This window comes from Triticum urartu, chromosome 4A (assembly GCF_056163025.1).
Source record: "Triticum urartu cultivar PI428250 chromosome 4A, HENAU_Tu73, whole genome shotgun sequence".
NCBI lineage: Eukaryota > Viridiplantae > Streptophyta > Magnoliopsida > Poales > Poaceae > Triticum > Triticum urartu.
Genome location: NC_141876.1, coordinates 570306384 through 570377791, shown reverse-complemented (window position 1 = coordinate 570377791; position 71408 = coordinate 570306384). Strand labels below are relative to the sequence as shown.

The 71408-nt window shown below is 46.0% G+C and overlaps 3 protein-coding genes across 6 annotated transcripts; 2 read left to right on the top strand and 1 right to left on the bottom strand.

Annotated features, from left to right (window-relative positions):
- Positions 1 to 21455: 21455 nt before the first annotated feature.
- On the top strand, positions 21456 to 24827 carry LOC125531233 (uncharacterized). 2 transcript variants are annotated; one of them, XM_048695641.2, is made up of 9 exons: positions 21456 to 21619; positions 22531 to 22704; positions 22833 to 23106; positions 23210 to 23306; positions 23384 to 23514; positions 23685 to 23754; positions 23844 to 23958; positions 24038 to 24189; positions 24302 to 24827. In XM_048695641.2, the coding sequence occupies exons 2-6, from the start codon at positions 22552 to 22554 to the stop codon at positions 23702 to 23704; spliced, it is 675 nt and encodes a 224-aa protein (XP_048551598.1). In that variant the 5' UTR covers positions 21456 to 21619; positions 22531 to 22551; the 3' UTR covers positions 23705 to 23754; positions 23844 to 23958; positions 24038 to 24189; positions 24302 to 24827. The 2 variants fall into 2 exon arrangements, with proteins under 2 accessions (XP_048551598.1, XP_087375965.1); XM_087519839.1 differs by lacking the exons at positions 21456 to 21619; positions 22531 to 22704; positions 22833 to 23106; positions 23210 to 23306 and having other exon boundaries at positions 23388 to 23958.
- Positions 24828 to 46494: 21667 nt separating this feature from the next.
- LOC125552903 (replication protein A 70 kDa DNA-binding subunit C-like) lies at positions 46495 to 50271 on the top strand. The gene is made up of 9 exons (XM_048716619.2): positions 46495 to 46647; positions 47666 to 47842; positions 47968 to 48241; positions 48338 to 48434; positions 48511 to 48641; positions 48807 to 48876; positions 48963 to 49077; positions 49159 to 49313; positions 49418 to 50271. The coding sequence occupies exons 2-9, from the start codon at positions 47687 to 47689 to the stop codon at positions 49770 to 49772; spliced, it is 1353 nt and encodes a 450-aa protein (XP_048572576.2). The 5' UTR covers positions 46495 to 46647; positions 47666 to 47686; the 3' UTR covers positions 49773 to 50271.
- A 144-nt stretch (positions 50272 to 50415) lies between these two features.
- Positions 50416 to 55034, bottom strand: LOC125552904 (vacuolar protein-sorting-associated protein 37 homolog 1). 3 transcript variants are annotated; one of them, XM_048716621.2, is made up of 8 exons: positions 54882 to 55034; positions 54108 to 54147; positions 53276 to 53506; positions 52009 to 52096; positions 51432 to 51471; positions 51286 to 51332; positions 50931 to 51051; positions 50416 to 50772 (listed from the first exon to the last, which is right to left on the bottom strand). In XM_048716621.2, the coding sequence occupies exons 2-8, from the start codon at positions 54131 to 54133 to the stop codon at positions 50612 to 50614; spliced, it is 714 nt and encodes a 237-aa protein (XP_048572578.1). In that variant the 5' UTR covers positions 54134 to 54147; positions 54882 to 55034; the 3' UTR covers positions 50416 to 50611. The 3 variants fall into 3 exon arrangements, with proteins under 3 accessions (XP_048572578.1, XP_048572579.1, XP_087375119.1); XM_048716622.2 differs by having other exon boundaries at positions 53276 to 53503; positions 54882 to 55033; XM_087518993.1 differs by lacking the exons at positions 54108 to 54147; positions 54882 to 55034 and adding an exon at positions 53824 to 53884 and having other exon boundaries at positions 53276 to 53503.
- Between the last annotated feature and the right edge of the window lie 16374 nt (positions 55035 to 71408).

Sequence of the window (71408 nt, the reverse complement as noted above, 5' to 3'; positions counted from 1 at the left end):
AGGGCGTATATGAGGTAGCTCCGGTGCGGTGGTGAAGCGCGACCGTCGTCTTCGTCGTCGTTGTCTGGCACAGAGGTGGGGAATGGTGGGGAAAGAGACAAGATGAGGGGCTATTTGAGGGTTGGCGGCAAATTAGGGATTTGAGCAATCTGGGCGCTGAAGGGGATGGTGGAGAAGAGAGATTTTGCAGGGCCGGAATTGGGGCCGCCAGATATTTCAATCCGAAACGTGGAAGCGCGAACTTATATTGTCGTCATCCTTTTTTGGTGGGGGAGGGGGGTGGGTGGCTGGGTGCTACGCGTCCGTCCGACACACGCGACCACCCCGATAGGACTATGCTTCGGTGACTTAAGGCACCTGCCTTTGTGTCCATGACATATGGGCCCAACAGGTGGCTGGCCCACATGTCAGTGACCCAAAGGCAGTTGCCTTTAAGGCACCGAAGCAGCGTCCACCCCGACACGACCCTGGTTTTCCTGGTGCGCCTACATTTGAGAATGCAAACGAATCTTCTTTCATTTGCAAACGAATCTGTATGTATTACCATGCTCGTGTTTTCCTTGCAATAATTAGTCATTTGAAATGAGATACTCCGTCCGTTCACTTTTGTAAGTCGTTTCAGACAACTTAAAATGAACTTTTTTGCACATTGTCTGAAATGCCTTCAAGGTCTTATAAAAGTGAACAGAGGGAGTACTATAAATTAATTAATGAGGAGTTATTTGAAAAAAATCGAAATGGTACCCACGCTAACGTGGATTAGAGTGTGTGCCACATAATTAGTTATTTGAATTAGAGTGTGTGTCACGTAGTTAGTTATTTGAATTAGAGTGTGTGTCACGTAGCGATCTCCAATTCTAATGTGGATTTCGCATTTCACTATATACACGCTACTTTTTAATACAAATTCATATGTATATGATGAACACCATGGTAGTGAGAAAACTTTTGGATGGATTCAAACATATGACCTACAAAATAGCACAACAAACTGAGTCAATGTCAACTTTTTCGAAACTTAGTATGGCATGAATTCGAAATAATTACTCGTATGCCTGGTCCTCGACTCAAATCTTACAATGTACACCGAATTGAAACATTGATATTAAGTCTCGTACTATGTACATTCAAATGTTGTTTTTAGCCCCCCCTCCCCACACAAACGCTACATACTTCCTGTATCGGTCAATCTTCCTCTCCTAACCACCTTAGGAAGCTATCGGTTTCCAACACACGTTCATTCTTTCTCTCCATGTTTTGATCTCTAAGTCTCTCAACTACACAACCCCTTTTTCCACTCTGTTACCAAATGTATTTACCTCACACACCCGCCATTGCACCCCATGCCGAGCTCTCTCTCTCCCCCTCTCCCTCTCACCCTCTCGCGCTAAATACATGCATTGCATATCTAGCCCCCCAACCTCTCGTGCATGCGCACACACGCACATTGTATATCTAGGTCACTCCCTCGAGACTGTCTCACTCTTTGTTCCGCACGGCGGGCCACACTCGCTCAATCTCGCTCTCTTTATCTGAGTCTCGTTTAACCTCGTTTTCTTTCACACACAAATGATATATCTCCCTGTTCGGGCCTCGATCGACACACTCTATACTCTCTCACGCAGATTGTCTATCTAGGTCAATCCATCCAAGCCGCCACCACTCTTTCGACCTCATGGTGGGCCACGCTCACTCAATCTCTCTCTCTCTCTCTCTCTCTGTATGTCTCGATTGACCTCGCTCTTTCTCGGACAAAAACGATATATCACCATGTTGAGCCCAATTCGACCTATTCACATTGTATACTCTCTCACGCACATCGTCTATCTAGGTCACTCTCTCCAACCCGTCTCACTCTTTCGATCGCACGGCGACCCTATGCGATCGGTTGACCTTGCTTCCTCCCACGCACAAAATATATCTACACGTCTGCGACTGGATCATCTCTCAAGCTCTATCTTACAGCCCTCACCCTTGCCAAAAAGCTCAATCGGACAATATCTCTCCAGAGCATATATATTTGTTCAATGAATGTCGGACCACACTCACTTTGTCTCTCTGTCTATATGTCTCTCGATTGACCTCGCTTTCTCACACCGTATCTTCCACGCGTTGAAGCTACTACCTCTCCATCCCTCGCAAAGCCGGAGCTATTTACATTGCGAGGGGAACTCCAACCTTAGATTAATTTGTGTAGGCATTTATTCCGGTCAGTTTAGATTATATTTTTGTAGCATTCGGCCCACAACTACTCCAATCACCATAGCGGGTAATTAAGCTACGGGGAGCACCTAATATGAGCACCGGGGAGCCGTTGGATCGAAGATGCAGCGGCACACACGAGGCCTGAATGCTTTATTTGCAAAAAAACCTTTGGAGAGTTTGGAAATTGCGCATAATTACAAAGACTACTCCCAAGCCATTGGATCTCACTTACAATGATGTAAAAACTCGTATCACCATAGTATCTAAGCTGCGGGGTGGATGTGATATTCTATGCCGCTGTCATTTTTGTTCATAAACTTGCAAAAAATGTGTAACTCACGCCGTTACTTGTCTAACCGCGCAAAGTGTTTGTTCAAAAAAACCATCCTACACTGAAATATCGGAACAACACACGGGGGTCCCACTTGTCATTAATCAAATTTGGACCTAAAACTAACAAATCTAAAAGACGAGATTCAAACTGGCAACCTGGACTACAAAGCGTAAGTCGATAGCCTAAAAAAACGAACGGTTGTTGGCTTTGTCCCATAAATTGATTTTATACAGTACTTGCGTTGAGTAGAGTAGAGGGAGTGCCTCGTCAACACGTGCATGACCGTTATCTCACTTACTGGTGGGTCCAATGTCTGCGATCTCAATCTCTCTTCTCTCCATCGTCTAACCTTTGCACGGGCACACATGAAGAGCGGCGCTAGCTTGCCATGGTGTTATTACAACTAAAAAAACTTGGAAAATAGAAGAATCGCCAAGAACAAGAGACGTTGTGGCTGGTCGTGACGGAGCTAACCACATCCATCCTCCGTGCCACGTTTGCATGATGAAGCTGTGTGGCTAGTGGGGTGTTTTCAACCGACTGGCTGGGTCTCGAGGTCAAACCATAGGTACTACGTCTGATACAGTATATTTTTACACGCACATTTTTCCTTCGTGCCGAGACGTGGCACACCCTACCACGCGGTTTCAGGGTCCTCCCGGGTGGTGCACACATATATTCTTCCTGACGTGGGACGCCCTATTGCGCATTTTCTGGGTCCTCCTCGGTCATAGCGCCGAAGCAAGTAAATGAGTCGTCAAATCACGAAAGACCACCTTTCCCGCCGAGTACATCAGTGAAGCACGGTGGCTAGCTAGTTGGGCTAGTTCGACCGATTAGCTAGGCCGCCGCCACATTTGTTTTTTCACCCCTTTTTTTATCTACTTGTCGGCAGGTAAATTTAAATATCCACCGCGGTGTTGCTCTGGTGTCTGGGTGCGGCAGGATTTTTAATTTTTTGATTGATGGGAGCAGACACGGCAGGATTTTTAATTTTTTGATTGACGAGAGCAGGCGCGGCAGCAATTAGTCACGATGACTCTGCCTGTACCCACTGCTCCCTGATGTGAGAAGTCGTCGACTGGTGTTTTACCATGGTGAAAACCAAAAGATTCCCTGCTCCCTCCGCCTTCCCGTAGATTGCATTTCCTTTCAGCCGTTTCGCCCCCTTTGCTTCCTCTCCCCATTGCTTCTACCTGGTGCCATGGCGGCGGAGCAGATCACGGAGTCCGAGGTGAGGCTCCTGACACAGGAGCTCCATGCCAAGGATGCGGAGCTCAGGGCCAAGGACGTGGAGCTCCGTGAGCTCAAGGAGGAGAGGAGTGCCATGCTCCTCCGTTATGTGCGGGAGTTCACAGAGCTTCAAATGCGGCAGGCGTCCACCACAAAGATGCTCGAGGCGTCGGCGGCGTTGCTGCAGGAAGCGGGAGATACGATAGGCCGTTAGGGGAGCCAGCTGGAGCGCGAGCGGGCCGATCGTGACGAGGTCCAGGATTGCCTCAGCCACTTGGTGAACAAAGTTGCCACGCACGTGTTGCGGCTGCGCGATGCCTACCGGTCGACTTCAACGAGTTGCGGCTTCCTGACCTGGTCTCCTTCTTCACCTATATCTCCGAGGAGCTGAGCCATCTCCGCGCGATGGTGGGGGCTGAGCTGGACAAGGAGGGGTTGCGGGTTGCCGTCGCCGTTGCCGGGCGAATCCTTTCAGGGCTCCGTCACCGGAATCCATTCGTGCCATTGGACGCCGTCTTTGACGAGCTGGCTCCCGTCGACCGGGAGCGGGCTCTGCGGGCGGTTGCACCCTGCATCACCAACGTCGTGCGCCTTGAGAAGCAGAAGGACTTCGGTGGTGTTTACGCGCCCTCTGCATGGGCATGTCCATGTCTCGGCGCAACATGACCGTTGGATCAAACTCAGACGGTGCAGATCAGTCACTGTAGCACAAAGCGTGTGGGTGTGTTTGGTTGCATTCTCATCTCAATATAGTTGTTTCCTCTTCGTGTATTTTTGTCAACCTACTAGTGTGGACTCATGCACCCTTCATGCACTCTGCCAAACACCCAAAAGTGGGTCGAGAAGGGAACTTTTGCTCCCATCCCGTGCACCCTTCATACACCCTTCCTAACACCCAAAAGTGGGTCGAGAAGGGAACTTTTGCTCCCATCCCATGCACCCTTCATACACCCTTCATATGGTTCATGTTTCGTGGAGTACTGTAGCACCGTACTCTCCGTGCGTTGTGGACCTAGTTCTGTTAACATTGATCTCACCGTCCATTCTCGACCGGACAGTCGAAAAAGCGGTACTATGTTACATATAGGAGTAGTTGACATGCGCACAACATCATTTGTTATCGTCATATCTTACTACACTAGCAACAAGATTGTGTAGTATTGACGTATGAACCACTACACATGCCTAGTAGTAGGAGCACTGTGTATGTTCAAGTGGCTGTCGTGTTTCGCACTCCTCCGTCGTAAGAGTGGAAACGCTTGTTGTAATCATTTTTTCTTCTAAAAAACAGTGGACACGCTCTACCGTGCGGATCCTCCTCCAGTCATGCACTAAATTTCTCACTTTCTCCGACATGTGGGACAGCCAGCATCGGGGTCCACCAGCCATGCACTAAATTACTCCATAGTAGAGTGACGGTAGACTACCCCGATCGAAGCGTCGCAGTAATGCCCAATGAGCCATCAAATCACAAAACCCCCTCCTTTCCAGCAGTAAGTTGGATGGACGAAGCAACCATCATTTCACTCTTCTCTCTCAGCTTCCTCTCTACCCAACCCTCGCTTCTGCCTCATCTTGTTTCTCATTTCTTCAAGAAAACCCCGACCTGCTTCTGCCATTGTTCTTCTCTCCCAAAGAAGGAAAGGTGAGCGCATCAATGGTGTTGATTCTGGCCAAGGCCCGGTCTTGCAACCCTGAGACTGATCCTATAACTCCCTCTCTTTTCTTCTTTTGGGTTTGTGATTATGGTTTATTTTCTTTTATTTCTATTTGACCATTTCTTGATGGACGCTGGAGCACCGGCCGAAGTGATGTCTATGGCTCTGGCCAAAACCGTCGAGGCTCATGGTACGAAGAAGCGCAAGCACCTCGCCGAGACTACCGCAGACAATCTCAAAGCCATCGCCCTGTCCAAGCCCCCCTCTCCGAGATCCCTCATTAAGCAAGTCCAGGTAATATCTCTTCTTGACAATCTTTTTCTCGATCTTGATCATGTTTTTTCATCTAACACGCAGTACTAGTACTAGTAGTACAACTTTCTGGGTGATCTTGCATGTGATTTTTGTGTGCCAAATGACGGTTCTAAATTCCTCTTTTGACCAAAACATGCGAGAGGTTGACACTGATTTCTTATAGATTACTTTCAACTACTCCCTCTGTCCCAAATTTCTTGTCTTAGATTTGTGTAGATACGGATGTATCTAATACTAAAATGTGACTTGATACATCCGCATCTAGACAAATCTAAGACAAGAATTTTGGGACGGAGGGAGTACTTTATGAACACCAATGCTACCTTTTAAGAGGGTATATTTGCCTCAGTAACTTGTGTTATGGATATTGCATGTAATCCCTCCGCTCTCATGCCTTTGAAGACATGTTCTAGTGTCTTTGTTCACTCATTTCTGTGCGTATATGTAGTCATATATGGAGTATAATATCGAAAATCATCTTATATTTCTGAACGGAGGTAGTAATAAAATATGGTTTCTGTTTGAATTAGAACCAGGTCCGCGGTGGAGATGAAGTTCTCAAAGTCATGCCGTGTGAACTGGAAGACCTGATGATGAGTTCTACTGCTGAACTATCCAGCTGCTGTGTCCTTGTCGCCACGTGTCCTGAACTAGTGTTTTCCTGTAGCATTGTTGTCAGGCGTGTTCTCGAGGTTGTACTTGACCACAACAATTTCCTGGTTGTGCCTTCGATTACGAAGGGTGTGGTTCTTGTAAAGCTTCCCAACAAATCTGATGCGGCCTGTCATCATCATCATGTTTATGAGTGGAAAGACCACTCTGTTAGGTTCTCCAAGGTTGACAAGATGGTGATGGTGCATGTAGACATCTCACACGAAGTCCATGGCCTAGTCAGTTATGCGAGGTTCATCCCGTAGGTCGGTGGCAAAAAATAGTCTGCAGAGTTTAGTTAGTGCAACTTTGCTTGTCTGTAGTAAGTACTATTGTTCAGTACTTGATTTGTGTTTGTGAACCCTGTATTGTTTATTAGTACTGCCGCTTTTGGTGTGTGGTCAGTCCTAAGAACGGTCTATGTTAATGTCTGTCCACTCAATTCAGTATGTATATTTTGAAGTATCCATATCATGTTTTTGTGAGGACGGTCTATCAATTATGGTTACACTCCAATATCTGTATGCATTGCAGGGTTTATCGCACCCACCAGGATTTCCAGCCCCATGGATGTTCGGTCCATACGATTTGTCACGACCTTTGGATTGTCCTGCTTGTGGGAGTAGGCGGGGCCCCTGCATGCCACGCGTAGTTGGACGATCAATCTTCTGTTTAGTACTTCAACATAGTGATTTCCTGGTAAGGATTCACTCATGTCACATCAAGTAAATCTTATTGATTACTGTCTAAATCTTATTGATTTAATGTCATGTTTTCTTTCTTTTCCTGCAATTTTACGATGCAAGTTTTGCCATGTGACATTCATCACAGAATAAACCGTTTGGTTTGCTCTACGATGGCTATTTTTGCAGGTTTCACTTCTTATGTCGTGTCAGTAACGAAGGCACTGTCCACCACTTATATTACTAGAAAAAAATGGATCAGTCTGTTGTATGAGTACAAGCTGAATCCCTATGATGAACTGCAGTTTGGTTTAACAAAAATGCCACAATTAGTCCTTCTCGCATTTAAAAGAAATGAAGAAAAAAACTGGATCACGGTCACAGATCCTAGTCAAGTTAGAAAGCTGATCATAGCAGACCAGACACGATCGCCGCTGTCTCGCACAGATCAAGCACCGACAGTTGCTCTAGCACTGACAGCGGAAACAGCTCAGTCTGATCCAGCTGAGGACTGGGCACCAACTGCGTCAGCGGATCAGTCTGATCTACCGGAGGATCGGGCATCGACACCGGCACCTGCTCCGACACCGGCACCAGCTCTACAAGGAGCACCGTCTCCGGCAGCAGCAGCGGCTTCAGCACCTGCACCAACACTTGCACTTGCATCTGCTCCGGCCCGTGCAGTTGCACCGGCAACAGACTGGGCTGCAGTTCGCACTTCATATACCAAAGTCCTTACAAAAACCGGCATGTTTACCTTCTTGGTAAGCATTGGCCGCCCAAGTGCTTCGTTCTTTTTTCTTTCCATGTTGTTTCACATGATTCACTGTGTTGATCTAACTGTTTGGGTATGTCTTCTTGTTTGCAAACAGAGAATTCCTAGAGCAACGAGGGAGTCGTTCAACAATCCGGGCGACCGCGGCCAAGTTTCTCTTACCATGCGCAACCTTGGTGTGAATGAACCTGCTCAATATATCATAAGTACAAAGGATGGTCGCATGATGATTGATGCTAAAGGATGGTCAAGGTTCAAATCTAAATCATATCTTGTGGTAGGGGATGATATCAAAATCGAACTTTCTCGGCAAGGAGAGCTGGTCCAAATCAACTTTGAAATTCTTCAGTAGCAGCACGCAACTGCCTAACTGATCTATCCTCCGAGAGATTTTGATGTAATAATCTGGCATGGTGAAACAAGTGTCCTGTGTGTATAAGTAGTACGATAGTATTATTTATCACATGGTATATCGTTGATAGAATTGCAACTCGGATTGCTGGTTAGGAACTGTCGTTCGATTTCATTCCAACAGCTGCCGTGCTTTATTCAATTTTGTATATTCGCCTTGCAACAACATCTAAAACCAGTGCCGTACTGATCGCTTGCAATATGAAAAGCGCTGAGGTAGAACACATGGGCCCCCCAAACATGCAGGGCCGGCCTGCGGCCCAAAGTCCAGAACCTGGTTTCGAGAAGCACTAGCACAGTGCAGAAGTGGCGTCCTCCTCCTACTGTGGGTTGGGCGAAGATGAATGTTGATGTTGTGTTATCTCGCAATGGTGAAAGGGGAGCCCTGGCAGTTGTGAGCCGGGATCATACAAGCTTCTTCCTTGGAGCATCGGCACTGGTGTGCGAAAGTGTTACTAATCCAGAGATCCTAGAGGCAATGGCATGTTGTGAGGGGCTATCTCTGGCTCTTGACTTAAACCTGCAACAAGTTCAGATTAGCACCGATTGTTCAGCAACAGTCAAGCATATCGGAGAGGCATACTTGGGGCCCAGCAAAGTTATTATGGACGAGATCAAGATGAAGAAGAATATGTTCCAAACCATGGAGATCATACATGAAAAACGCGAGTGTAATGTTGAAGCGCATGTGCTCGCAAAAGCTGCTACTTCTTTGCCCTATGGACGCCATCTTTGGCTCACAGGAACCCCGAAATTATTTGTATATCTATGACCGTTAATCTTCAATAAAGCAGCTTTTATCCCTCAAAAAACTGAGAATTATATTCTCAGATGAACCCCCATAATGCCCGTGTGTTGCAGAGGGAGTATATTTCTTGGCAAGGTGAGCCTGTGATATAAAAGATTTGTATATTTCTTTACAGAGGGAGTATCTCTCTGTCAAAAAATATATTTATGTGTAACTAGTTACTCCTGTCTTTCTACTTCCTTTTGCTGATATGTGGGGCAACCGGCAACGGGGTCCATGTGCCATATGCACAAATTAGAGTGCACAACTTCACGGTAGACACACCCCGGTCGTAGCACCGCAGTAATGCCCAATGAGCCGTCAAATCACAACCCCCCTTTTCAGCTTTAGCAGTAAGCTGGACGGACGAAGCGGCAATATTTCACTGGGCATGAATCCCCTTCTCCCTCGTCTGATTGTTCAGAGAAAACCCCCTCTCGGCGATTGCATAGGGTTTTCTCATGGAGAACCAGGTACGAATTCTTCATCCATCCCCGATAAACCCAAGTCCCTTGGTCACAGGTAATCCTAGGATGGCAGCCGCCGCTGTTGATGCATTTTCTTCCTACTGAATCTAGTGTGTTTCATTTGCAGTGCCCAAAGTGCGAGTACCCTACAGGTTTCTGCGCCCTCGGCGAGATGCCACACTTGTTCCTTCTCATCCTAACACAACATTTTGAAACGCGCACAGTATGTTCCTAGAATCCTCTTTTCTATCCGGGTGGGTGGGGTTTTTTTGAACATGTTGTGTTCTGTGTATTATTTGCTCTACCAGAACACGTGTACTCAAGATGCTCAGCCTTGCCATAACCGAATACACTAGTTTAATGGTCACAGTGAAGACAAGCCATGGATATAAGTTCCAAGTTGGGTTCATGAACCAAGAAGATCGCTGCTTTTTTATGGCCGAACTTGGATAAACTTTCTCAAGTGTTACGGACTGAAAGTTGGCGCATGAATGTTGATGGAAATAGCAGAACCTGGTCTCATCTTCACTGCGATCTTCCACCCCGATGTCGTTCCAATTGTTCATCCATGTTAGTTTTGTATCTGGTTCTTGCTTGTTGCCTCGATTACTTCTTAATCCACCTATTCTGTCTAACTAATCACAATTTAACTTTAGAAGTAGCAACGAATCTCTCACAAAGATGCTACTTCTAACTAATATTTTCTTATAATTGGTGGCACGTGTAGGTTTTTTCAAAGTTAAGGAGTCTGCTCGTTTGTTACTCTGTAATAACTCGACTATTACTAATGGAACTGAAGTTGACTGGATCGACATCCACAAGTTCCTACACTTTATTGATCGTCTTGAGGTCCTTGTGGGGCGTTTCAATGGTGGAAGGCCATGTGGGATATGTGTGTCACTGCTGCACTCGTTGAACAGGTCCAACTGTGTCAAGAAACTTATGGTATGAGCTGTTTTCTGTTATATATGTTGTTCATAAACTATTGCTTATACACAGTTTTACAGCTGTGATCTTCTTGAAACGGGAACTGCCGAGTTCTATTGTTCCTATACAGATGCCTGACCATGGTCGGGTCAGACTTGCGCTTGGTCACAACATGATGTTTATGTCGACCTACTCAATTCCCCTTGGAGGTGAAAAGATACTTATTCATGGGTGGTCTAAATAATGAAGGCTCGTCCATCTTGGAGAATAGGACAGAAGATTATGTTCATGCTTTTCTATGGCTCTAAAGCGAATATCCTGTTTATTGACCACGTTGCGAGATGAAGCCGCTTTCAGAAGGTTGTGGATGCGCGGGGTGGCGCCTGGGACTTGTCCTGGGGCTTGGCGGCCTCACCCTTGGTTAACTTTAGGCAAAGTAGCACTATTCGAGGTGTGCTTTGTACGGTTGAACCTGTATAAGTACTCATACCGCTTTTAGCTTTGGTTGTTAAGTGCCCCTGCTGGTTTCAGTTAAGGTTGTTAAGTACTCCTGCTGCTTTTACAGTCTGTCGTGTTTCTTCAGTCTTGTCTTCCTCCAGCCGCCAAAACCAAACCAGCGCCGGCGGGGCCGCCTGCTTCCGCCTCCCACGGCTGGCTGCGCCTCAGCGCACGCATCGCCGCCCCACTGTCTCCTAAATCGTTAACGCCGACGTCCTCCGCGCGCTTTAGTGCGCTCGCTGCGGCACCACCCTCTCGCGTTGTCAACATGGTCAACAAACAACAGGAATCGGCAGAAGTACGTGGAGAGGATGACAGTAGGGGCCCACCACGTCAGCGTGTGGAAAAAAAATGCTTCCTCCTAGTGTTTTCCTGACATCTGGGACCCACGACATTATGAGCGTATATAGTCAATAGACAAGAGAACAACACAAGATCGGCTGACACCTGGGACGTAGCTACTCGAGCAGTATTTTTTTGTTTGGTATTGTTGAGACGGAGCAGGGTTTGAACTGGGCTGTGGCCCGTCTAGCCCAGGCTTATATTTTATGTTCACCATGTGACCAGCCCAGCTATTTTTTCTTTGTGAAAATGAGCCCATTTTTTTTTGCAGAATACCCAATCCAGGCCTACTTATTTTTCTATGCCCTGATGGGCTGCAACTCTTTCAAGACGCCTGCGAATCTTGAAAGTAATATGAAATGGGTTGTAAATATAAAAACATATGACAAATTGGCAATTACATTATAATTTCTAAATTTTATCACATTTTCAGATTCCTATTTCACTGGGCATTAACCTAATTTAAATATATCTTCAAAGTACTTTAAATCTGGCTGGACATTTCGGTATTAAAAATAGTTTGGAACCCACAGAAATATGCGAAATTGGCCCTGGCCAACCAAAAAAATGACTGCAGTAAATTGCACAAGAAGTTGCCATGAGCTATATATAAATTATTAAAAAAATAGGGATTGGTCTGACTTCTGGGCCTGTTTAGTTGACGTGTATGCAAGATTTTTTTAGTTATTATATACGTTAACAAACGATTCTAGCAGACGTAACCGTTGGATGTCAATCCAACGGCCGTCGTGTTTTTTCAATCTCTGATCTTCTTTCTCCAGCCGCCAAAGCAGCGCCGGCGGGACCGCCTACTCCCGCCTCCCGTGGCCGGCTGTGCTACCGCGCAGGCCTCAGCGCCCCCTACTACTCCCACCACTGGCCAGGGCATCCCTCTACTCACCCACACCCCCTGTTATTCTGCGGCGATGGCAACCTCACACCGCAGCCGAACCGGTGAACGCTCGTACTCCTCTCTGCGTGGGCATCCACTGCCGCGTCTTCCTCGGCTCCGCGTCGTCCCCTTCCTATGCCTCGCCGTCGTCCACCGCCGTGGTGCTCTCGGCGCAGCGTGGTCAATGTGGTCAACGACCGACTTCCATCGGAAGAGTACTGTACGTGGACAGGCTGACAGCTGGGTCCACGGCCGCAGCAAGGAAGTGCCTCCTTATTACGCAGAAAATAATTATTCCTCCACCTGACAGCGGGGACCCACCGGACGGGCCACCAGTATTTTGCGAAAAAATCGTTTCCCCCTGAGGACCCACCGGACGGCCACCGTATTTTGTGAAAAAAACGTTCCCCCCGCTGTCAACTCGGACCCACCGGAAGTGCCTCCTTATTACGCACAAAAAAATGAATACTCCCCCGGCTAGCTGGGACCCACCTTGGTGGGAGGCTGACTTGTGGGCCTACTAAGTTGACGGGGACGAAGGGCTTTGTCAACTTAGTCAATATGAACGATTCTAGATCCAGTGACCGTACGATGTCCATCCAACGGCCGTAGTGTTTCTTCAACCTCTGGTCTTCTTGCTCCAGCCGCCCAAAGCAGCGTCGGTCGTGCCGCATGCTCCTGCCTCCCGTGGCCGGCTGTGCTGCCGTGGAGGCCTCACCGCCCCTACTATTCCCACCGCTGGCCAGGCCCTGCGGCGAGGGCAGCCTCACACCGCAGCCGAACCAATGAACCCTCGTACTCCCCTCCGCGGGGGCTTCCACTGCCGCGTCTTCCCCGGCTCCGCATTGTCCCCTTCCTAGGCCTCGCCGTCGTCCACCGCCGTGGTGCTCTCGGCGCGGCGTGGTCAATGTGGTCAACGACCGACTTCCATCGGAAGAGTACTGTGCGTGGAGACGCTAACAGCTGGGTTCACAACCGCAGCAAGGAAGTGCCTCCTTATTATGCGTAAAATAATTATTCCTCCACCTGACAGCGGGGACCCACCGGACGGGCCACCGTATTTCACGAAAAAAAACGTTTGCCCCTGACTGCTGGGACCCACCAGCTACATCTTCGCACGCAAGGAAGTGCCTGACAGTCGGGACCCACCTGGTCGAAGCGTACGTAGCGTTGTCATTCTGGTCGCGAACGTGTACGTACATATATACTGGTCAATGTAGAGGCGCGCACGTGTCGTAGTAGAGGCGCGCACGTAGCATGTACACGTACGTACAACGGCCAGGGTGCAAGAAAGAAAATATGGCCACGTATGTGTACATACGGGCGAGGTCTCGAACGCCTACTCGCGCATACGTACGGCCAGGGCTCGTGTACATGGCTGGGTCGGAACGGAGAAACAGCGTCGTTGTCGTTTTCATGGGGAGGCAACGGAATGCGTCGTGTTCATGGGGAGGCAACGGAATGCGTCGTGTTCATCGGGAGGGCTTGGATGGAACAGGAGATGGAAACGAGGCTTGGCGTACCACAGAACGGAGGAAACGGCCTTGTATTCGACCGGCCACGTTCGAAACGGGATCCTGTTGATCGGGAGGGGTCTGGCGTACCGCAAAACGGAGGAAACGGACCTCCTACGGTCGAAACGGGGGTCCTGTTCATCGGGAAGGGTGTGGCATACCGCAAAACGGAGGAAACATACTTGTGTTGGAGTGCTACGGTCGAAACGGGGGTCCTGTTCATCGGGAGGGGTGTGGCGTACCGCAAAACGGGACTCCACGAGATACTGTTCATCTCCACCATCGACCCCCTCCAGCCTCCACGAGCTACTGTTCATCCATCGTCGACCTCCTCCAGCCTCCACCTGCGACTGTTCATCCATGGGCTCCTGTTCATCCAGCCTCCACCGCGCACTACTCCACCGGCTACTGTTCAACCAGCCCTCTCCACGGGCTACTGTTCATCCTGCCATCCATCGTCTACTGTTCATCCTGCCCTCCACGGGGTGGTCCTGTTCATCCAGCCCTCCACGGGGTACTGTTCATCCAGCCCCAACCGGCTCGATCGATCGGGGTCCTGTTCATCCAGAGGCAACACCACGGGGTCCTGTTCATCCACCCCCATCGGGAATTGTTCATCCCCCCCCCCAACGCTCACTGTTCATCCAGAGGCAGCATCGATCGGCTTCAGTTACCAGCAGTGGCGAAGGAATCGCTCGATCGGCTTCAGTTAAGAGCCATCGATCGATCGCTCGGGTTCAGTAACGCGTAGCCTGCAGTGCAATCGCTCGGGTTCAGTTAGAGCCCAACTCCTTGCTCGGGTTCAGTTAGAGCCAACGCCTCTCACACATGTGCGTACGTGTACGAGAGAAGCGCGCATCGCTCGGCCCCCGACCTCCCACCGTAACCGGGAACTCCCCGAAATTTTCCTCGTCGTCGCTTCTACCACGGTCTTTTCCGTCATGGACGGCCCAAAGAATGTCATGCAGCTGCGTCTCCGGCCCGCCTAGGACAAAAAGGCCATTTTCTGTCATGATTTTTTGTCATAGAAGTAGGAGCCCACCACATCTATGATGATACCGGGTTTTGTCACAATTATTGTCATAGAAGTGTCATATGTATGACACAAAAAAAATTTTGTTCGGCCCAAAATGTCACGGATGTGTCTTTTTTTTGTAGTGGTGAGTAATGAGTTAGTTGCAGGATGACGCATTACAGAACGAGTAAAGAGACTTGCCGGTGACAAGATTGAACTAGGTATGAAGATACTGACGATCGAATCTCGGGCAAGTAACATACCGATGACAAAGGGAACAACGTATGTTGTTATGCGGTTTGACTGATAAAGATCTTCATAGAATATGTAGGAACCAATATGAGCATTTGCTATTTGTTATTGACCGGAGATGTGTCTCGATCATGTCTACATAGTTCTCGAACCCGTAGGGTCCGCACGCTTAACGTTCGATGACGATTTATATTATGAGTTATGTGATTTGATGACCGAAGTTTTTTCGGAGTCCCGAATGAGATTACGGACATGACGATGAGTCTGGAAATGGTCGAGACATAAAGATCGATATATTGGAAGGTTATATTCGGACACCGGAATGGTTCCGAAGTGTTTCGGGTATTTTCCGGAGTACTGGGAGGTTACCGGAACCCCCGGGAGAGTAATGGGCCTTAATGGGCTTTAGGGGAAAGGAGAGAGGGGCCTAAAGGGGTGGTCGCGCCCCCCCCATGGTGGCTGGTCCGAATTGGACTAGGAGGGGGCGGCGCCCCCTCCTTCCTTCTCCCCTTCGTCCCCTTCCCTCCTTCTCCTAGTTGGAATAGGAAGGGGGGCGAATCCTACTTGGACCGGGAGTCCAAGTAGGACTCCTCCCTATGGCGCGCCCCCTATGGCCGGCCTCCTCTCCTCCCCCCTTTATATACGTGGGAGGGGGCACACCAAAGTTTCTCTTAGCCGTGTGCGGTGTCCCCCTCCACAGAAACACACCTCAGTCATATCGTCGTAGTGCTTAGGTGAAGCCCTGCGCCGGTAACTTCATCATCACCATCACCACGTCGTTGTGCTGGCGGAACTCTCCCTTGGCCGTAACTGGATCAAGAGTATGAGGGATGTCATCGAAGCTGAACGTGTGCTGAACACGGAGGTGCCGTACGTTCGGTGCTAGGATCGGTTGGATCTCGAAGACGTTCGACTACATCAACCGCGTTACTAAACGCTTCTGCTTTCGGTTTACGAGGGTACGTAGACACACTCTCCCCTCTCGTTGCTATGCATCACATAGATAGGTCTTGCGTGATCGTAGGTAAATTTTGAAATACTGCGTTCCCCAACACTCGGCCCTATCCAGCTGGTCGGGAGACAACGTGGTGAGTACCCCCTAGTCCAGGACACTGTCAATCGGAGCACGAGTAGTCGAAGTAGAAGCACTAACATTCCCCCTTAATTGAGAAAGTGCTTGACCCCAAGCCAGTGCATAATTAAGGAAAACGAGTCTTCGGGTCGATGGGGTCCTCCCAAGTATTGTCTAGTGCACTGACTCGAACCAGAGAATCAAGCCGTAATCCAGGAGTTGATCTCACCTTATTGCTTTTAGTAATGACTCATCAAACCTTGCATTGGGACTGAGGGATTGTCAGTCTTAGATGCTAAATGAGAGGATACCTGAGAAGTGGACGGGGGAACAACACGTCGAAGCTTAGACACATAAAAAAAATACAGGGTACGCTTGAGAAGTTGAAGGTAGCTCCCGATGTTAATATGGAACAACACCAACACATGCTAGAATCTTGTAAGGCCTAAAGTATTGGAAGTATGGGTCCTAGTTAGCTCGCTATGCCACCAAGCTTTGTTAGCATATATGGCTTTAACTTTAAGAAAACCATATTTGCCGACATGGAAGGAGCAATCAGAAAGCCTTGCCACCTTGCGTTTTCAACTTTTGGTTAGCTCTGTTGAGGTGAAATTTCATGTTATCAGTCATGGCACGACACTCCCGCAACCAACTCTGAACGTCAGAACTGGGTAGCTACTCTGTATAACTTCAATGACCCCACAATCTTTGTTCATATCCATAAAGCATTTTGAGAATGGATAAAATCCAACAAATAAAAGATAGGTAGTGCTCAATGCTCTACCGAAGAAGTCATTTAGACCATTTATGCAGGCAAGAATGCACAAAACAACGCACGTAAATATCACGGAAGGCATCGATTCACTCCTTCTATTTTGACCTTTTGTTTGAGGGTTCTTTCCTCGGTCGGGTATTTTTTTAGATGATTGATTTGGGTTGTTCTCATCCTGGAGGAGAAGACTAGCCTACACTTAGGTACAATAGATCAAAAGAAGATGGAGTACCTTCGAATCCGAGACATCTTTCACTTAAACAAAGAAGAAGATGCTGCTTGTGAGCTCTTTCTCTATCCAATGTAGACCAAATGCACCAGGGAAAGCTTGGCTAAAAGGTTAGTCGAGGAGTAAGTTATAGGTTGACTTGTGGGGTAATCTCTCATTAACCCACTCTATCCAAAACCCATAGATTCGCATGAAGTTCCATCAGTAGTTTAGGTCGGGATGGGGAATAGGGCTGGATCTTCGATGTGATTGTTCACCAGTGTCTTTCCAGCCATCTAAAGCCGTAAATAAAAGGCTCGTGCTATGTTTCCCTCAACATCCACCTATGGGGGACTCACTCTAGAAACCATTGTTGTCTGCATAAGACAATACATACAACAAATTCAATGCGTTGCTTCGTATACTAGATAAGGACTTTGTTAAAGTTAAATAACAGAGCTTTTTAGGCCCATTCACTTTACTTGATACTTCGCACCTTGGCCGTTTGGATCATGCCCCGGAGCGCTAAGGCGATCAATGATAGCAACAATGTTGAGTATGATGTTGTTCCTATGGAAATAACATGGCGGCGGGAGGGGGCAAAGGAGATATTGTTTGTGGTATAATCGGTTTGTAGCGGGAATATTATGAGTCGATGTAACTAGGGGAATCAACATTTGTAAGAGCAAGCATCCCCAGTAAGGAGAACTGGAGTCCGGACCAGACAACCCCAGTAAAGCTTAAGCTTCAAGAGCGCCCTATCACTAGACTAACATAAATGGAACTTATCCAAGACTTAACTCAAAAGAGCAACTATGTAGATAAGTATACTTGACTTGAAAAGATGTCTCTATACCGACTTCCTCCACATATATCCCTTTTTCGGAACTAAGGTGAAATAAGAAACCAGACGCAGCGAGCCCACATCTAGAGACATGGTAGGACCTCGTACCCATGCCTATTTTAACCAGTGTTTACACCCAAAAAGGTTTTTAAAGGTCTGGTTAAAAAACTACAATTTAATTCGACAACAATAACTTGTCTGACTCTGTGTCGTAGTGCTCATCCTCTCATGGGTTCAATAACCCTAGGTCACTCCTTGAGGAAAAGGTACATGCACCTTCTACTATTCAAACTGAATCTCAAAGGGCACTAGGCCACCCCCGGTGTATTGTACCGTCAGACAAGTCATCTGACTAGAATCAGGGCACCTTCATGAATTTGCTGCTTCGCCAAAACCAACTAATCACCTCCTTTCCTCCATCGAAAGATGCTTAGCTAGAAGCGACGAAGGAGGGGAGCTGGGGGAGGCCGATGATGGCCGTGAGGGCTGTCCTAGAAGCTTTGCCCCTTTGCTTTACATAAATTGTTATGAACTTACTAAATGCCCTTATTTATTCTCCCAAAATGCCAGCAAATTTAATAGTTCCATCTGCTCTTCTTAACTTAAGATCGAAGGTCGTCATCCTTTTTATTCAGGAACCCTTTTATTTGAGGGTGTATCCCCGAAAGGGGAGAGTGGCCGAGGGGTCAAAAGCGGCATACTATAAAGTTGTTGGGGCGCGTTTGGTAGCCTGGATGGTGGTAAGTAGACTACATGTGGAAGAAATCTTTTGTTTCGCATGGTGTTTGCTTGCCCGGGTTGCATCTGATTCCTGCATCACACAGTGTTTAAAGCCCCATCGGGCCTGATTGAGGAGAACAGCTGATTGATGACCCACAAGTATAGGGGATTAACCGTAGTCCTTTCGATAAGTAAGAGTGTTGAACCCAGCGAGGAGCAGAAGGAAATGACAAGTGGTTTTCAGCAAGGTATTTTCTGCAAGCACTGAAATAGTCGGCAACAGGTAGTTCGATAGCAAGATAATTTGTAACAGACAAGTAACGATAACGGTAAATAAAGTGCAGCAAGGTAGCCCAATCCTTTTGTGGCAAAGGATAGGCCAAAACGGTCTCTTATAATAAGCAAATTGTTCTTGAGGGCACACGGGAATTTCATCTAGTCACTTTCATCATGTTGGTTTGCTTTGCATTCGCTACTTTGATAATTTGATATGTGGGTGGACCGGTGCTTGGGTGTTGTTCTTACTTGAACAAACCTCCCACTTGTGATTAACCCCCTCGCAAGTGTCCGCAACTACGAGAAAAATATTAAGATAAAATCTAACCATAGCATTAAACATTTGGATCCAAATCAGTCCCTTATGGAGTAGTGCATAAACTAGGGTTTAAGCTTCTGTCACTCTAGCAACCCATCGTCTAATAACTACTCCACAATGCATTCTCTTAGGCCTAAAGATGATGAAGTGCCATGTAGTCGACGTTCACATGACACCACTAAGAGAATCACAACATACATATCATCAAAATATCGAACACATATCAAGTTCTGATCTTTACTTGCAACATGACTTCTCCCGTGATATCAAGAACAAAAGTAACTACTCACAAATAATGTTCATGCTCAAGATCAGAGGGGTATTAAATAGCATAATGGATCTGAACATATAATCTTCCACCAAATAAACCATATAGTAATCAACTACAAGATGTAATCAAGACTACTAGTCACGCATAGATACCAATCTGAGGTTCTAGTACAAAGATAAACACAAGAGATGAATTAGGGTTTGCGAGAAGATAGTGTTGTTGAAGATGTTGATGGAGATTGGCCTTCCAAAGATGAGAGGGTTGTTGGTGATAATGATGGCTTCGATTTCCCCTTCCGGGAGGGAAATTCCCCCGGCGGAATCACTTCTCCAATGGGCAAAAGTGCTCATGCCCAAGTTCCACCTCGAGACGGCGGCGCTCCATCCCGAAAGTCCTCTCCTTTTTTTGGGAAAACTTTGTTTTTGCCACTCTAGTTTTTGCCCACTTTGCTTATGCCGCTCTAGAATTTAACACTTCACTTTTGCCACTCATAGCTTTTGACAATATATCAATTTTGCCATTCAGTGGCAAAAGCAAAATTTTCATAGTGGCAATTGTGATACATTGCAAAACTTAAGAGTGACAAAAGTGAAATGAAAAATTATCGTTTTTGCCACTGAATGGCATTTGTGATGTATTGTCAAAAGCTAAGAGTGGCAAAAGTAAGATGTCAAATTCTAGAGTGGCATAAGTAAAGTGGGCAAAAACTAGAGTGGCAAAAACAAAGTTTTCCCTATTTTTTTATAGGTCAAAATGATCTATATACCAGAAGATGGGCACCGAAGGTGGACTGGGCTGACCACAACCCACTAGGGGACGCCTGGGGGGCCTAGCACGCCCTGGTGTCTTGTGGTCACCAGGTGGCCCCCTCCAGTAGTTATTTGCTCTATTATTTTTTATATATTTCAAAATAATTCTCCGTAAATTTTTAGCTTGTTTAGAGATGTACAGAATAGGTGTCCTGACATAGGCTTTTCAGGTCCAGAATTTCAGCTACCGGTATTCTCCATCTTTGTGTAAACCTTGCATATTATAAAAGAAAAGACATTAGAATTACTTCATAAAACATTAGTATACGTAAAAATATTATAAATAATAGTAGAAAAACATGATGCAAAATAAACATATCACTGATTCATCTGCTTCCACACATGCAGACTCGCGCGGATCACGGTCTGAGAAAGATTATCTTTTTTTCGTATGAAGTTGCATCCTCCTCCCAGAGCGCATGCCAGAAGTAGACACAAACAAACAATGCATGCTACCAACGGAAATTACCATCAATCACCATGCATCAGACCAAATTACATGCGTACATTGTTTTTTCTCAACCAGGCCTCCTTAGCCTGGCTCATTTGACGCATGCAGCCTGTTTCAATTGTTGCAGTCTACCTAATATGCTCTTGAAGGTTTCCTACGTAGGTCCATTAATCTATATTTTGGGATGAAAATGTCGAAAATACGTAGGAGTACCCAGGTGCTTCACCCTCCTATGTTCGAAAATAATTTAGTAAATAAAAAAGTCCAAAAAATCCTAAAACTTTTTATGGTATCAAACATGACCAAATATTGCTCTCGTATAAAAAGATTAAACAGAGAATGACTATCATTGTATCCGAGGTCAAAGATTTCACAAAAAAAAAAGCTAGATACAAGTGCTATTCATGCTATATTATTGTCATAATTTTGTTTTGTTTTTTACCTTGAAGTCAATGGGAATAATTTCTTTGCCAAACTTTTTATATGAGTACAATACCTGGTTATATTTGATTCCAAAATGTTTCAAGATCTTTTGAGTTTTTTTAGTACTAAATAATTTTGGAATGTAGGGGTGCAGCACCCGAGTGTTCACGCTTTCATCAAAATATATATACTATTGTCAGAAAAAAATACTGGGACTGAGCATGTCATATCCCATCAATGGGCCTGACAGGAACTCGTAGGCTTTTAAGACTGGGGGTCATTTTTTTATAGTTTCCTCTCGGGCTTGACAGGACACCGGCCCAGGCTCCGCCACCGGTCCAACCCCGTCTCTTCCTCCTCCTCCCCTTTCTCCTTGTCCTTGGTCCATTTCCTTCTCAAGACCAAGAGTCTTCACTCTCCAGCAAGCCCTTTCAAAAAAAGAATCTCCAGCAAGCTTCGTTCTTCTCGGCGACGGGTACGACTTCGGTTCCGGAGGTAAACCCAGGTCTTCCTTCTCCGTCCTCTGACTCTCATTGCTAGTTTTCGTCTCGATTCCCTTGTTCTCGCGGTCGATTTTCTCCCGGATGTCCACACGAACGATTCTTCGCCAACGACCCGGCCCGATTCCTCCAGTAGCGCTTTCCGCATCCTTGAACAGCTTCGATGCTCTAGTACTACTCTGTCGGGTTTGTGATCTGACTTGGCCTCAGTGCGCGGGTTGCCGAGTTATTATCTCAGCATTTATTTGGATTTGTTTTCTTGCTTCCCACCACAACTTGGAGTCAGGTCGATTTATTACACTCCTAAATGTTTGCATCCCGAAGGCGGACAGGAGCCTCATTGTACTACTCTTCTCTTGTGGTGATTTTCCCCTTGTTCCGCTAGGGTTTTATATGTTAAAATCTTTTTTTTTTTGCAGTATATTCTAGTGGCTGATGCCACACTTGTTGATTGAAAATCGTGTTGTTCTAATTTTCCATATACTACGCTACATAGTGACAGCAGCATTGGAAGCATTTCTATTACTCTAAATCGCTGTTAATATATACTACACGAAAAATAGAAGATATTTCATCCCAAAACAGCTTTACAGGTAACACAACTGACACCTTTTCCTCACAAATACACAACTCGGAAATTTAAACCAGTTAATACCCATGTTCAGTAAGCAAAAAAATTATGACGAGAAATCAGAATAGTCCATTAGTTAATTTCAGGCTTTCATACTACTGGTGAAAAATTACTGTTGGTCGCTTACGTTTCATGTTCAGTAAGCAAAAAAATTATGACGAGAAATCAAAATAGTCCATTAGTTAATTTCAGGCTTTCATACTACTGGTGAAAAAATACTATTGGTCACTTAAGATTGATCACTATTTCCTTTTTTTCTCTGTGCTAACTTGCAGCTTCAAGCCATCCAGGCCAAAATGGGTTCAGCTGGGGATGAGTTCACCCCACTGTCTCAGTTAGAATATGGAATGGACAAATGTAAAGTGCGGGTGCGCGTCTCGCGGCTGTGGGAGTCCTTCAATCCAAAAGATGACACTTTGTTCGGCCTTGACTGCCTTCTGATCGACGAGGTGATGCATTCCCTACCTTAAGTTGAACGTTAAACCGATAAATCACATTGCTTGCTGGCTACTAACCTTAAATTACCATCCTTTGAGTCTTCAATGCACTGATTCTTCTGGTTGTTTTCCACTTGTAGGGTAAAACTATGCAGGCGCGTGTAGAACCCGGCGATATAGAGTGGTTTGAAGATCTGCTAGTTGAAGGGAAGGTCTATGCCTTGTCAGATTTTCATGTTGATTCGCAGAGAGACTACTATATGTCCTGTAGCAATGAGTGGACTATGTACTTTGGGAGGCAGACGGTGGTCACTGAGATAGAAGTAGATATTGATTCGATACCCCTCCACAGCTTTGAGTTTGTGAAATTTAAGGATCTCCGTTATAGGTGCGACGACAACAGCTTATTGACAGGTAGGTTCTATTGGAACTGAATATTTGATCAGAGTCAGACCTGCCACATGTGTATCTCGTAATCTCATTCATTTTCTTACATGTGCTGATATAAATTGTGCAGATGTTCTGGGTCACGTAGTGTATGCCGGGGAGCTACAGGAAGTCTTGAAAAAATCACGTGTTATAGAAATTTGCAATGCAAGAATTCGGGATTTGAGGTAACGGAATACAGTTCTTTCTTTTGGATGATTGACGTCCATTGATAGCTCCTCACTGCTGGAGTTACCATTTACAGAGGAAGGGCACTGAGTGTCACACTATATGGAGATATTGCTTCTGGTTTTGCTGAGGATATGCTGGAGAAAGGCCAAGACACCTCACTTGTTGTTGTCTTTGCAGGGATGTCTGTTACTTCCTCATCATCAGGTTAATCCTTGATCCGCCGTTACATTTGTCGGTTTCTACCATGGGATACTGTTGAAATACAGTCCTTTCTTTCTTGTAAAACTTTAGTCTGTCTATCATTCGATGCAATAGTGTGCACTGTGCACTGAAATCTTCTTGTGCCATTTGTTTGTGATCTTTGGTTGTTATAGTTTGCTCTACAACATCTTAAAAGTACTATCTGGATTTGGAAATACCAGAGGTGCAAGAATTCCGTGCGAAGTGAGTGGACTTCATAAAGTTTATACACCTTTGTTGATGATTGATCTAAGTTGTACTTGTACATTGCTAACTGGTTCGCGTGCACACAGTTTGCTCATTCAGCAGGCAAACCCTGTTCCAGAAAAAACTCCAGCTCAGAAGCTGGCCGAGAGTTGGCGAACAATCGAACAGCTAAAAAGCCTCGATCGAGAAGAGTACGATGAGGTAAATCAAGTTTGCTGCTCTTCTCGTTTATGTGTGCAAAGCATATCCGTTTCACTCACGTATCTGTGTTCACTTGCAGGATACCATGTTTTTGTGCAGAGTCTCCCTGATAGACATAGATTGCACCAGTGGTTGGTGTTATCTTGGATGCGACACCTGCCAAAAGTCGATGTCCAGGGCTCCAAGGAAATACAGGTGTGCCCGATGTGGCCCGATGATGCCAGTTCAGTGGTAGGGACCTGCAACGCTATGGTGCCATTGCCTCATCGGTTCTCAGTGCATACTTGCTCTTTCATGAGTCACTGATTACCACACTTATGTTCTGGCCTTGTGGGCATGCTAGGTACAAGCTGAAGGCGAAGGTGCAGGATGCTACAGGCGCAATGAACCTGATGATCTTCTGTGAGGTGGCGGAGGAGCTGGTCGGTGTCTCCGCGGAGGAGCTCGTCAATAAGATCAATGACGATGATGAGTGGTACACCCTGCCAGATGAAATTGAGGATCTTATTGGCTCGACGCACACCTTCAAGGTTTTCGACAAGCACATGGACAGGAGCTTCTCGGTGAGGTCGATCATGGACGATGCTAGCGTCCCAGCCCCTGCTGCCGCCGCTAGTCAATGCAAGGAGGAGAAGGCTGGCCCTGAGGGGAGCCAGAAGCCTAACAAGCGCCTGCGAGGGGACGACGACTCGATCAACCTAGATCTAGGGCTATAGTGTATCTAGGGTAATGCATCTGAAAGGATCAGCCAATGGAGCTTTCTGTTCTCCTTCTTCTACCTGGGAACAACTGCATCTACTGCTGTGAGTCACTGGATCTAGTGTTGGTGCTGGGTAAAAGACCAGAACCCGTTTAATCCTTTTGAACATTGTTTCCCTTGTTATCATGGTTGATGGAAAATGGGCTTTAGCCCATTTTGGTGACCAGATGCTGTTCGTTGTGGAATCAATGGTGCATGAGGCAAGTTTTCAGATTTTCACCCAAATCAAGTTTTCACTGGACACATCGCCAGTAGAGTAAATTTGAAATGAAGTAAACTATAATGAAGCTTACAAAGGTGGACAGGGCAAAGCCAGTGAAGTTTTGACCACACCTAGCTGCTTGAGGTCATGTTCTTAACTGTTGCTATTGAACATGAGAATAGAAAAGAATTTCCATTTTATACTTCTCAGGTTTGGACAAAGTTTGGACTACACTGAAGTTTCAATGTATTTATAAACAGTGTGAACGTTCTCACTGTTGCAGAACTCACCACCGTTGTCGTTGGCATAGCTCCTCACATTTTAATCGTTGGCTATCTCATAATGCCCATGATACAACGTTTGATGATAGAACAGATACACTTCTTCTATTAGTAGTTGTGAGCCATGAGAGAGGGTGCGGGCGAGGGCGGGGCAATCCTGCCGCCAGGGGGGGGGGGGGGGGGGCGGCCGGAGCAGATTCCGATGCGGATCTGGATCAGGAAGTCCCTCATTTGGCCCCCGCCAGATGGAGGATCCATTTCGAGGATGGCCAGAAGATTGGATCAGGGAGGGACGGATTCCTCTACAATCATGCGTCGTCAAGATGGACGACGGTTCGAGATCGAGATCATGACATCCTCGCGGGCCGCTATTTGGACGCGGATGAACGGATTCATGCAGGTGCGTGTTTCACTATTGATGATTTCCAGATTGTTGTTCTTGATTGTGTGCAGGAGAGTTTGCATGAGGAGGAGCCAATTGAAGTTGTCGATCTAGTGTCGGACTCCGAGACCATAATACCTAAGCCGAACATCGGAGGAAGGTTTTGGGTTCTCGCGGACCACGAAGACAACGTGGGCGGGCGCGTCTTGCCAATGACTACTGACGTAAAGACCAAGTTATCCACACCTCTGTGTGAATCGTTCTCGATGCTCGCGCCGGCCAAGGGGCACAAGGACAGGAAGGTTTTGGATCAAAAATCGGAGGGGCTCGGTAAACCCTCGTCGATGAAGATCAAGCCATGGAAAGGTTCCCTTCCCAAGGTAACTTTGGTGCCTCATACTTTGTCAGATTATTTCCCCTCAGATGGATGGACGAGGGTTACGCGCAAGAAAAAGAAACAAGGTCCGGCAGCACTTCAACCGCCGCCGCCGGCCGCCGATCCGGGCGGCGCGTCGGTGCGTTTGAATCTCCTGCTTGGGATTGTTGGGCCAGAGGCTGTTTCGGCTGTGCATAGCCCGAGTCGGGCTGGGTATGAGGCCCAGTGTACGGCCCGGGTGATGCCGTTGGATCTAGTGCCCGATGGGCTGCATGGGATGATATCGAGGTGCGAGTCACATGCAAGATCGATATCGCCGCGACGTAGAGTCGCTCGACCTGGTTTTCCTTCTTCATCACTGGGACGCGCCGCGAGGATCGCAGTGGTTTTCCTTCTTCATCGCTGGGACGCGCCGCGAGGATCCCACCACTGCGCCGCTCCCAGATCGTGGGCATGGCCGGGCAAGGGCGTGGACAACCGCCGCCGCACAAGGCCGCTCCGCCGCCGCCACAAAAGCAACCGCCCCCGCCCAACCGGACTGCACCCCCGGCCCCTAACCCTAGGGCGCCGCTTCAGGCCAACCCTAGGCCAGTTCTGCCGCCGTAGAGAGCCGGGCAGCAGCTGCAGCATCACACGACGGTGCAGACCCTTCGGCGGGATAGGCACCGCGCCCGTCGAGGATCGCGCTGCCAGTGCTGGTCGCGGGGTGGATGGATCTCACCAGACTGCTCAGGGCGTTGCGACGGGTCGGGCCGTTAATAGCTCGGCGCAGGCTGCGCGCGGTCCCCCTCGAGGCCGGTGGGGCGACGACGGTATAAATTCATATGGAGATGGACAACACCGGGGATCGTCATAGACCGGGGGTGACCGTGGATACGCGTGGCAAAGTGACGGCTCTGAGGAGAGGCCGTTTTTCACGCCATTGGGAAACTTCATGGAGGGGGCGTCTGGGCCGGACTATCATTCTCGGGGTGGCTACCGGGGTTTTCATGGTGGTCGGGGCGGGGCTAGGCATCCGTCCCACTACAGACAGCGCCCCCCTCCTCCACCGTCGCCGGCCACGACCGTCACGGCGGACGTTGATGCCCTCGGTACGAGCAAGCCGTCGGAATCTATGGACGTGCAGTCCACAACCTTAACAGGAGAGGCCATGGAAGTGGTTACTGCGCTGGCTTCTACCAAGGCCCCGGTGCCCTCGCAGGATGGGGCCAAGGGTCGTGATCTTGGTTCTGACAGAATTTTGGACAAGGATGGTGAGCGGGCTGCTAAGTGGGCGCGCAAAAAAGAGAGGATGATTTGTTACCGTTGCGGTGAGCAAGGACACTTTATTGCAGAGTGTAACACAGAGTTGTGTGACACGTGTCTAAAACCTGCTCATGAATCGGGTGTGTGTCCAGTGCTGATGCAACCTTTGCTGACAGTGACCATGTATGGGGTGTGCTGTGAGGACTTGATGTTCTTTGAGTCACCCGCGCCGGCAGTAATTCCGGATTCACCGCACAACTTGATTACAGGGTTGGTCAAGGTCACGAAGGGTTACTTATCTGAGGCACAAGTTATGCAACGTCTGAATGAGCTTGCTCCCGGGAACTCCCGTTGGGAGCTTATCCGACTGGATGATAATTTATACAAGGTTAATTGTCCGTCAGTGGAAGAGCTGAAGAAACTCCTTAAGTTTGGTATAGCTCGAGTGCCGGGTACCGAATGTATTCTTGAATTTGATGCTTGGAAGCAAAAAGAACCCAAAGACACACCTTTGTATCAAGTCTGGGTTTGTTTTTGGGGGCGCCCTCCATGCCTCTCAGTGATGCTAGGGTGGTTTGCAGTCTTGGGTCTTTGATCGGAAAGACCGAGCAAGTGGATATGCAGTTTACTCGGACTCATGGGGTGGCCAGCTTACTTGTCAGTGTTCGATCTATTGAGCATATTCCGGATGTGGTTCCGTGGACGCATGAAGGAATGGTTTACAAACTAGATATTGAATTAGAGGACGCTGAGATGTTTCAGGAAGCAGTACTAGGTGGAGGTGATGTGGACATGTCTGATAAAGATGATGATACTGGCGATAGGGAGAATAACGGTGGTGATGGAGCCCGTAAGGGTTCAGATGCGGCTGCAAGTCGACCCGATCCGCAGGCGCCAGAAAGGGGCTCAGTGCCGATTTTGTCCCCACCTGTTCACACTCTGAAGTTTGTGAAGGAAATATGCCCTAGAGGCAATAATAATGTTATTATTTTATTTCCTTATATCATGATAAATGTTTATTATTCATGCTAGAATTGTATTATCCGGAAACATAATACTTGTGTGAATACATAGACAAACCAAACGTCACTAGTATGCCTCTACTTAACTAGCTCATTAATCAAAGATGGTTATGTTTCCTAACCATAGACATGTGTTGTCATTTGATTAACGGGATCACATTATTAGGAGAATGATGTGATTGACATGACCCATTCTATTAGCTTAGCACCCGATCGTTTAGTATGTTGCTATTGCTTTCTTCATGACTTATACATGTTCCTATGACTATGAGATTATGCAACTCCCGTTTGCCGGAGGAACACTTTGTGTGCTACCAAACGTCACAACGTAACTGGGTGATTATAAAGGAGCTCTATAGGTGTCTCCAAAGGTACATGTTGGGTTGGCGTATTTCGAGATTAGGATTTGTCACTCCGATTGTCGGAGAGGTATCTCTGGGCCCTCTCGGTAATGCACATCACATAAGCCTTGCAAGCATTTCAACTAATGAGTTAGTTGCGAGATGATGTATTACGAAACGAGTAAAGAGACTTGCCAGTAACGAGATTGAACTAGGTATTGAGATACCGACGATCGAATCTCGGGCAAGTAAAATACCGATGACAAAGGGAACAACGTATGTTGTTATGCGGTCTGGCCGATAAAGATCTTCGTAGAATATGTAGGAGCCAATATGAGCATCCAGGTTCCGCTATTGGTTATTGACCGGAGACGTGTCTCGGTCATGTCTACATTGTTCTCGAACCCGTAGGGTCCGCACGCTTAAGGTTTCGATGATAGTTGTATTATGAGTTTATGAGTTTTGATGTACCGAAGTTAGTTCGGAGTCCCGGATGTGATCACGGACATAACGAGGAGTCTCGAAATGGTCGAGACATAAAGATTGATATATTAGACGGCTATATTCGGACACCAGAAGTGTTCCGGGTGATTTCAGAGAAAACCGGAGAGCCGGAGGGTTACCGGAACCCTACCGGGAGAAGTAATGGGCCATATGGGCCTTAGTGGAGAGAGAGAGAGAGAGGGGCAGCCAGGGTGGGCCGCGCGCCTCCTCCCCCCTGGTCCGAATTGGACTAGGAGAGGAGGGGGCGGAGCCCCCCTTTCCTTCTCCCTCCCCACTTCCTTCCCCCTCCTAGTACTCCTACTAGGAGGAGGACTCCTCCTGGCGCGCCAATAGGGGCCGACCGGCCTCCTCCCCTTGCTCCTTTATATACGGGGGAAGGGGGCACCCCTAGACACACAAGTGGATCCAGGTGATCATATTCTTAGCCGTGTGCGGTGCCCCCTTCCACCATAATCCTCGATAATATTGTAGCGGTGCTTAGGCGAAGCCCTGCGACGGTAGTACATCAAGATCGTCACCACGCCGTCGTGCTGACGGAACTCTACCCCGACACTTTGCTGGATCGGAGTCCGGGGATCGTCATCGAGCTGAATGTGTGCTAAAACTCGGAGGTGCTGTAGTTTCGGTGCTTGATCGGTCGGGCCGTGAAGACGTACGACTACATCAACCGCGTTGTGCTAACGCTTCCGCTGTCGGTCTACAAGGGTACGTAGATCACACTCTCCCCTCTCGTTGCTATGCATCACCATGATCTTGCGTGTGCGTAGGAAAATTTTGAAATTATTACGTTCCCCAACAGCGGCATCCGAGCCTAGGTTTTATGTGTTGATGTCATATGCACAAGTAGAACACAAGTGAGTTGTGGGCGATATAAGTCATACTGCTTACCAGCATGTCATACTTTGATTCGGCGGTATTGTTGGACGAAGCGGCCCAGACCGACATTACGCGTACGCTTACGCGAGACCGGTTCTCCCGACGTGCTTTGCACAAAGGTGGCTAGCGGGTGACAGTTTCTCCAACTTTAGTTGAACCGAGTGTGGCTACGCCCGGTCCTTGCGAAGGTTAAAACAGCACCAACTTGACAAACTATCGTTGTGGTTTTGATGCGTAGGTAAGATTGGTTCTTGCTTAAGCCCGTAGCAGCCACGTAAAACTTGCAACAACAAAGTAGAGGACGTCTAACTTGTTTTTGCAGGGCATGTTGTGATGTGATATGGTCAAGACATGATGCTAAATTTTATTGTATGAGATGATCATGTTTTGTAACAAGTTATCGGCAACTGGCAGGAGCCATATGGTTGTCGCTTTATTGTATGCAATGCAATTGCGCTGTAATGCTTTACTTTATCACTAAGCGGCAGCGATAGTCGTGGAAGCATAAGATTGGCGAGACGACAACGATGCTACGATGGTGATCAAGGTGTCGCGCCGGTAATGATGGTGATCACGACGGTGCGTCGACGATGGAGACCACAAGCACAAGATGATGATGGCCATATCATATCACTTATATTGATTGCATGTGATGTTTATCTTTTATGCATCTTATCTTGCTTTGTTTGACGGTAGCATTTTAAGATGACCTCTCACTAATTATCAAGAAGTGTTCTCCCTGAGTATGCACCGTTGTGAAAGTTCTTCGTGCTGAGACACCACGTGATGATCGGGTGTGATAGGCTCTATGTTCAAATACAACGGGTGCAAAACAGTTGCACACGCAGAATACTCAGGTTATACTTGACGAGCCAAGCATATGCAGATATGGCCTCGGAACACGGAGACCGAAAGGTCGAGCGTGAATCATATAGTAGATATGATCATCATAGCGTTGTTCACCAATGAAACTACTCCATCTCACGTGATGATCGGACATGGTTTAGTTGATTTGGATCACGTAATCACTTAGAGGATTAGAGGGATGTCTATCTAAGTGGGAGTTCTTTAGTAATATGATTAATTGAACCTAAATTTATCATGAACTTAGTACCTGATAGTATCTTGCTTGTTTATGTTTGATTGTAGATAGATGGCCCGTGCTGTTGTTCCGTTGAATTTTAATGTGTTCCTTGAGAAAGCAAAGTTGAAAGATGATGGTAGCAATTACACGGACTGGGTCCGTAACTTGAAGATCATCCTCATTGCTGCACAGAAGAATTACGTCCTGGAAGCACCGCTGGGTGCCAGGCCTGCTGCTGGAGCAACACCAGATGTTATGAACGTCTGGCAGAGCAAAGCTGATGACTACTCAATAGTTCAGTGTGCCATGCTTTACGGCTTAGAATCGGGACTTCAACGACGTTTTGAACGTCATGGAGTATATGAGATGTTCCAGGAGTTGAAGTTAATATTTCAAGCAAATGCCCGGATTGAGAGATATGAAGTATCCAATAAGTTCTATAGTTGCAAGATGGAGGAGAACAGTTCTGTCAGTGAGCATATACTCAAAATGTCTGGGTATAATAATCACTTGATTCAATTGGGAGCTAATCTTCCAAATGATTGCGTCATCGACAGAATTCTCCAATCACTGCCACCAAGCTACAAGAGCTTCATGATGAAGTATAATATGCAAGGGATGAATAAGACTATTCCCGAGCTCTTCGCAATGCTGAAAGCTGCGGAGGTAGAAATCAAGAAGGAGCATCAAGTGTTGATGGTCAATAAGACCACTAGTTTCAAGAAAAAGGGCAAAGGGAAGAAGAAGGGGAACTTCAAAAAGAACAGCAAGCAAGTTGCTACTCAAGAGAAGAAACCCAAACCTGGACCTAAGCCTGAAACTGAGTGCTTCTACTGCAAGCAGACTGGTCACTGGAAGCGGAACTGCCCCAAGTATTTGGCGGATAAGAAGGATGGCAAGGTGAACAAAGGTATATGTGATATACATGTTATTGATGTGTACCTTACTAATGCTTGCAGTACTACCTGGGTATTTGATACTGGTTCTGTTGCTAACATATGCAACTCGAAACAGGGACTACAGATTAAGCGAAGATTGGCTAAGGACGAGGTGACGATGCGCGTGGGAAATGGTTCCAAAGTCGATGTGATCGCGGTTGGCATGCTACCTCTACATCTACCTTCGGGATTAGTATTAGACCTAAATAATTGTTATTTGGTGCCAGCGTTAAGCATGAACATTATATCTGGATCTTGTTTGATGCGAGACGGTTATTCATTTAAATCAGAGAATAATGGTTGTTCTATTTATATGAGTAATATCTTTTATGGTCATGCACCCTTAAAGAGTGGTCTATTCTTATTAAATCTCAATAGTAATGACACACATATTCATAATGTTGAAACCAAAAGATGCAGAGTTGATAATGATAGTGCAACTTATTTGTGGCACTGCCGTTTGGGTCATATCGGTGTAAAGCGCATGAAGAAACTCCATACTGATGGGCTTTTGGAACCACTTGATTATGAATCACTTGGTACTTGCGAACCATGCCTTATGGGTAAGATGACAAAAACACCGTTCTCCGGTACTATGGAGAGAGCAACAGATTTGTTGGAAATCATACATACAAATGTATGTGGTCCGATGAATGTTGAGGCTCATGGCGGATATCATTATTTTCTCACCTTCACAGATGACTTAAGCAGATATGGGTATATCTACTTAATGAAACATAAGTCTGAAACATTTGAAAAGTTCAAAGAATTTCAGAGTGAAGTTGAAAATCATCGTAACAAGAAAATAAAATTCCTGTGATCTGATCGTGGAGGAGAATATTTGAGTTACGAGTTTGGTGTACATTTGAAACAATGCGGAATAGTTTCGCTACTCACGCCACTCGGAACACCACAGCGTAATGGTGTGTCCGAACGTCGTAATCGTGCTTTACTAGATATGGTGCAATCTATGATGTCTCTTACTGATTTACCGCTATCGTTTTGGGGTTATGCTCTAGAGACGGCCGCATTCACGTTAAATAGGCACCATGAAAATCCGTTGAGACGACGCCTTATGAACTATGGTTTGGCAAGAAACCAAAGTTGTCGTTTCTGAAAGTTTGGGGTTGCGATGCTTATGTGAAAAAGCTTCAACCTGATAAGCTCGAACCCAAATCGGAGAAATGTGTCTTCATAGGATATCCAAAGGAAACTATTGGATACACCTTCTATCACAGATTCGAAGGCAAAACTTTTGTTGCTAAATTCGGAAACTTTCTAGAGAAGGAGTTTCTCTCGAAAGAAGTGAGTGGGAGGAAAGTAGAACTTGATGAGGTAACTGTACCTGCTCCATTATTGGAAAGTAGTACATCACAGAAACCAGTTTCTGTGACACCTACACCAATTAGTGAGGAAGCTAATGATGATGATCATGAAGCTTCAGAACAAGATACTACTGAACCTTGTAGATCAACCAGAGTAAGATCCGCACCAGAATGGTACGGTAATCCTGTTCTAGAAGTCATGCTACTAGATCATGATGAACCTACGAACTATGGAGAAGCGATGGTGAGCCCAGATTCCGCAAAATGGCTTGAAGCCATGAAATCTGAGATGGGATCCATGTATGAGAACAGAGTATGGACTTTGGTTGACTTGCCCAATGATCGGCAAGCAATTGAGAATAAATGGATCTTTAAGAAGAAGACTGACGCTGACGGTAATGTTACTGTTTACAAAACTCGACTTGTCGCAAAAGGTTTTCGACAAGTTCAAGGGATTGACTACGATGAGACCTTCTCACCCATAGCGATGCTTAAGTCTGTCCGAATCATGTTAGCAATTGCCGCATTTTATGATTATGAAATTTGGTAGATGGATGTCAAAACTGCATTCCTGAATGGATTTCTGCAAGGAGAGTTGTATATGATGCAACCGGAAGGTTTTGTCGATCCAAAGGGAGCTAACAAAGTGTGCAAGCTCCAGCGATCCATTTATGGACTGGTGCAAGCCTCTCGGAGTTGGAATAAACGCTTTGATAGTGTGATCAAAGCATTTGGTTTTGTACAGACTTTTGGAGAAGCCTGTATTTACAAGAAAGTGAGTGGGAGCTCTGTAGCATTTCTGATATTATATGTAGATGACATATTACTAATCGGAAATGATATAGAATTTCTGGATAGCATAAAGGGATACTTGAATAAGAGTTTTTCAATGAAAGACCTCGGTGAAGCTGCTTACATATTGGGCATTAAGATCTATAGACAGATCAAGATGCTTAATTGGACTTTCACAAAGCACATACCTTGACAAAGTTTTGAAAAGGTTCAAAATGAATCAAGCAAAGAAAGGATTCTTGCCTGTGTTACAAGGTGTGAAATTGAGTAAGACTCAATGCCCGACCAATGCAGAAGATAGAGAGAAAATGAAAGATGTTCCCTATGCTTCAGCCATAGGCTCTATCATGTATGCAATGCTGTGTACCAGACCTGATGTGTGTCTTGCTATAAGTCTAGCAGGCAGGTACCAAAGTAATCCAGGAGTGGATCACTGGACAGCGGTCAAGAACATCCTGAAATACCTGAAAAGGACTAAGGATATGTTTCTCATATATGGAGGTGACAAAGAGCTCATCGTAAATGGTTACGTTGATGCAAGCTTTGACACTGATCCGGACGATTCTAAATCACAAACCGGATACGTGTTTACATTAAATGGTGGAGCTGTCAGTTGGTTCAGTTCTAAACAAAGCATTGTGGCAGGATCTACATGTGAAGCGGAGTACATAGCTGCTTCGGAAGCAGCAAACGAAGGAGTCTGGTTGAAGGAGTTCATATCCGATCTAGGAGTCATACCTAGTGCATCGGGTCCAATGAAAATCTTTTGTGACAATACTGGTGCAATTGCCTTGGCAAAGGAATCCAGATTTCACAAGAGAACCAAGCACATCAAGAGACGCTTCAATTCCATCCGGGATCTAGTCCAGGTGGGAGACATAGAGATTTGCAAGATACATACGGATCTGAATGTTGCAGACCCATTGACTAAGCCTCTTCCACGAGCAAAACATGATCATCACCAAAGCTCCATGGGTGTTAGAATCATTACTGTGTAATCTAGATTATTGACTCTAGTGCAAGTGGGAGACTGAAGGAAATATGCCCTAGAGGCAATAATAATGTTATTATTTTATTTCCTTATATCATGATAAATGTTTATTATTCATGCTAGAATTGTATTATCCAGAAACATAATACTCATTGCTACACAGAAGAATTACGTCCTGGAAGCACCGCTGGGTGCCAGGCCTGCTGCTGGAGCAACACCAGATGTTATGAACGTCTGGCAGAGCAAAGCTGTTGACTACTCAATAGTTCAGTGTGCCATACTTTACGGCTTAGAATCGGGACTTCAACGACGTTTTGAACGTCATGGAGCATATGAGATGTTCCAGGAGTTGAAGTTAATATTTCAAGCAAATGCCCGGATTGAGAGATATGAAGTCTCCAGTAAGTTCTATAGCTGCAAGATGGAGGAGAACAGTTCTATCAGTGAGCATATACTCAAAATGTCTGGGTATAATAATCACTTGATTCAATTGGGAGTTAATCTTCCAGATGATTGCGTCATTGACAGAATTCTCCAATCACTGCCACCAAGCTACAAGAGCTTCGTGATGAACTATAATATGCAAGGGATGAATAAGACTATTCCCGAGCTCTTCGCAATGCTGAAAGCTGCGGAGGTAGAAATCAAGAAGGAGCATCAAGTGCTGATGGTCAATAAGACCACTAGTTTCAAGAAAAAGGGCAAAGGGAAGAAGAAGGGGAACTTCAAAAAGAACAGCAAGCAAGTTGCTACTCAAGAGAAGAAACCCAAACCTGGACCTAAGCCTGAAACTGAGTGCTTCTACTGCAAGCAGACTGGTCACTGGAAGCGGAACTGCCGATCTTCATAATTTGAGTGTCCCCTCACTTGAGAATTTTTGCGACGAGAAGATGCGTGCATCGGAGGTCAATGAGGAGGCAGGAGGGGTAGAGACTACGCTGTCATGTGAGGAGTTATCTAGTTTGGAGAGATCACCGGAAAACATCGCTCCTGAAGCGGACATGCCGGTGTTGACCAAACCTAAACGACCCTGGAAGAGGAAGATCTATCCAGCGTCGGCGGTCTGTAGGAGTGCGAGAGTGAAACTCAAGAAAAAAATCCGTGATGAAATATGAAAGGGATCTTTTGGAATAGCAGAGGTCTGGCAGACTTGGCTAAGCAACGGTTCCTTGCTGAAACAACTATAGAGGATAAATTAGAGTTTATCGCTCTTCTTGAGACGGGTAGAGATAACTTCACGCCACAATTTCTAGGCTCACTTACAGCGGGAGTAGCCTTTGATTGGCACTGCATTCCGCCAAGAGGGCGATCCGGTGGGATTCTCTTGGGAGTGAAGTGTGAGACTCTTGAGGTTATAAATGTAGTAAGAGGAGAATATACGGTGAAGTTCAGGGTTAGGTCCAAATTGGATGGGTTCCGTTGGGCCTCAGTGGCAGTTTATGGCACTGCCCAACCAGAGTTTAAGCCGGAGTTCTTAGCAGATCAGGTACGGATTTGTGGAGATGAAAGACTGCCAATTTTGGTAGGAGGCAATTTTAATATCATTAGGAGGAAGGAAGAAAAGAACAATGATCATTTTGATGGACGATGGTCTTTTATGTTCAATATGATCATTGAGAGTCTTAATCTTAGGGAGATAGAACTTTTAGGAAGACAATTTACCTGGGCAAATTCACTTCCTACTCCTACGTACGAGAAGCTTGATAGGGTACTGGCGAGTGTGGAATGGGAACATAAGTACCCCTTAGTATCGGTGCACGCAATGCAAAGGGCCATCTCGGACCACACACCCCTGTTAGTTGATTCAGGGGACGCCACGCATATTGGCAATAAAAATATTTTCTCGTTCGAACTAAGCTGGTTCGAAAAAGAAAATTTCATTGAGATGGTGGCAATAGTGTGGGCTAAACCAGTGAATGTCACATCTAGCGTGGAACGCTGGCAAAATAAAATCAGACACCTGAGACAATTCTTGAGGGGTTGGGCCAGAAATGAGAGTGGGATCTACAAAAAAGAGAAGGAGAGGCTTCTCCAGTTAATTCAGACGCTAGATATACGGGCGGAAATGAATTTGTTGGACCAGACTGACCAAGATTGCAAGTCGGAGGCCGAGGCCAAATTACGTTCGTTACTTAGAGAAGAAGAAATGAAGTGGGCATTGCATGCCAAAGTTCTTAAGGTGGTAAAAGGGGATGACAATACACAATTTTTCCATATGATTGTGAATGGCAAGCATAGGAGAAAAAAATCATTCAGCTAGAACGGGATGAGGAAACAGTTGTTGGACATGAGAATTTGAAGCTTTATATCTCCAACTATTACAAGCAGTTGTTTGGACCTCCGAAAGATAATGCCGTGACTCTAGATGAGAGTGTACTGGCAGATATCCCTCAGTTCCAGTCAGAGGAGAATGAGATCCTTTCTACTCCTTTTACTGAGAAGGAGGTGCTTGAGGCGATAGATCAAATGAAACCAAACAAGGCACCGGGACCATATGGGTTCCCGGCAGAATTTTATAAGAAATGTTGGCATATCGTGAAAGATGATCTTATGCCTATGTTTCATGATCTTTTTAATGGGAACCTTCAACTGTTTCATTTGAATTTTGGCACGATCACTCTTCTACTTAAAAAGGAGGAGGCCATCCGCATCGAGCAGTTCAGGCCCATATGCTTATTGAATGTCAGTTTCAAAATCTTTACGAAAGTGGCCACCAACAGGCTAACAAAGGTGGCACACTCGGTGGTGCAACCAAGTCAAATTGCCTTTATGCCTAGAAGACACATACTAGAAGGGGTAGTTGTCTTACACGAAACCCTACATGAAATCCACTTGAAGAAACTCGATGGAGTGATATTCAAAATGGATTTTGAAAAGGCTTATGATAAAGTCAAGTGGCCTTTTCTACGGCAAGCTATGCGCATAAAAGGTTTCAATGAGTCCTGGAGGAATCAGGTGGATTCCTTTGTCCAGAAAGGCAGTGTTGGAATAAAGGTCAATGATGATATTAGACATTATTTTCAAACACATAAAGGCCTGAGGCAGGGTGACCCAATGTCCCCGATACTGTTTAATATTGTGGCTGCCATGTTGACAGTACTCATAGGCCGGGCCAAGGAAAATGGGCTGATTGGTGGACTAGTCTCTCATCTGGTGGATGGGGGTCTCCATCTTACAATATGCGGATGACACAATATTATTTATGGAACATGACCTTGCACAAGCTCGAAACATGAAACTCATCCTATGCCTTTTTGAGCAATTGTCGGGGTTGAAGATCAATGTAATGCCCCGAGACCGATGTGCCAGGTGTCGTCCAGTTATTCGCTGTTGTTGCCTTGTCATTGCTTGCGTGTCATGCATTGCATATCATGTCATCATGTGCATTTCATTTGCATACATGTTCGTCTCATGCATCCGAGCATTTTTCCCGTTGTCTGTTTTGCATTCCGGCGCTCCTATCTCCTTCGGTGGTCATTTCTACATGTTTCTCGTGTGTGGGGGTTAAACATTTCCGGATTGGACCGAGACTTGCCAAGCGGCCTTGATTTACTACCGGTAGACCGCCTGCCAAGTTTCGTGCCATTTGGACTTCGTTTGATACTCCAACGGTTAACCGAGGGACCGAGAAGACCTCGTGTGTGTTGCAGCCCAACACCCTTCCAAAGTGGCCCAAAACCCACCAAAACCTCATCCATCATCTAGAGCGTTCGATCACGATCGCGTGGCCGAAAACCGCACCTCGTTTGGACTCTCCTAGCTCCCTCTATCTATATATATGTGATCCCCTCCAAAATTCGCGCAGATGAAACCCTAAAACTCCTCCGCGCGCCGCCGGACATTTCGTCCCGCGCCGCCGGACATGTCCGGCCACGCCCTCCACCTCACCCGGGCCAATCGGCGGCCGCCATGTCAGCTCCGCCGCCCCTCTCCTCCACTCGTGCGCCGCCACCTGGCCTCCTGCCTCCTCCCCGCCGCGCGGCCCGCGGGGCCCAGATCCAGCCCGCGCGGGCCCGGTCGTCGCCGCCGCCGTCCGCAGGCACTTGCACGCGCCGCCGCCACCTGCTCGCCGCCCGCCATCGCGCCGGCCCCGCCTTCCTCGCCGCTGCCTCGCCGGCCGACTCCACCGCGCCGCCCCGCTCGCCCCTGGCCGCCGCCGCGCGCCTTGCCTCGCCGCCGCGGCCGGTTGCCCACACCGCGCCCGGGAGCTCCGGCGAGCGCCCCCGACTTCCCCGGCGCCGCCCCGCGCCTCCCTGCCATCTCCCTCATCTCCGTCGGCTCCTCCGGTGACTTTTCCGGTGATTCTCGAAGGACGTGCACAAACCCTAGATCTGGGCGAGGTCTAATTTCACTAAGTCCCCAAAATTTCCAGTTTCATATGCATATGTTCATCGCATCGTAACTTCCTCTCCGTTGCTTTGATTCGTGCATATAGCATATCAAAATGTTCGTCTCAGAGAGTACATCATTTAATCTCATTGCATCATTTTCATTTGAGTTCATATTGATGCCCGAAATGCTGTTGGAAGAATGCTATTTGAGATAATTGTCAGATCTGCTGCTCCAATTAGATATTTGTCATTTTTGCCATGATTATTGTGTGCATGATATGCCCAGGTGCTCTACATGTGTTTTGTTATATGTTTTGCCATCTATCCACGGGTGCAACCCATGTATTTTTGTGATGTGCGTGGTGACTAGCACAAGCTTGCAAAGTGAGGCATTTGTTAATGCTGATTTCAGGGACTTAGCATTTCCACTAAGTCCTTGACCTGTTTATCTCATATGGCCATATGTTCATGTTGTTTTCTAGTGATCCGTGCCTCTTTTGAGGGTGATCAGTAAGGATGTTTTGTTAATCTTGTAGTGCTCTATCCATCCATGTCTTTTTTGCAATTATGGAGCACCCTAGCTTGAGTCAATCGAGCTCTACTTTTGCTATTTCATGAATCTGGGCAGATTGTCTACTTGTTAGCGATTTTGCCGAGGATGTTGTAGTTGATCCGTGCATGCTATGTTATTGTTCTTGCCATGTCTAGCTTGTATAATGTGTATTCTTGATGGGTGCATGCTTAGATTGTCATGACTTGCTCTGTAGTTAGTGCATCGAGCTCGTAAACGTGCCTACTTGATATCTGTTTTAGTATGCTCCAGTTTTCACTAAGTCTGTGATCTGATTATGTTTTTGCCATGTTCCCATGCTTGCAATTGTATTTTCTGATCCCTTTTGGCTCAAGGTCAATAAGAGACTTTTGTTAAGCTCTTTGAGTATCTCCATGCCATGCTTTACTTTGCCATGTTCAGGCCCTGCAGTATATATTTTTCATGCTCCAAAGAGTGCTATCTGATCTGAAATTCCAGGCAAGTGTTAATTTCACTAAGTCTGAAATCTGTTTACCAATTGCATTTTTGCCATGCTTGTTTGAACCTGTTATTGGATGAATTGGCCGTAGCTCAGTGTTCATCTTTTTTTAAGCATCATGAATGGATCCCTGCCATGTATTTTGTTGTCATGTTTGGGTGCTGTAGCATGTTTGTCTTGTTGCATTAAGATGGCTACTTGTTGTATATCGCAGACCGGTGCCATATTTGAATTGCTTGCCATTTCCAAACCGTGTCTCCGATTCCGGTGTTCTTTATATCGTTTTCAAGCGATTTCATCTCACCTTTCCAGTGGCACACTTGTATTTCCAAGTTGAGGCCAGGTTCATGCATTCCTTGTCAAATCATGCATATGCATCGCATACCGCATCCCGCATATCATATCATGTTCATGTGTTGGTTGTTTACTATGTTGTGTGCTTCTTTCCGGTGTTTGCTTCTTTGGGTTGGTTCCGGTAACGTCGCGTTGTGAGGATCCGTTCATCTACGCCCGTTTGTCTTCTTCATGGACTTGTTCTTCTTCCTTGCGGGATTTCAGGCAAGATGATCATACCCTCGAAATCACTTCTATTTTTGCTTGCTAGTTGCTCGCTCTTTTGCTATGCCTATGCCGCGGTACCTACCACTTGCTTATCGCACCTCCCATATTGTTGAACCAAGCCTCTAACCCACCTTGTCCTAGCAAACCGTTGATTGGCTATGTTACCGCTTTGCTCAGCCCCTCTTATAGCGTTGTTAGTTGCAGGTGAAGATTGGAGTTTGATCCTTGTTGGAACATGGAGATGTTGTTCCTTGTTGGAACATGTTTACTTGTTGGGATATCACAATATCTCTTATTTGATTAATGCATCTATATACTTGGTAAAGGGTGGAAGGCTCGGCCTTATGCCTGGTGTTTTGTTCCACTCTTGCCGCTCTAGTTTCCGTCATATCGGTGTTATGTTCCCGGATTTTTGCGTTCCTTACGCGGTTGGGTAATAATGGGAACCCCTTGACAGTTTGCCTTGAGTAAAACTCTTCCAGCAATGCCCGACATTGGTTTTACCATTTGCCACCTAGCCTTTTCTTTTCCCTTGGGAGTCGCGCTCCTGAGGGTCATCATTATTTTTAACCCCCCCCCGGGCCAGTGCTCCTCTGAGTGTTGGTCCACCTGTCAGCTGCCGGTGGCCACCAGGGGCAACTCTGGGCTGGCCTACCCGTACCTAAGACAATCTGAGTGTGCCCTGAGAAAGAGATATGTGCAGCTCCTATCGGGATTTGTTGGCACATTCGGGCGGTGTTCCTGGTTTAGTTTTACCTTGTCGAAATGTCTTGTAACCGGGATTCCGAGTCTGATCGGGTCTTCCCGCTAGAAGGTCTATTCCTTCGTTGACCGTGAGAACTTGTCATGGGCTAAGTTGGGACTCCCCTGTAGGGATTTGAACTTTCGAAAGCCGTGCCCGCGGTTATGGGCAGATGGGAATTTGTTAATGTCCGGTTGTAGATAACTTGAACCTTAACTTCATTAAAATGAATCAACCGCGTGTGTAACCGTGATGGTCTCTTTTCGGCGGAGTCCGGGAAGTGAACACGGTGTTGGAGTTATGATTGACGTAGGTTGTTCTAGGATCACTTCTTGATCATAGTTTCTCGATCGTGCTTTGCCTTCTCTTCTCGCTCTCATTTGCGTATGTTTAGCAACCATATACGCTAGTCGCTTGCTGCAGCTCCACCTCATACCTTTACCTTTCCCATAAGCTTAAATAGTCTTGATCGCGAGGGTGCGAGATTGCTGAGTCCCGTGACTCACAGATACTTCCAAAACCAGCTTGCAGGTGGCGATGAGTCCGTGCAGATGACGCAACCAAGCTCAGGAGGAGCTCGATGAAGATCTTGTCCTTTGTTTTGTTTCGTTCTAGTTGATCAGTAGTGGAGCCCAGTTGGGGTCGATCGGGGACCGTGTCGCATTTGGGGTTCTTTTTTTATTTTAGTTCCGTAGTCGGACCTTGAGTGTATATGGATGATGTAATGCTTTATTCATGTAATTGTGTGAAGTGGCGATTGTAAGCCAACTATGTATCTCTTTCCCTTATGTATTACATGGGTTGTGTGAAGATTACCTAACTTGCGACATTGCTTTCAATGCGGTTATGCCTTTAAGTCGTGCTTCGACACGTGGGAGATATAGCCGCATCGAGGGCGTTACAATCAATTTCCACAAAAGCGAACTCTTCTGTTTTGGAAGGGCCAAAGATTACCAAGAAGAGTACAAGCACCTGTTTGGTTGTGAACTAGGATCGCTGCCCTTTAGTTATCTTGGCATTCCAATCCATCATAGGAAATTGACTAATAAAGAATGGAAATGTATCGAGGATCGATTCGAGAAGAAACTTAGCTACTGGAAGGGTAAGATTATGTCATATGGAGGACATCTAGTATTAATTAATTCGGTACTAACGAGCATGCCGATGTTCCTCCTGTCTTTTTTCGAAGTACCCAAAGGGGTACGCAAGAGATTAGAGTTTTATCGATCTCGATTCTTCTGGCAATCGAACGAGGTTAAGACAAAATATCGTCTGGCAAGATGGGATATTATTTGTCGACCAAAGGACCAGGGGGTGTTGGGATTGAAAACCTTGAGGTGAAAAATAAATGCTTGTTGAGTAAATAGCTATATCGATTATCGCTGCATTCCGAAGGATGTGTGCCTAGATTCTTCGCAACAAGTATTTACACTCCAAAACTCTAGCCCAGGTTACGTAAGACCTAATGATTCACCATTTTGGAAGGGACTCATGAGAGTGAAAGACACTTTCTTCCATAGGGTGAAGTTTAGTGTTGGGGACGGCTCAACAATAAGATTTTGGGAGGATACGTGGTTAGGTGATACGCTGCTAGCTCTCCAGTATCCTTCGTTGTATGATATTGCTCAACGTAAGGAAGAGTACGTGGCAACGGTGATGCAGACGGTACCCTTGAATATCCAGTTCAGGTGATCTCTAGTTGGGGAACGCTGGACTTCTTGGCTGCACTTAGTGAGGAGGCTAATGGAGGTGCACTTTTCCGATGAGGAGGATTCTTTTAGATGGAAGCTCACGAAAAATGGCTTGTTCGCGGTCAAGTCCATGTACTTAGATCTCATCAACTCTGGCCCAATCCCGTGATCGCTTCATATTTGGCGAGTTAAAGTGCCCTTGCGAATTAAGATATTTATGTGGTTTGTCCACAAACAAGTAATCCTAACCAAAGATAACTTACTGAGGCGGAGATGGGTAGGCAGCTCGAGGTGTTGTTTTTGTGATCAGGATGAAACAATACAACACCTATTTCTTGATTGCCCTCTTGCGAAGTTACTTTGGCGATCGGTGCATGTAGCCTTTAATATTTCACCTCCTAATAACATAGAAGCGTTATTTGGGACGTGGCTTGCTGGAGTGAATGTTCATATCGCGTGTAATATTCGGATTGGAATATGCGCACTTATTTGGGTTGTATGATTTTTAACAGAAAACCTATGACTAATTTCTTGCAGGTCATATTCCGGGCTACGGCATGGATCCGTACTTGGTCATTACTCACTCCTACGGCCTCCAGGGAGCAGCTGGCTACTGGGTGCAACCGATGGGAGATGGCAGCACGAGTTTTCTTCAACTGGTTTGGATGGCGATCACTGCATAAGATAGGTCCTTAGTGGATTCTCGTTTAGCCGGATGCGGCTTTGAGACTTGTACTCTTTTTTTTCCTTTGCTCCTTTTGTGAGCAGTACTTTGTACTTCAGACTTTGTTACTGTCGGTTTTTTAATGAAGTGGCCGCATGCATCTATCGATGCAGAGGCCGGGGGATGACCTCCTTTTCAAAAAAAAAATCATAAACAATGTTGTACATCTTTTTGGTGTAAAATTTATCTCGAATCGACCACCGTAGATTAGAGGGGACTAGGTGAAGGAGGTTAAGAAGTGTGAGTAAAACAAATCGCACATATGCATTTGTACATTCAATTAGAGCACTAGGGAGATAAAGATCTACACGTCTACGACCATCGAAACAGAAAATATACAACACGAATGTCGTGTAAAACAGGAAGATGAAGTTATTGGTCAAAGAAAATTCAAACAATCCGTTGAGTGTGACGATTTGACAAATTTTGCCCAAAATAACTCCAAACATGAACATGAAATTGAACATATACAGTTAATGAAACTATGAACTAATCATGTGAGTGGAATCATAACATGATTTGCATCTTTTTCATGTAAAGCTTATCCCAAGCCGAAGCGCTGTTGTGTGGAATAGAAAGAACTATGCGAAAGAGATTATGGAGTTAAGCAAAACAGGAACATGTGCAAACCCCACTGATCCCATGTCCCAGTCCTGCACCATGTTGCATCGTGAGAGCCACTCGCGTGTGGTCTCCGGCATTGCTTGAGTCCGGCTTGCAGAAATAGTCGATTCGACGTTTTTAGCAGATCTAATTGAGCGGTGTTTTAACATCGTGTGAGCCAAAAAAATAGATGCAGACAAGGAACCCAAACAACTTTTTTTACACACGCGAAGCTGGCTGAACCTAATGCAACCTATTCCCTTTATCTCAAAATTCTTGTCTTAAATTTGTCTAAATACAGATATATCAAATTATTTTAGTATTAGATACATCTGTATCTAGACAAATATAATACAAGAATTTTAGGACGGAGGGAGTACTAAACATAAACATGGTGGTATGTAGTGTGGTTTTGCAAGGACGAGGTGAGGCCCGGATGGCCTCTTGTGGAAGGCCCTGTGGTGTGGAGACGCTATCTCGTGGCTCACGACAATATTAAAAGGTACTTCGTCCGTTTCAAAATAGATAACTGACGTGGGTTATCTATTTTGAAACGGAGGGGGTCAGCACTCGAATAACCAGTCAAAGCTGTTCGAGATAAGTCAATGATAACCAATTATGGAAGTGATTTACATGGTTGTCGAGATTCAGTTGTAAGACCCTCTGGTTTACGGATTAAAAAACACAAAAATATAGTAATGCATGCACAAAATAAGGATCGGTAAATATAGAAGTTATATCAACTTTTATATTTGGTTCACAAAAAAATGTTTTTTTCTATGGAAATCCTAATTTATACAGTCAAATGGGAGTCAAAAGCTCACGAAAATGTATAATTAGAATGTTATGATGCCACCAAGGATCTTACGACTCGTTTGTTTCAGAGAAAAATCCGGGGTTTTCGATTCCAGCAATTTCAAAAAATGAAAGTCAGCATTTGTTTCGCGAAAAAGAATTCTATAAGATCAGGTTTCACGCGAGACCCATCCTGATGGATGACACGTGGCATTCATAAATCACAAAGCATCCCCCACGCCCCACTTAAAATCAAAAGGAGAGAGAGATTAGATGCTTTATGATTTATAAATGTCACGTGTCATCCATCAAAACGGGTCTTACCTGCTAACCATGAGACCTGATCTCATATAATTTTTTTCCTTGTTTGCCCACAATATTTTCCATAGCGGTGCGTTCACAGCGTTTCACAAAATTGAAACCGCTCGAATCTAATGGGACTAGAAACCGGAACGCAGTGGCACGTACCAAACAAATGGCGTATTACAAAAAAATAAACGAAAGCAATGCTTCCTGATATGAGAAATCGAATACGTTGCCGCTGGAACCAAACGATCTCGTTCTTCGTGCATATGAATCTGAAAGAGCAGTCCAAGTGGATATTAGAATTTCTGTGTTTTTCCTTTGAAATTGAGATCAGAAGTTTTGTTTTCTTTGCCCCATTCCTTTGAACCGAGTACATGAATAGTAAGTACAACCATGGAAAAATAGCTTATTCCTACCTTTTTCTTCACGTTTTCTTCGAACCAAAGGAGCCCTAGTAATAATTGTATAGGCTACTTGTCCGGTGGAAATATGGGATATATGGTATTGTGAGAAGAAAATAGACGGGGACCTTTTTTTCGAGAAAAAAAATAGACGGGGACTGAGCAGTCTTATCTCATCAATGGGCCTGACAGAAACTCGTAGGCTTTTACGGGGGCATATTCTATAGTTTCCTCTCGGGCTTGACAGGACACCGGCCCAGGCTCCGCCACTCCGCCCAACCCCGAGACCCTCTTCCTCCTCCTTTCTCCTTCTCCAGCAAAAGCTTCGTTCTTCTCGGCGACGGGGAGGAGAAAACCAGTTACATCTACGACTTCGGTTCCGGAGGTAAAGCTAGGTCTTCCTCATCCATCCTCCAACTCCAAGGGGGGGAAAGAGCAGAGCAGCCTCTTTTTTCTTCACCGCTCGCATTACAGTTTCGGTCTCGATTCTTGTGTTGTCGCGGTCGATTTTCCCCGGGATGTCCACACGAACGGTTCTTCCCCAACGATCCTGACCCATCTAGTAGCGGCGCTCTCCTCATCCTTGAATAGCTGCGAGGTTCTACTGCGCTGCTGAGTTTGTGATCTGACTTGGCCCCAGTTCATAAATAATCTCGACATTTATTCGGATTTGTTTTTGTTTAAGTCTCCTGTGGACGGACAGAAGGCCTCATTGTAGTCCTTCTCTTGTGGTGATTTCCCCCCTGGTTCCGCTAGGGTTTTACTGTATTTGTTAAATTAAAATCTTTTTTGGGGGGCATCATATTCTGGTTGCTGACGTCACACCTGTGGATGGAAAGTCGTGTTATTCTAATTTCCCATGTACTCCCTCCGTTCCTAAATATTTGTCTTTTTAGAAATTTAACAAGTGACTACATACGAAACAAAATGAGTGAATCTACACTCTAAAATATGTCTATATACATCCATATGTGGTAGCCATTTGAAATCATTAAAAAGACAAATATTTTGGAACGGAGGAAGTATACCACAAAGTAGCAGCATTATTGGAACTCACATCTAGTATTCCGAATCTCTTCTCCGAACTCAGCACTTGATTTGGAGTCGCTGTTAATATGTACACGAAAAATAGAAGCAATTTAATCCCAAAATAGCTTTTCAGGCAACAGACCTGATACCTTTTCATCACAAAACACACACAACTCAGAATTTAAACCAGTTAATTAATACTCCTGTTTAGTAAGCAAAAATGTTATGCTGGGGAGGTTAATTTCAGGCTTTCAGACTGCTGGTAAAATTTATTACTGGATGGAATCCTAAGCTTCTCTGTTCGTGGGATTATACTATACAACAGTACAAGATTGATCACTATTTCCTTATTTGTTCTCTATGCTAACTTGCAGCTTCAAGCCACCCAAGCTGAAATGGGTTCAGCTGAGGATGAGTTCACCCCACTGTCTCAGTTAAAGTATGGAATGGACAAGTGCAAAGTGCAGGTGCGCATCTCGCGGCTGTGGGAGTCCTTCAATCCAAAAAATGACACTTTGTTCGGCCTTGACTGCCTTCTGATCGACGATCAGGTGCTGCATTCCCTACCTTAAGTCAACACCAAACAGATGAATCACATTGCTTGCTGGCTACTAATGTTTAATTACCATCCTTTTTTCTCAATGCACTGATTCTTCTAGTTGTGTTCCACTCGTAGGGTAAGACTATGCAGGCGCGTGTAGAACCCGGTGATATAGAGCGGTTTGAACATAAGCTAGTTGAAGGGCAGGTCTATGCCTTGTCAGATTTTCATGTTGATGTGCAGAGGGACTACTATATGTCATGTAGCAATGAGTGGACTATGTACATTAGAAGGCAGACGGTGGTCACTGAGATAGAAGGAGATATTGATTCGATTCCCCTCTACAGCTTTGAGTTTGTTAATTTTAAGGATCTCCGTTCTAGGTGTGGTGACAACAGCTTGTTGACAGGTAGATTCTTTTGGCACAGAAAGTTTGATCAGAGTTGGACCTACCGCTTGTATATCTTATTATATTTCCTTACATGTGTGGATATACATTACGCAGATGTTCTGGGACACGTAGTAGGTGTCGGGGAGCTACAGGAGGTCACAAAAAGATCCCGTGTTATAGAAATTTGCAATGCAAGCATTCGGGACTTGAGGTAGAGGAATACACTTATTTCTTTTGGGTGATTGAGTCCCCTGATAGCTCCTCACTGCTGGAGTTATCATTTACAGAGGAAAGGTACTGGGTGTCACACTGTATGGTGATATTGCTTCTGGTTTTGCTGAGGATATGGCCGAGAAAGGCAAAGACGCCTCGGTTGTTGCTGTCTTTGCAGGGATGTCTGTTGATTCCTCATCATCAGGTTAATCCTTGATCCACTATCATTTGTCGGCTTCTCCCATGTGATACTGTTGTTTTATATTCCTTGCTTTTCTTGTAAAACTTCAGTCTGTCTATCATTTGATGCAACCATAGTGTATACTGAAACCTTTTGGTGTCATTTGTGATCTTTTTGTTTTATATATAGTTTGCTCTACAACGTCTTCAGAGTACTATTTGGATTTGGAAATACCAGAGGTGCAAGAATTCCGTGCGAAGTCAGTGGACTTCATAAGTTTATGCCTTCTTTGATGATTGATCTAAGCTGTACTAGTACATGGCTAACTGGTTCATGTGCATGCAGTTTGCGCATTCAGCAAGCAAACCCTGTTCCCAAAAAAACCCCAGCTCAGAAGTTAGCCGAGAGTTGGCGAACAATCGAACAGCTAAAAAAACTTGATCCGGAAGAGTATGACGAGGTGAATTAAGTTTGTTGCTCTTCTGGTTTGCGCGTGCAAAGCCAATCCGTTGTTCTCACATATCTCTGTGTTTACTTGCAGGATACCACGTTTTTGTGCAGAGTCTCCCTGATAGACATAGATTGCAGCAACGGTTGGTGCTATCTTGGATGCGACACCTGCCAGAAGTCCATGTACGGGGCCCCAAGGAAATACAAGTGCGCCCGATGTGGCCCGATCAAGAGGCCAGTTCAGTGGTAGGGACCTGCAACACTATGTGGTTCCCAATTTATACTACTTGTTGCTCATTCATAAGTCGCTGATTATCACACCGTTGTTCTGGCTCTTCTGGGCGCGCTAGGTACAAGCTGAAGGCGAAGGTGGAAGACGCCACAGGCACAATGGACCTGATGATCTTCTGCGAGGTGGCGGAGGAGCTGGTCGGTGTCTCTGCAGAGGAGCTTGTCGATAACATTGAGGAAGACGACGAGTGGTACGCCCTGCCAGACGAAATCGAGGATCTTCTTGGCTCGACGCACACCTTCCAGGTTTTCGACAAGTACGTGAATGGGAGCTTCGCGGTGAGGTCGATCATGGACGATGCTAGCGTCCCAGCCCCAGCTGCAGCCGCTAGCCAATGCAAGGAGAAGGCTGACCCTGAGGGGAGCCAGAAGCCTAGCAAGCGCCTGCGAGGGGATGACGACTCGATCAACTAGGGAATGGGGGAGCACTCTGGGAGTAGTAATAGTGTATCTAGGGTAATGCGTCTGAAAGGATCAGGCAATGGATCTCTCTGTTATCCTTCTTCTACCTGGGAACTCCTGCATCTACTGCTGTGGCTCGACTAGTGATGGTGGTGGGTAACAACAGACTAGAACCCGTTTAACGCTTTTGAACATTGTTTACCTCTATCTAGACGTATTTTAGTACTAGATACATCCATTTTCAAGACAAGTAATTCCGAACGGAGGGAGTAGATTCAATGGCTCACGAGGCAAGTTTTCAGACTTTCACCCAAATCAAGTTCTCACTGGATACATCATCATTGGAGTAAATTTGAAATGAAGTGAACTATATACAATGGAGCTTACATAGGCGGACAGGGCAAATCCAGTTTATTTTCCAGTTGCTTGAGGTCATGTTCCTAGCTGCTGCGAATACAAAATAATTTCCATTTTGTACTTCTCAGGTTTGGACAAAGTTCAGACAACACTGAAGTTTCAATGTGCCCATAAACAGTGCAATTCAATTTGGTTTCTGTTCATAATTTCACATACGACCGATGGCTAGATAAATTATGTCCGGACAAAATGACGTTTTACGTGAATAATAAACGTAAGTATAAAAGAAGAGCTCAGCTTGTTCTCGTAACTCCACAACCATGGCATTCAGCATAAACCAATCACACATAGCAGATTGTAATTATGCCCGTGAAATCAGCCATAGGACTATACATGCGACCTCAGTCTGATGTCTGCAGTCAAAAACAGGGCAAGGAACAGGATACAACAGAGCAGCGATGCCACGACAGACGATGAATGAATCGATAGATGTATCAGCGAAGCGAGGCCTTGCCGGAGAGGTGGAGAAGCGCACACTTGTGGTGTGCAGCACGGAGCTTCTTGTACTTCTGCACAAAGGTCGGCAGGTCAATGTCCTTCTCCAGGAACTTTTGGTGCAGCTCCTCCGACTCCTCGTCCAGCTTCGCCATTGTACCTGGGCAGAGACATGACGATAAGGTGTGCAGGCATGTCAGCAACGGGCTTGCATGACGAACAGTTTTACATTGCTAAACTTCAAGCACTGGTTTAGACTGCAAGGAAACCAAGCACGACATCACACGAATTGGAGCTGCAGCTGTTCAGAACACTTACTTTGCAGCTTGTCGAGCAGAGCAGCAGGAGAATAGGACTTCATAATCTCGTCCTTTTGCCTTTCCAACTCGGCCAACCTGTCCTCAGCGGCTGCTAGTTCTGTGGTCCTGATTATAGTACACTGCACAAAATCACAAACACAACCAGAGTTTCAGGAGGAAATTATCGACTGCAGACAACAATATCGAAAACTTGCACAAAACACTAGAGTAAGATTATTTTTTGTTTCTATAATGGTTTTAACTAATTAGTGTTTTATCTCTCATAACTGAATTAGTTATTTATATATTGAGTGGACTAAGTAACGAAAAACAAGACTACTGGTTACAAACTTGAGAGGTAAATAGTACTGAACCTGATTCCTGAGCTCTGAAATCCGCTGCTCCTTTTCTAAATTTTCTCCTGTATAAATTCACCATAAACCATAAGTTCCCATTTAGAGACAATCAAAAGCCCATTTAGAGACACCAACAATTGATCTACAGAAATTGAATAACTCACTCGCAAGCTGCAGGGTCTCCTTTCTAAGCTCATCGCGTAACTGAACATAAGCAGGCACAAGTGAGAAAACCGACAAGAGCACTCTTAGGAATCAATGTGGTATATCTATTGGCAAGATCAAGCCTTCAGATAACTTGTATATATTTTAAATCAACCACAGCAACAAATATTACAAAAATTGTAAGATGATCACCAAAATGGCATCTGAACTACTTAAGAACATGTGTCAGCAATAACCTTCTGTTACATTTGATAAGGCTCATCCCATTTAATTGATTTATAATGTTAAGTAACAAAGATCATACTAATTGCTGCAGTAAAAACTGGAAGCAAAGGAATCTGGTACAAAGGAAGTGAAAACCGACTTGCTGAATTATATGTCTATTTATGCTACAACAGAAACACTAACCAAAAAAACCAGGGGAACCATTCTTAGCAGTTAGCAACCCCACTTTTATATTAGAACCAACAGCAGAAAAATACATGTAGCTATCATGTTGAACAACCAACTCAACCATACCGCAATGAAGTCAGCAATACATACAATAACAATGGTATAGGCAGCAGCAAGACTTACATTGTTCTGTGTTTTAACTTGGTCAAGTGAATTGAAAAAAGCATTATATGACTCCTTGTCCTTTAACAGCCTCTGCAGCTCATCAACACTGCATCAATAGTAAAGGTAAGAACAGCATAGCATAACATAGTTCTGTATTCCAGAAAGTATGCATAACCATCACCATATAATGGTATGTATAACGAAATACTGTGCAAATACACACACAGTAAACATTGGAAATTTGAAACATATCAAATCTATGCATAATTGCTGCTTCCAAATTCTCTAGCATACATATAGTTGGCATGCCTTCCATGCATCTGTTTTCTACTCATCAGTACTTAATCTATAATTTCCCTCTAGAATCAACCTACATAATCGTTCTATTGTTCACATAGACAATTAAAGAAGTTCTTGTTCTTGCAATGTTCCATCTTATCTCTGCAGTGTCGACGTAAAATAGAGTCATGCCCGACTATAATTTGTAGAAATGAGTGCTGAAGTGAAAAAGAGTCATGCTCAACTAAAATATTCAGGGATTAGGCACATGAGTGATAATTTTCCACATTTCCTCATTTACTAAGATAGGATAAATAGCATATGTAGAAACGATGTTGTCTGCTCAATACAAAACAACAAATCAAATTTGGGTTTGTCCAGCAAGTGTCATAATAATATCTTGTAGCAAGTTCTTATAGAAGGTGCAAATAACAATGATCAAATACCTGAAAATGCAAATCTTTAAGGGGGGGATGCAAATTTGATGGTCTAAGCAGCATAACAACTGAATATATTAGCCACTTTACATAGTTTTCTTTTCATATTATATCCAACATTGCCAGAAAGTGAAAGGAGTCTTCAAGGTGTTAGGATAAAATATCTTTCGTACAACTTGGATGCGGCAATCTTCTGACAAAAGCTTGTTCAGTATTATTACTTGAAGAAGAATTGAGGATTATGAAATTGTATCCCACTACCCATAGTAAGATCAAAGAAATGAGTGGTTTCCTTTTCTTATTCCTAGCTGGAACATGGAAAATGCCAGCCTTGATCCAGCACTGTAATGTGATACACTATAAAAAGATTACAACTTAAAAGATAAGCATTTCTTCAAATAGCATAAGCTGACCAGGTTTAGAAACTCTCAGTTTGAAGACGAACGTTCAAATATATGTCACATCATGGTAAAACTAAGATGTTGGTTGCAATTTATAGTCCACAATACAGATACAGTTTTACAAAAAGACGCAAGAAATACTGAAAGGAAAGAAGGCCAATAGTGTACCTCTTATCCCTCAAACGAGCAATTATCCCTGCAGCTTCAGCTGGAGACGGTTGGCCACGTGATGAAGGCTGAGGATGATCTGAAGCTCTTTGGTGTGGACTAGCACCGGAAGAGCTGGGTGTGGATGGATGTGAAGATGAACCACCTACTGAGGGAGGGTACCAAGATTGCGTAGATATGTTCTGGAAATTTGGTTCAGGTTGCTGTTGCTGCTGTTGCTGCTGAGAGCTGCTGATAGCATTTATTAATAAGCAAACCTAAGGAAGTAAGCAAGACAAGTAAAAAGTACAAAGCAATCTTAAGACAAATATACAGTGCCATTCACATACACTATTCTAATAATTCAGTGTAACTGAAGATCCAAGCATAGGAAATGCAAAATAGTAGTTCGGCTAACTTTCTTTGGCTGGCAGCAAAATAATGTTTTGGAGCAAAAGTGAGCAGATTCATGAACCATGTTGATTGCACGATTTTCTTCGAAATGAAGGACTAGGTACCACACAAAGCCTGCCTGGTAGCTGGACTGAACCTCCGACAAATAACGTAGCATGAACTGACAACTTATTTCATTTGCATTATTTCCCAGCATTAGGTTTTGATCAACAGGGAAGCTCGATCTATACACGAAAACGTCGGGTCACAAGAATGAGAAATGAATGGAACTTATTAGCTCTATTCCCCAATATATCTGGTTTACGAAGAGAGACAACTCAATTCATACAACATTCAGAAAAAATGCTTTGGAAGATTGAAAAGTGAACGCCCGGACAAAGAAATAAGAACGGGCAATACCACCTAGATTAGTTTTCAATTGCAACTGCCATTAACCTACCCGAAAAGAGGAATTCTCCAGCTCATCGCGCAAAAGCAATCTGCATCAAAAGAAAGAGAAGGCTGTGTGAACTTGAAATGTTTGAACCGTCAGCTATGAATAATGAGTTATTATCTAAAAGTAAACTCTGATGGAAAATAACATCTCAATGGTAATACATACTGGTGACAAGACAGGATGCTAACATTTTCTGAGAATACGGAAGATAGGTGTGTGCCGTTACCATTAAGAAGAAAAAATGACAAGACACTGAAGCTGCATCGCAAAGAAACCATCTGACCGAATCTGCATACAGTTCTGTGCTACAGGCAGATTGAATTGCAGGCAGTGGTTTCTATTCCCAAACTGCCTACAGGTGCCATGGGAAGAGAAGCCATGCATTTGCTGGCAACTTGCTATTGCAAAACCCAGCCTAAGCGCATCCAGGCACCCAGCAGCTCTCCAAAGTCGAAACTAAGTTGCAATAACGCTCTAGGTTTCTAAACTTGTAATTTGTCAGGGCCTGCCGGGTCGGTAGGCCGGACCAGGCAGGCGAAAATCCTTGGAGCAGAAAATTCCAGCAGGGGATTCTCAAGGGTTTACACGGGCGGCCGACGCCCCCCGGAAAACAACCGACCGGACGCGATTTCGCCATCTAATCTGACAACTCCGAGGGGAATTTTGTTTATCCTCACGCGACAACTGAACGCAGCCGGCCCGGATCGAGGCGGAACCGGATCAGGCGCGGAACCGATCCGGGTGAACGAGGGAGGAGAGAGCGAGCAAGTTACGTACCTCGCCGGCCGGCGTCCGCGTCGGCGTGTGGCGGTTGCTTCGCGTGGGAGGAAGATGGGGGTGGGCAAGACTGATTCTGGGAGGAAGGAACAGGAGAGAGCGACGCAAGGTTGGTCTACCGGGCTCGCTCACGCGCTGATCAGCTGGGCCGGCCCATCTCTTGCCGCACGCCACACGTCTTCATGATGATGACAGCATGGCACACAAACACACGTCTTCACCCCTAAAAAAAACAGATTCTCACAAAAAAAAAGGTCACGCCACATGTGTGTATGCACGAATAAAAAAGTGCGAACATGAAAGAACTTTTTTTACGAGGTAAGAGAGGGTTTTATTTCATAAGATTAGGGTTAGACAACAAATCCTCACAACAAGGAGAGTTCGAGTTCAACCATACCGCAGTATAGGCTTTGGTACGGCTATAGTGTGCCAATTGATGTTCTACCCTATTCTGACACCTAATGATTTACATAGGAATAAACTCTCTATCTACCATTACAACTCTAATCTCAGCAGGTAAATGTCCATAGGCCGATCTAGAGTGTGAATCTCCCTCAAGTACATGGCCAAGGCTGAAGTAGAATCTGCCTAGAATGATAGATTTATCTAAGTGCTCGATTGCCAGCGCCATGCCTTGCATCATAGCATGAAATTCCGCTTCTAGGGCATTGTTGCAGTTGAAGATGTATCTATATGCCGCAAATATCATTGATCCATTCTCCCTTCTTAGCACCATACTAGCTGAAGCACTTCCATCTTGACTCAAGAAGGAGCCATTGATAGACAGCGCCAACCAACCCGCTGGAGGAGCCGGCCATGGCTTAGACGGGATTCAGACTATCTTGTTTGGAAGAACCTGGCTATTTATGTCAACCGACATCTTTCCTTTCAAGATTTCCTCCACGCTATATCTCTTTGCAAGATTTAGACACTTATAATAGCTATTCAAGTAGTCCACCGTTGCTTCAACTGGGCTTGCACTCTTACCATGCAAGATGTCATTACTTTGCTGCCAAATCCGCCAAATGGTCATTATTACCATATCACGAACGTGTTCGGGGCAGTTTGTCAGCACCTGCAACACCTAGCCCTAACCAGTGTCCACCAAAGCTGAGTCCTCCGGGAGTGGCCAAATAGTTCGCAACGCTTCCCACACCCGCCATGCATGCGCACATGCAATAAGCACATGAAAGTTGCATGAAAGAACTTAGAGCATCTTCCGTAGCCCTATTTTAAGGCATTAAAAAGTCTTTGGAGATGGGTTTCGCCCAGTTTTCCACTAGTTAACTGAACAACTCTCTTCTGCTTAATTAATGAATGAGGAAAATCTTTTGTCTCCATTCTGAAAAAGAGCGAGTCTTTGGAGTAAAATTTAGGACACCGAAAAGTGCATTTCTTAGCACGACGAAGTGTCGTAGGGCAGGCACACGACAGCTGCACGTCTATTTGTTCATCTTCATTCATACATATTGCATACATACTACAAAATATCACACACATCTCAAATGCATCCAAAACAAACTAATAAATTATTACATAGTGCATCAAATTATTACATAGTTCTTCAAATCCATAACATAAATTGTTCATCAAGCTCAACAACAAAGTTTAGTATACAATACAACAAAGTTCATCACACAAATACAACAAACATAGAGATAAAACTACGCTTGTTGTCGCCTGCCATGCCCACTAAGGGAGTCCTGAATTAGGGGGTCCTCGGGATGCCGACCTATATCACATGGGCCAGATAGGTGGGCTACATTGTATCCGGACCGAAGACCTTTTATGCCTTGATGTGCACCTCAAGTCAAGATGGAAGATCTGATGTTTCCTTGACGCAACCGACGATCTGTAAACCCTAGTACCCCTAGTGTCTATATAAACTAGGGGTTTAGTCCGTAGAGGCTAGTACAATCACCATCCTACTAGTTAGGGTTTAGACCCTCTGATCTCGTGGTAGATCGACTCTGTAATCCCCATACACACAAGCAATATAATCAAGTAGGACGTAGGATTTTACCTCCTAGAGAGGGCCCAGACCTGGGTAAATATCGTGTCCAGTGTCTACTATTCCCCATTGATCCAAGATCCACTGTTCGGGGTCCCCTACCTGAGATCTGCCGGTTTTGACACCGACATTGGTGCTTTCATTGAGAGTTCCCTGTCGGGTCACCGAAGGATCGATGGCTCACCTGATCATCGGAGATGGTGTCAGCACCGGAGACATCTTCGTCCCTAGGCAACTTTTCGTGTTCAACATCATTATTCTGTATGCCGACGCGACCGGCCATCTCAACCAGGTCGATAATTTCTCCCCTGAACGGCGGATCGGGTTCGACAACTTCCAGTATGTCACCGATGCTCGGGGCGATCTGATCTTTACTGGCTTCTCAGCCTTACCTGCAACAACCATGGCCTCCGAGGCGTTGACTTCGAGGGCTCTCCCCGATCTGATATCCGGATGGGCCCTTACCATGCTACCGGTGTCGAGCTCGGAAGCGTCTCCTATGTCCGAAGATCGGGGATCAACCCTGTCCGGACCCCCCCTCCTTGACATGGATCCGACCTTGAGCCTTAACGAGAATTCGATGTACGAAGATGGGGAGTCAACCCCCGCCGGACTCGCCCGCCTCACCACAGATTCGGCCTCGAGTCTTAATGCGAGTAGTGTCCAAAGGCCAAGGTTTCACCCTGGCCAGACCCATGCCTCGCCCCATCATTACGACGGAGGTCAGCTTCGAAGAAACTTCATACACAGATATGGCCAGCCTCACCTTGTTGAGCGAAGCTTGACTGAATCCAGATGATGACTATTGTCGATGGCCCATCCCCGGCTCACGCTCAACGGAGCCTCGAGGTAGGCCATAGGGAATTTTACGTCCCACCCACCACCCACTTTATAGCCATTGTCGAAGATCTAATTGACATGCTGGACTATGCCTCTAAGGAGGTCGATGACATGGATGACGACAACGAGGCCACAACCCACACGGACACCGCCTCTCCCGTCACTGGCCGTTGTACGGCCACATCCACCTACAACATCTACATGGTGGACACCCCCAAGGACGATGACGACAGCGCTAATGGGGACATCACCCCCAGAGGGAATGGTAGCAAGCCCGGTGAGGAGCCCCCCAGACACCGAAGACAACGCTGACGATCCAAGGGGCGATGTAGCAGGGAAAGCAACATGGGCACCAGAGAAGGTGACACTCCAGACAACGCGGAAGACCTCGGCGACCCAGCCCCTGAGCACCAGTATGATGGCTTAAAGGGGCATGAGGATCAGGACAACCCCGAGGACCCCAACGATTCTGAAGACAACAATTATATGCCCCTCTCCGAAGAAGAGATCGGCCTTGGAGCCGAAGATTTCATCGTCCCAGGAAATCCACTGGAACAGGAGCGCTTCAAGCGACAGCTTATAGCCACCGCATGAAGCCTAAAGAAGCAGCAACAAAAGATAAAGGCCGAACAATACACCCTCAACGACAGATGGACCAAGGTCCTAGCAGCTGAAGAAGGGTACAACTATGAACGACAAACAAGGAGCTACCCCAAACGCAGATTATTGCCGCAATTCGACGATGAGGCCATCGAGTCTGCACCACCCAGACAAACTCAAGGCAACCAGCCCGACCGCCCCCCTCAAGGAAGGGACAGAACGGCTGGCGAGGACGAATACCCACCCGCCCCTCCTCGCCGTAAAGGCAAGGAGGCGGCACAACCAGAATATCAATACGATCTTCGACATGACCTGGCCGCTAGAGCCGGCCAGTCAAGGTCCATCTATGGATCAAGAAGTTATCCTCCCGATAATAGAGACGGATGAGATTTGCTAGTTTTGACACCGACACCCACCACTCCTCCATGAGATCTTTTGAAAATCTTCATGTATATCGTCATTCGAATGTCATGGTGGACCTCAAGAAAGCGTCCGAGTCAGTCTTGCCTCTGATTCGGCCGCACCGGTAGTCCCATGGGGGCATAGACGTTGTAGTCCAATTCTTGTCCATGCTCGTTCTCAATGATCATATTATGCAACGATTACGCAGTCTATGATGATGTACCAAATGGTATCTTAATCCCAAAACCTAGTTGGTCATCGCACAATAGCAAATTGGGATTGCAAAATCTCAAAAGCCCTCTCCACATCTTTTCTAGTAGTTGCTTGAGCATTATGAAAGTAAAGTTTTTCCTTACCCTGGGGGTTTGAAAGTGGCTTGATGAAAGTAGCTCACTTCGGATAAAATCCCATCTGCAAGGTAATACCCAAACATGTATGTGTGACCATTTGCTTGGAAATTCACCTAGGGAGGTTCCCCATTAGCTAACTTTTGTAAAGAGTGTGACCATTGCATCATATTGAAATCATTGCAAGATCTAAGCATCCCAAAATAGGCATGTGAATCCATGTCTCCTGATCATCCAAGGCCTCAAGAATGATGATGATATCCTTATTGCTTTCTTTAAACTATCCATGCCATGTTGCAGGCTAGTTCTTCCACTTTCAGTGCATGCAATCAATGGAGCCAATCATACCCAAAAATCCTTAGGCTTTGTTCATCTCAAAAGTCTCGCTGTGTCCCGAGCATCGAGTGATCTCAAATACTCTGGACTAAACACTTTCACCACCACCTTCACAAAATTGTTTGACGAAGAAGGTTGAGGTTCTCTCTCCCATTGTGTTGGGCATATAACTATTAGGTATGACTCGCCCAGGAGGGGCCGGTTCATCCCTATGAAGATTCATCACAATGAAGCCCAAGGTCACATGGCGATTCATAGATAGGCTTAATAGAGGGCCAGACCCGAAGGCGGTTTAAGGCCCATATAGATATAAACCGCCATGTATGTAAAACTTGTATTGTAAGGCATACGAGATAGGTCACCGAGCCGGATATGGTGTATAAACCAGCCGGGACTCTGAGGGCCGCAGGGCATCAACCCGTGTATATAAGGGGACGACCTAGTGGCGGCTTAGGGCAAGAGACAACAAATCGAGAGCCGGGTCAAGCATATTCGCTCCCTGCTCATCGAAACCCTAGCAATACCAACTACAAACTGGACTAGGCTTTTACCTTCATCCTAAGGGGCCGAACCAGTATAAACTCCCCGTCTCCTTTGTCTTGATTAACCCCTTTAAGCTAACCTCAATGCGATGGCTCCACAACTAAATCCTCACACTAGGACATCTGACGTGACGTTTCCACGACAGTTGGCGCCCACCGTGGGGCTATCGCACGATGGTTTCGAGTTCTTAAAGGGCAGCTTCGAAGGGATCAAGGGATACGTCGTGGGCCGGATGACCAAGAGTCGCCGCGGCAAGCTCTACATCGACAACGCAGGTTGGGGCCTCGAGGCCGGCTCAATTGAGTACGGGTACCGGGTCCCCTTCGGTGGAATCCACGTATTCATCAGCAAGATCGGCGAACCGGCCCTGAGCCGGACATCTGCACCGACATCGTCGAGACGGCTCAGCGTGCGAGACCCGCCGGGGTTCGTCCTGCCATGAGTCGTGCCTTCGTGGGATTTATCCATGGAGTGGAATCAGAGGACATACTAGCATCTGGTGATGAGACCGTCGTCTACTATGATGACGAGTCATCCACTGGTGAGACCGAGTCACTGTATCAACTGCAAGAGGGCCGGCTTGGGGGCTGTTCCAATGGCGACAGTATTTCGGACCCCTGTGAGCCGAATCGTGTTGCAATTTTCATGGCCGGTACACAGGCCGTGCAGCACTCATCAACTACGGCGGAGCTGGTTTCCGGGTCAGGGGCGGCAGCGGCTGCCGGGGCAGGAGGCCCTGAGCGCCCGCCGGCTCAGGCTTTAACTGATTTGCTGGATAAATTGACGACACTGTTGATAGCGGTGGTTAACCCGGCGGATCAAGATCAACATAACGCGGCGATCACAAGATTGTGCGATGAGATAACACATGCTAAGGAGGAGCTAAATGCAGAAAGCACCAAGATGGTTGAAGAAAGGGCTGCTTTGGACGCCCAGTCGCAACGGATTCAGGCGGAGTCTTACCGGCTCATGTTGGATCAAAATGCTTCAAACGACGTCATGAGGATGAGGCATCAGACCCGTCGCCATTGATCTACGAAGCAAGAAATCTTTTTAACACGCCAGGAGCAGGAACTAGTAATCTGACAGGAGTAAACCGAGTCGAAGCGCCTGGGACGGGTACGTCGGTTCAACCGCGCGTGATGGATCCACCTCGTCAGAACAACAACCCGCCACAGCATGTGCCGATGCCACCGGGTCATTACTCCAACCCTTTGGATAACATGATCGCTGCGGCATCTCGATTGGCAGCTATCCCGGTTGAAGGTGAATCGCCAACAGTAGTCGAGACACGGAGGGCTAGGGATCTTCTTCAGACAGCGTTGGTTCAACAGCAGGCTTATTCTTACAGTCGTGATCGAGTTCATTCTACCCCTCGTCCGAGCCGGAGTTACAGCACGCATCTCGATGAGCCAGCTGTATCAAGCAGTGGGCAGAACCGTAACCCGCCCTGTCGGGGATATACCCCGCGGTATGACCCGACCGGAGTTATAACCCGGCTGGGACTTGGTAAACCGGCAGATGGTAAACCGGCAGAGAGTTAAGACAGACAGTTAAGACAGATGGTTATAATGGATGGTAATCCGACAGGTGTTAAGTCAGATCATAACCTGACAGACAGTCATAACCCGGCAGAGTCATAACCCGGCAGACAGTCATAACTTGACAGACAGTCATAACCCGGCAGACAGAGTCACCTGGGGTTAACAAGCCCGAGACGTTAAGAAGCCCAAGATGTTAAGAAGCCCATGAAGAGAAGTCAAAATAGTTTAAATCTTAATCCGAGTTGGACTCTACATGTAACCCGCCCCTTCAACATATATAAGGAGGGGTAGGGCACCCCAAAGGGGGGAGATAATCTTAAGGGTTAGGGATAACTGGGAGAGCCAGTTTATGGCGACTCCCTCATGATGATAATGAGACCGAGCCACAAACAACATGTAGGGTTGTTCCCGGATGATGTTTCCCGAGGCCCGAACCTTGTCTTCTGTTGCGTCTCTCGATTCCGCTCAACCCCTCTCAAGCTACCACATAGATGCTTTGGTCTCACGACTAAGTCCTCACACTAGGACATCTACCGTGACAATTCCACGACAGTTGGCGCCCACCGTGAGGTGGCAGACGCACGGTGGTGTGGAGTTCTTGGAGGGATTTCTTCCAGGGATCGAGAAGTCTGCAATTTTCCGGATGAGCTGGTTTGAAAGGACTTGCATCAACTTCAAAGGTCATGAGTTCAGGTTTGGGATCTATAAGACTTTAAGGTTCAAGAAAATTTAGGGCTACAACTTGTCTACCGCCCTCGTCCGACGATCTGTCGAAGCCAATAGGAAGTTTATCCACGTACAACTTTTTCTTAGCGGTTTGTGCACAGCGTCTAGCAATCAAGTTGTCAAATCGATACGTCGCTAAGACCATCAACTTCCGTTGGAATCTGATCGAACACATTACAAGTCCCGGAGCATCAACTCATAGCTGCTGGTGTTTTTTTCCTTAAAAGTATAGCGATCCGAAGCCGGATCAATGTTTGGAACATTGCCTAGGCCGAGACCGACAAGAGTTCTGTACATGCGCAAGTCATCCGAGGCTACAGCCTAAACCGTCGAGTTCTACTACTGCTCCCAGGCCGTGGGAATCAACAGTCTGCTGCTACCTTGTTAACCTGGCGTGAAGAATAGTCAAATACTGGACAATCAACTAGTACGTGATCAAGACTAGTACTATTTGAGTGCTACTAGATCAGATTACTACATCCATCCGAGTCACACAAGTCCAAGAGTTGTTGCCGGATCTTCATCAGGGTATTTTTCAAAGAAAGAAACAAAAGGAGTGTGGTCCATGAGCTGGAAGAAGACCTGGATGTGGATGGATAAATTAACTACGACTCGAAAAACGGATTAGCAGGTAACTGATACGTCTCCGTCGTATCTATAATTTTTGATTGTTCCATGCCAATATTATTCAACTTTCATATACTTTTGGCAACTTTTTATACTATTTTTGGGACTAACATATTGATCCAGTGCCCAGTGCCAGTTCCTGTTTGTTGCATGTTTTTTGTTTCGCAGAATATCCATATCAAACGGAGTCCAAACGGAATAAAAATTGACGGAGATTTTTTGGAATATATATGATTTTTGGGAAGAAGAATCCATGCGAGACGATGCTCGAGGGGCCCATGAGGTAGGGGGCGCGCCCTAGGGTGTCAGGCGCGCCCCTGACCCTCATGGCCACCCCGTAAGGCGGTTGGTGCCCTTCTTTCGCCGCAATAAAGCTAATTTCTGGATAGAGATCGTGTCAAAATTTTAGCCCAATCGGAGTTACGGATCTCCGGGAATATAAGAAACGGTGAAAGGGAAGAATCTGAGAACGCAGAACCAGAGAGAAACAGAGAGATAGATCCAATCTCGGAGGGGCTCTCGCCCCTCCCATGCCATGGAGGCCAAGGACCAGAGGGGAAACCCTTCTCCCATCTAGGGAGGAGTCAAGGAAGAAGAGGAAGAAGGTGGCCCCTCTCCCCCTCTCCTCCGGTGGCGCTGGAACGCCGCCGTGGCCATCATCATCATCACCGCGATCTTCACCAACACCTCCACCATCTTCACCAACATCTCCATCACCTTCCCCCCTCTATCTACAGCGGTCCACTCTCCCGCAACCAGCTGTACCCTCTACTTGAACATGGTGCTTTATGCTTCATATTATTATTCAATGATGTGTTGCCATCCTATGATGTCTGAGTAGATTTTCGTTGTCGTATCGGTGGTTGATGAATTGCTATGATTGATTTAATTTGCTTGTGGTTATGTTGTTGTCCTTTGGTGCCCATCATATGATTGCGCGCGTGGATCACACCCTAGGGTTAGTTGTATGTTGATAGTACTATGTATTGGAGGGTAAGAGTGACAGAAGCTTCAACCTAGCATAGAAATTGATGCATACGGGATTGAAGGGGGACCAATATATCTTAATGCTATGGTTGGGTTTTACCTTAATGAACATTAGTAGTTGCGGATGCTTGCTAATAGTTCCAATCATACGTGCATAGAATTCCAAGTCAGGGATGACATGCTAGCAGTGGCCTCTCCCACATAATACTTGCTATCGGTCTAGTAAAGTAGTCAATTGCTTAGGGGCAATTTCGCAACTCCTACCACCACTTTTCCATACTCGCTATATTTACTTTATTGTTTCTTTATCTAAACAGCCCCTACTTTTTATTTACGTAATCTTTATTATCTTGCAAACCTATCCAACAACACCTACAAAGTACTTCTAGTTTCATACTTGTTCTAGGTAAAGCGAACGTCAAGCGTGCGTAGAGTTGTATCGGTGGTCGATAGAACTTGAGGGAATATTTGTTCTACCTTTAGCTCCTCGTTGGGTTCGACACTCTTACTTATCGAAAACTGTTGCGATCCCCTATACTTGTGGGTTATCAGTAACCTTGGTTGTTCGCTACCAAATCGCCGCCATGGCCTTCCACTCGGCGGCCTTTTCTCCGAGCCGGTTTCGCCAAGTGACTCTACCTCTGCTTCAAGACGTCGTGTTCATCAGCAAGATCGATCCCCTATCATCAGACGGATTAAACCAGGAGTACTCAGAAAGAAACCCGGACATGGGTAAGTCAAAACTGCCACGATCCGGAGACGGATTTAGTCATAGACTCGGTCTCCGCGGACGAGCGGCTCGGGAATCCATCGGGTCACCATCACCACAGCTCCGAGCGCGATGCAGGGTGCTGTGCCCTTAGCGCAGCCTTGACCCGCCAGTGCCTCGTCAACCGACTGCCACTGCACAGCCGCTTCCACCTCGTCGACGACAAGATGGCTTGCCTCGCCGCCGTATCGAACCGGCCGCTTGACCCACCAAGTCACTACTGTCGCCTCGTCTTCTCTGCCGCAACTCTGCTGGCCCACCGGATGCCTCACAACGCTGGCCCATCAAACCACTCGCGCCCGCACACCTGAGCCGGCCCGCCACCCGCGCCGAGTTGCCATGACCCGCCGCGACCCTCTCCTCCGCCGCGAGTCGTCTCCGACTCCGAACCGCCGCCGTCTCGTCCTTCCGCTGAGCCGCTCGGCGCCTCGTGCCTCCACCATCGTCCCATCCTTGTGGTCAGCCGCCACGCCCATGCAGCCCTGAAGCTGTCACTGCAAACCGCCTCCATCAAGAGCTGCCCACGCGGCCATCCGGGTCGCCTCCTCTTCTACCATGGTCTTTAAGCCACCTTCAGCCATTTCAGAGGTGTTCTCGTCGCTGCAGTTTTCGTAGCTGTCTTACGTCCATTACCGTGGCCCTGTCTTCAAACCACCGCAGATGAGCTGCCCCCGCTGCCGGGATAAACCGGCCCAATTGCCACGAGCCGCTGCCGTTCTCAGTCCGTCCCTCGCATATCTTCGCGGAGACGCTCTTCACCAGCAGAACACCGGTATTCAATCCACGCCGGTACCACTTCTAAACCGTCCATGCTACCTCGCGGGCAGATTCGGCCGCTACTGTGAGTCGCCAAGACCATCGTGGCCCCGCCTCTGCTGGCACCCATTGACTCCACCGACGTCGCCCGGGTTGACTCCGCTGCCACACTCACTATGGTTCGCCGCCATAAAGCGCCGGATGCGGTTCGTTTCTGCCGTGACCTGCCCGCGTGTGCCAGCCTCTAGCTCTGCTCCTTCCCCGATAGCTGTGAACCGGCTGATCGAATTGACCCGTGACCCGGTGGCGATTTACGGGCATGGACACTAACAGGGAACAAAATACTTTGCTCAATTTACGGGCATGGACGCCAGAGCAGGAACCTCGCTTCCCCTGTGATTGCTCTGCCCAGAAAGAAGGAAACGAAGGGATAAGTGTGGCCGGTGAAAATAAGTGGAAGCAGTAAAATTCAGATCAGTTGGAAAAACGACGACGGACATGACTGGCTCGACGTCCTAGGAAAAGATCAGAGATGATAAGTGTTGGGGAACATAGTAATTTCAAAAAAAATCCTAAGCACGCGCAAGATCATGGTGATGCATAGCAACGAGAGGGGAGAGAGTCGTCCACGTACCCTCGTAGACCGTTAAGTGAAAGCGTTATGCCAACGCGGTTGATGTAGTCGTATGTCTTCACGATCGACTGATCCTCAGTACCGAACGTACGGCACCTCCGCGTTCAGCACACGTTCAGCTCGGTGACATCCCGCGAAGTCACGATCTAGTAGAGCTCGAGGGAGAGTTTCGTCAGCACGACGGCATGGTGACGATGTTGATGAAGCTACCATCGCAGGGCTTCGCCTAAGCACCGCTACGATATGACCAAGGTGGATTATGGTGGAGGGGGGCACCGCACACTGCTGGGAGAGATCAATGATCAACTTGTGTGTCTAGAGGTGCCCCTTGCCCCCGTATGTAAAGGAGCAAGGGGGGAGAGGCGGACGGCTAAGGAGGGCGCGCCAAGGGGGGAGTCCTACTCCCACCGGGAGTAGGACACCTCCTTTCCTAGTAGGAGTAGGAGATGGGGAAGGAAAGGGAGAGGAGGAGAAGGAAAGAGGGGCCCGGCCCCCTTGCCCTAAACTAATTCGGTTTGGGCCTTGGGAGGGCGCGCCCCACACTCCCCTTGCTGCCCTCTATTTCCACTAAGGCCCATGTAGGCCCATTAAGCCCCCCCGGGGGGGGGTTGGTAACCCCCGGTACTCCGGTATTTATCCAGTAACGCCCGGAACCCTTCCGGTGTCCGAATATAACCTTCCAATATATCAATCTTTATGTCTCGACCATTTCGAGACTCATCGTCATGTCCGTGATCACATCCGGGACTCCGAACTACCTTCGGTACATCAAAACACAAAAACTCATAATACCGATCGTCACAGAACTTTAAGTGTGCGGACCCTACGGGTTTGAGAACTATGTAGACATGACTGAGACACGTCTTCGGTCAATAACCAATAGCGGAACCTGGATGTTCATATTGGCTCCTACATATTCTACGAAGATCTTTATCGGTCAAACCGCATAACAACATACGTTATCCCTTTGTCATCGGTATGTTACTTGCCCAAGATTCGATCATCGGTATCTCAATACCTAGTTCAATATCGTTACCGGCAAGTCTCTTTACTTGTTCCGTAATGCACTATCCCGCAACTAACTCATTAGTTGCATTGCTTTAGTGATGTGCATTACCGAGAGGGCCCAGAGATACCTCTCCGACAATCGGAGTGACAAATCCTAATCTCGATCTATGCCAACTCAACAAGTATCATCGGAGACACCTCTAGAGCACCTTTATAATCACCCAGTTATGTTGTGATGTTTGGTAGCACACAAAGTGTTCCTCCAGTAATCGGGAGTTGCATAATCTCATAGTCATAGGAACATGTATAAGTCATGAAGAAAGCAATAACATTAAACTTAAATGATCAAGTGCTAAGCTAACAAAATTGGTGAAGTCAATCACATCATTCTCCTAACGATGTGATCCCGTTAATGAAATGACAACTCATGTCTATGGCTAGGAAACTCAACCATCTTTGATCAACGAGCTAGTCAAGTAGAGGCATACTAGTGACACAATGTTTATCTATGTATTCACACATGTATTATCTTTCCGGTTAATACAATTCTAGCATGAATAGTAAACATTTATCATGATATGATGAAATAAATAATAACTTTATTATTGCCTCTAGGGCATATTTCCTTCAGTCTCCCACTTGCACTAGAGTCAATAATCTAGATTACATAGTAATGATTCTAACACCCATGGAGTCTTGGTGTTGATCATATTTTGCTCGTGGAAGAGGCTTAGTCAATGGGTCTGCAACATTCAGATCCGTATGTATCTTGCAAATCTTTATGTCTCCCACCTGGACTTGATCCCGGATGGAATTGAAGCGTCTCTTGATGTGCTTGGTTCTCTTGTGAAATCTGGATTCCTTTGCCAAGGCAATTGCACCAGTATTGTCACAAAAGATTTTCACTGGACCTTATGCACTAGGTATGACACCTAGATCGGATATGAACTCCTTCATTTGCTTCTTCCGAAGCAGCTATGTATTCCTCTTCACACGTAGATCCCGCCACGACGCTTTGTTTGGAACTGCACCAACTGACAACTCCACTATTCAATGTAAACACGTATCTGGTTTGCGATTTAGAATTGTCCGGATCAGTGTCAAAGCTTGCATCGACGTAACCATTTATGACAAGCTCTTTGTCACCTCCATAAATGAGAAACATATCCTTAGTCCTTTTCAGGTATTTTAGGATGTTCTTGACCGTTGTCCAGTGATCCATTCCTGGATTACTTTGGTACCTCCCTGCTAAGCTAATAGCAAGGCACACATCAGGTCTGGTACACAACATTGCATACATGATAGAGCCTATTGTCGAAACATAAGAACACTTTTCATTTTCTCTCTATCTCCTGTAGTGGTCGGGCATTGAGTCTGACTCAACTTCACGCCTTGTAACACAGGCAAGAACCCTTTCTTTGCTTGATCCATTTTGAACCTTTTCAAAACTTTGTCAAGGTATGTGCTTTGTGAAAGTCCAATTAAGCGTCTTGATCTATCTCGATAGATCTTGATGCCCAATATGTAAGCAGCTTCACCGAGGTCTTTCATTAAAAAACTCTTATTCAAGGATCCTTTTATGCTATCCAGAAATTCTATATCATTTCCAATTAGCAATATGTCATCCACATATAATATCAGAAATGCTACAGAGCTCCCACTCACTTTCTTGTAAATACAGGCTTCTCCAAAAGTATGTATAAAACCATATGCTTTGATCACACTATCAAAACGTTTATTCCAACTCCGAGAGGCTTGCACCAGTCCATAAATGGACCGCCGGAGCTTGCACACTTTGTTAGATCAACAAAACCTTCCGGTTGCATCATATACAACTCTTCTTCCAGAAATCCATTCAGGAATGCAGTTTTTACATCCATTTGCCAAATTTCATAATCATAAAATGCGGCAATTGCTAACATGATTCGGACAGACTTAAGCATCGCTACGGGTGAGAAAGTCTCATCGTAGTCAACTCCTTGAACTTGTCGAAAACCTTTTGCAACAAGTCGAGCTTTGAAGACAGTAACATTACCGTCAGCGTCAGTCTTCTTCTTGAAGACCCATTTATTCCCTATGGCTTGCCGATCATTGGGCAAGTCAACCAAAGTCCACACTTTGTTCTCATACATGGATCCCATCTCAGATTTCATGGCCTCAAGCCATTTTGCGGAATCCGGGCTCATCATCGCTTCCTCATAGTTCGTAGGTTCGCCTTGGTCAAGTAACATGACCTCCAGAGTAGGATTACTGTACCACTCTGGTGCAGATCTTACTCTGGTTGACCCACGAGGTTCGGTAGTAACTTGATCTGAAGCTTCATGATCAACATCATTAGCTTCCTCACTAATTGGTGTAGTTGTCACAAGAACCGGTTTCTATGATGAACTACTTTCCAATAATGGAGCAGGTACAATTACCTCATCAAGTTCTACTTTCCTCCCACTCACTTCTTTTGAGAGAAACTCCTTATCTAGTAAGGATCCATTCTTAGCAATGAATGCCTTGCCTTTGGATCTGTGATAGAAGGTGTACCCAACAATTTCATTTGGGTATCCTACGAAGACACATTTCTTCGATTTGGGTTCGAGCTTATCAGGTTGAAGCTTTTTCACATAAGCATCGCAGCCCCAAACTTTAAGAAATGACAGCTTTGGTTTCTTGTCAAACCACAGTTCATAAGGCATCGTCTCAACGGATTTCGATGGTGCCCTATTAAACATGAATGCAGCCTTCTCTAAAGCATAACCCCAAAATGATAGCGGTGAATCAGTAAGAGACATCATAGATCGCACCATATCTAGTAAAGTACGATTACGACGTTCGGACACACCATTTCGCTCCGGGTGGTGTGAGTTGCGAAACTATTTCGCATTGTTTCAAATGTAGACCAAACTCATAACTCAAATCTTCTCCTCCACGATCAGATCGTAGAAACTTTTATTTCTTGTTACGATGATTTTCCACTCCACTCTGAAATTCTTTGAACTTTTCAAATGTTTCAGACTTATGTTTCATTAAGTAGACATGCCCATATCTGCTCAAATCATCTGTGAAGGTGAGAAAATAACGATACCCGCCGCGAGCCTCAATATTCATCGGACCACATACATCAGTATGTATGATCTCAAACAAATATGTTGCTTGCTCCATTGTTCCGAAGAACGGTGTTTTAGCCATCTTGCCCATGAGGCAAGGTTCGCAAGTACCAAGTGATTAATAATCAAGTGATTCCAAAAGTCCATCAGTATGGAGTTTCTTCATGCGCTTTACACCAATATGACCCAAACCGCAGTGCCACAAATAAGTTGCACTATGATTATCAGCTCTGCATCTTTTGGCTTCAATATTATGAATATGTGTATCACTACTATCGAGATTTAATAAAAATAGACCACTCTTCAAGGGTGCATGACCATAAAAGATATTACTGATATAAATAGAACAACCATTATTCTCTGATTTAAATGAATAACCATATCACATCAATCAAGATCCAGATATAATGTTCATGCTCGACGCTGGCACCAAATAACAATTATTCAGGTCTAAAACTAATCCCAAAGGTAGATGTAGAGGTAGCGTGCCGACCGCGATCACATCGACTTTGGAACCATTTCCCACGCGCATCGTCACCTCGTCCTTAGCTAATCTTCGCTTAATCCGTAGTCCTTGTTTTGAGTTGCAAATATTAGCAACAGAACCATCATCAAATACCCAGGTGCTACTGCGAGCATTAGTAAGGTACACATCAATGCCATGTATATCACATATACCTTTGTTCACCTTGCCATCCTTCTTATCCGCCAAATACTTGGGGCAGTTCCGCTTCCAATGACCAGTCTGTTTGCAGTAGAAGCACTCAGTCTCAGGCTTAGGTCCACAATTGGGTTTCTTCTCCTGAGCAGCAACTTGTTTGCCGTTCTTCTGAAGTTCCCCTTCTTCTTCCCTTTACCCTTTTTCTTGAAACTGGTGGTCTTGTTGACCATCAACACTTGATGCTCCTTCTTGATTTCTACCTCCGCACCCTTTAGCATTGCAAAGATCTCGGGAATTGTCTTATCCATCCCTTGCATATTATAGTTCATCACGAAGCTCTTGTAGCTTGGTGGCAGTGATTGAAGAATTCTGTCAATGACACTATCATCCGGAAGATTAACTCCCAGTTGAATCAAGTGATTGTTATACCCAGACATTTTGAGTATATGTACACTGACAGAACTATTCTCCTCCATTTTGCAGCTGTAGAACTTATTGGAGACTTCATATCTCTCAATCTGGGCATTTACTTGAAATATTAACTTCAACTCCTGGAACATCTCATATGCTCCATGATGTTCAAAACGTCGTTGAAGTCCCGGTTCTAAGCCGTAAAGCATGGCACACTGAACTATCGA

Excerpts from the sequence above, each read along its gene's own strand:
- LOC125531233 (XM_087519839.1), top strand. The coding sequence starts at position 23,791 with ATGATTGATCTAAGTTGTACTTGTACATTGCTAACTGGTTCGCGTGCA. Across the intron at positions 23,959-24,037 it reads ATCGAGAAGAGTACGATGAG|GATACCATGTTTTTGTGCAG; the intron begins GTAAATCAAGTT and ends GTTCACTTGCAG. Across the intron at positions 24,190-24,301 it reads CCGATGATGCCAGTTCAGTG|GTACAAGCTGAAGGCGAAGG; the intron begins GTAGGGACCTGC and ends TGGGCATGCTAG.
- LOC125552903 (XM_048716619.2), top strand. The coding sequence starts at position 47,687 with ATGGGTTCAGCTGAGGATGAGTTCACCCCACTGTCTCAGTTAAAGTAT. Across the intron at positions 48,242-48,337 it reads TGACAACAGCTTGTTGACAG|ATGTTCTGGGACACGTAGTA; the intron begins GTAGATTCTTTT and ends TACATTACGCAG. Across the intron at positions 49,078-49,158 it reads ATCCGGAAGAGTATGACGAG|GATACCACGTTTTTGTGCAG; the intron begins GTGAATTAAGTT and ends GTTTACTTGCAG.
- LOC125552904 (XM_087518993.1), bottom strand. The coding sequence starts at position 53,864 with ATGCTGGGAAATAATGCAAATGAAATAAGTTGTCAGTTCAT. Across the intron at positions 51,333-51,431 it reads GGAGACCCTGCAGCTTGCGA|GAGAAAATTTAGAAAAGGAG; the intron begins GTGAGTTATTCA and ends GAATTTATACAG. Across the intron at positions 50,773-50,930 it reads TCTGCTCGACAAGCTGCAAA|GTACAATGGCGAAGCTGGAC; the intron begins GTAAGTGTTCTG and ends GTCTCTGCCCAG.